Source organism: Telmatherina bonti, assembly GCF_933228915.1.
Source record: "Telmatherina bonti genome assembly, chromosome: 19".
NCBI lineage: Eukaryota > Metazoa > Chordata > Actinopteri > Atheriniformes > Telmatherinidae > Telmatherina > Telmatherina bonti.
In genome coordinates, this window is record NC_136617.1 from 30369292 (window position 1) to 30441380 (window position 72089).

At 38.4% G+C, this 72089-nt stretch overlaps 1 protein-coding gene across 1 annotated transcript; it reads right to left on the bottom strand.

Annotated features, from left to right (window-relative positions):
- Positions 1-3004: 3004 nt before the first annotated feature.
- Positions 3005-48562, bottom strand: LOC306769844 (CMP-N-acetylneuraminate-beta-galactosamide-alpha-2,3-sialyltransferase 1-like). The gene is made up of 6 exons (XM_079258581.1): positions 48269-48562; positions 41255-41448; positions 13366-13545; positions 9514-9559; positions 7038-7157; positions 3005-6776 (listed from the first exon to the last, which is right to left on the bottom strand). The coding sequence occupies exons 1-6, from the start codon at positions 48557-48559 to the stop codon at positions 6603-6605; spliced, it is 1005 nt and encodes a 334-aa protein (XP_079114707.1). The 5' UTR covers positions 48560-48562; the 3' UTR covers positions 3005-6602.
- Between the last annotated feature and the right edge of the window lie 23527 nt (positions 48563-72089).

Genomic DNA, 72089 nt, shown 5'->3' on the forward strand with positions numbered 1-72089 from the left:
CACAGTCCAGATGTGTTCCAAGACCATGTGAGCGGCCAGCAGGATCCTTTAGGACATGAATACTCGATTTGGTCCCACGAGGACTGCAATCTACCAGGTTTTCCATGTGTTCCTGCTCCAACACAGCTGACTCATATGAACGAGTATTTGTGCAGAAACCAATTGGCTGTTAGATCCATTTAATTTGATTCAGGTGTGTTGAAGCAGGAACACATGGAAAACCTGCTGGATTGTGGACCTTGTAGAAACTAAACTGAACCCCTTTTCCATGTTTTACAGTGTCTTGCATCTGGACTTCCAGCCGTACAGCCTAAAATGCAGGACCCAGAGGATGTGGAGAGCCTTTGTCCCAAGGACTGTCCTACTCCTCAGCTTCCAACCATCCTTATATCTCCACCCCAACCACCCAAAAACACCTCCCCTTACCCATAATCCTCCCCACTCTTCCATAAATTCAGGACACTTGGTCGCTTTCTTTTTTCTGCTGCTACTCTTTAGCAGATGATTTGCTATTTGCACTGTAAACATACACAGTTTCCACTATTGATAACTTCCATTATTGTTTTTTACATTCACAAATACTCACAATACACAACTGTCATGATTTATTTCTGTTATTGCAACTGTTACATCTGCAGCTTTGCCGTACACAGCACGCTATTGTCCATGTTGTATTATGATCATTAATAGGATATTTCCCAGCATACCATGGCAACTCAAACCAGCAGCAGTTATGAGCACACTGGTTGCTGGTTTGAGCCTCGGCTGGGAGATGTTTTAGCACTGGCCTTTCTATGAGGAGTTCTTCCTGTGTTTGTGTTGCTATTCTGGCTTCTTTCCACCCACAAGACATGCATGTTAAGGTCTAAGTTATCACTTGTAAGTTGCTTTGGGGCTGCATGGTGGCATAGTGGTTAGCACTGTGGTCTCACAGCAAGAAGGTTGCTGGTTCAATCCTTGGCTGGGGTGGGGTTTGGCCTTTCTGTGTGGAATTTGCATGTTCTCCCCAGGTACTCCAGCTTCCCTTGGATGGTGGGAGGAAGCTGGAGTACCTGGACAAGCATGTTAGGTCAATTGGCTACTCTAAAATGCCCATAGGAGTGAGTGTGAGTGGTTGTTTGTCTCTGTGTGGCCCTGCAATGAACTGGCAAGCTGTCCAGGGTGTACCCTGCCTTTCACCCAAAGACAGCTGGGATAGGCTCCAGCTTCCCCGCGACCCTTCATTGGACTAAGCGGTTAGGATAATGAATGAATGAGTGAAGTTGCTTAGATAAAAGTGTCTGCCAAATGACTGTTATGTTGCACTGTTATGCAATGCCTATTGTTTTTATTCTACAATATTTTATTCTTCATTATTTGCTTCACCACTTATGTCCTTTTTCCACAACCAATAGGTTTTTTTCTGCACTGTTCCTTGTTTCTTTTTTCTTTGTTTACTTCCTCATACTGTAAAACTGATTACTTCATGTGCCACCAACTGTCCCTCGAGGGACAAAAAAGTTCTTTGATTGCACTGAAATGAATATGAACATAATATAAACATAATCCAACACAGAAAACTCTACAAATATGATGCTGCTCACTTCGTAACTCCCTAAGATGTATTGTTTCTGCACTAACTTTGCAACCAAAGTTAGCATCAATATACAGTCCCACAGCTAAGTAAGCCCCATCTAAAGTGGCTTAGTTTGTTTTAAGATTACCCTTTAAATTAAGTTAACAGTTCGACACATAGGGTCATTTTTTCTTTTATGCTTTAGACATTTAACTAAAGTAAGAACTCTTGTTGGAAATCTTGCTGTTCCATCTAATGTGAAGAGATGAAGAGTTGTGCAGTTCTTCTCTACACAGCTCATAAATCCCTTTGAACTGAGTATTTCTGCTCTGAGCGGCTCTGATTCTTACATAACATTGCTGTATATCCTGCATCGTCCACACAGGGAATTAAATAAACCTAAAGAAGTCTTCAAACTCAAAAACTTGGGCAATGTTACTGTAAAGCAGTGGAAAAAATCCCAACAGAGACAAGCAAGAAATAAAAGTGTTTAAAGTTTCTAAGTTATATTTCAGTAAGCCAATGTCTTTTTGTCTTTTGTCACTTGAAATTTTGGCAGGCGTGTGAATAACTTACACATTAACAATGGTGCTTTTTTTTGTGATACTTTCATTATATTTCCTCATACTAATACAATATTTCTAAATGTAGGACTTTAACTTGTGACAGAATATGCTAACATTGTGGAAGGCTAATACTGAACATGCTCAGAAGATGGATTGATATTAATGTTGATATCTTTGTTATTCTGTAGAGACTCATATCTGTTATGTGGTATGTTTTTTAACCTTGCAGAAATCAGGATATCTGCTCCTAATATGTTTATGGGGCAGATTATACAAGATTCAATCTTCTATCTGTGCCTATTTGTTCATGTATAACAATATAAAGGATATTTATATTAGGATAATATATTCAGTGTGTCTTGTCATCTTCTGCCTCATCATGTAATCCCAGGTTGACTTATAGATGTTAGGATCAGATGTGTGTGGGGTCGGTACAATATGCCCAGGATCCCTTCTCATTCTATAACTGAGCTCTTTTCAACTCAGGTTGAATGTCAGAACTTGTTGTGAAGCTACAGAATAAATTAAGTACAAAGCAGAAGCTTCACTTGAATCATAGATAAACTAAATATGTAATGTGCCAAAAATTCTGTCCACGACACTGTAAATGGCTGCTAAACTAAGTCTTATACTTATTACTTATTATTAAACTTTAATTACTTTTATGGTGATATATACGTATAAAATTAAAAGGCCAGACAGAGAATTGTGAAGCTTTAATGCGAGTGCAAGAAGGCTGAACTTAAAATGGCGATGAATACTTCACTTGAAAGCATTCATAATGTTTGCCATTTAAACCGATAATTTCCTAAAAGCACTGATAAACAACATGGGAAGAAGAGAAACACAGGAAAAATCTGGGATTCTTACATTTTTATTATGAACTTGTTGTAGTTTGCAATGGTGGCAATAAGAGAAAGCATTACTGACAACCACACTGGAAAGGGCACTAAACTGTACACATCTTCACCAATTAAGGCGGATAAACTTCGGATTTATCAGAGAAAAAGAAAAGCAGATGATAGGATTAATTTCTACAAAGGAAAACTGTTTCCTGAAACGTGAAGAAACAATAAACACTGTCCAAGTTCTTATGAGGTGGTGTAAAAATCTGAATTTTAGATAAAAAGAAATATTTATAATGTCTAAAATGACTGAAATGTTATGTATTTCTTGTCAAATCCCAAAACATGCTGCATTTGACTCGTCTCAGCTGTTGTAGTCTGATATATTTCAATGCGAGCTGTGTGCACCCATGCACATCCTGGGTAGTTGTAATTTAAATCACACCCTGCCAGCCAAAAATTTGTGAAGTGAGTTGTAAATAAAAAAAATCAACCTCCTTGTCATTTTTTTACAAATCACTGCAAAAAAGCTTTAGTTGTATGTTACTGCACTGTGGGAGTCCAATAATAGCTGAATAACTGAGTAATTAAATGTTTCATCATACATCTCTCCCATACAGAATTGGGACTGAAGCTGGGTTTTTAAAGCAGTAAAAATACATATTAAAATCCTTTTCTTCCTAAACATTGCTCGAGCTTCCAAAATGTAATAAACAAAGATCTCAGAAGTCAGCTTGATGTAAACATAAAAAGCTTTGCTGTGTGACAGTCACTGAAGTTAGATTTTAAGATAAAAACATCATATAGCAAATATCTTCCAATGGAAAACTGAATGTTGACATATGTTCTTGTCCACTAGGTGATAGTATTCTCTGTAAAACAAACATACATAACCATAATACATGACCAAACTGCACATGTATAAACATGATTCTGAGTCACCTGTGAAGTGACCGTGATTGCCCTGGTTGGGTAAATATATCCAATATGTTTCAAGGCACATGGAGCAAATCATAGCCTACTGGATGAGCGTCCCCAAGCGAAACGTCTGCCACATATGAATAAACACTTCAACATTTCTTATAATACCTTTGTAAGTTAAAAAAAAAAAAAAAAAAAAGCCAGCACTTTGCTGCCAGTTAACATCAAGCATTGATCTATGTACAAAAACTTAGCAAGTGAAGTCAATCAATAACTTCCCTCCTGGACAACACATGGTGTTATTCCTAAAACCAAAGTATTAAAGATGTTGATGTTTTTACTAAGTAACAGTTTAAAAAGCTATACTCATCATGCAAATGGTTCTTAAACATTTACAACACAAAACAATAACATTAATGATATATCCAGTAACAACTATTAAATTAAAATAATCATAATTCAGCACAATTTCATGGTAAAATTAAGTTTTACAAACTCCCATTAAAGGCACTTAACATTTACTTTTCATTAAAAAGTGTATCACAATGTACATAAAAATGTACAATAGGTCATTGGCTTTACAGTAAGGCACCCCTGTGCTGGCTGCAAGTGTCAGTGATGAATTACAAATAATAACCTGCTGTTTTTATTTCAGCTCTAATCTCAAAAGCCTGTTTTCTCTTCCATTTCAGTGAGTGATGAAAACCTAATCTATTCTTGCACCACAATATAATTCTCAAGACTTGCTGAACCCTTGAAGCATAAATAAATGTTTTGAGAATATGTTTTCTAGAGAGTTGATGATGACTATGCTGAGCAAATAGGCTATGTGTTTTCAAGGATTTGAATCAGCCCGCTAGTTTTAATCCTAATATTCAATACAAGCAGCTTGATGCTACACAGTTATGGACCGAGCTATAGGCTAACGTCAACTAGCTAAATTTTTCACATAGTTTATTATGTTTATTATGAGTATCAGCCCTATATTTGATTGAAATTTATCAAAATGACATTAATCTGCAGGTATTTATTCACAAACACAAGTATAATGTTAATAACTATGCCAAGTCAACACTGAAATAGCATCAATACTAAAGTGTAGTTCCCCTTATGCTAACAAAGCACCTCGACCGTTTAAAGGCATAAGAACGTATGTTTGGGGTTAATGGCAGCGGATCCCTTGGGTCGTAGTTTTGGTGCCTTTTCATGTACAGTATAAACAGTATTCCCTTTCACTTCTTTCTCCTGTGGAAATATCAATAAAGGAAAGATAACTAAACACCATATAGCATTGCCATGCTAACGGCCAAACCTAAGCTAATCTGCCAACAGGTTAGTTTTCATTTCTGCAATTATTTGTTTTCCTATAGAAATTGGGGGATTTTTTAAGTTATGAGCATCGTTGTTTTGAAGCAACTTAACGTTTTAAATAACAACAATAATGACACCACCAGGTAAGTATAGATATAAGCTGTTTAGCTCCTACATGCTCAGGTCACACTAAAACGAACGCAAGGAACCATAGTTTCATAGCAGAACATTGGACTGTAAAGAGAAAACGACATTTCACTTGCTGGTGGTTTGAATGCTGTGGCTTGTTGGAAAAAACAACACAAAAACAATAAATAAAAAATAATTTATGCTTTCATTATATTGAATTTTGTCAGTGTAAGAAATGATCAGGGCATCTTAGACATTTTTATGTTGAGTCTTCAATATGTAACATTGTAAAATAGTTTTAATCTTATTCTTATTGAGATTTTTTAGTATGAGATGCTGCAGTAACTACCATTTAATCATGCTGTTGTCTTTGGAGCACTAACTGGCTAAAACGGGCCCTATTGTTTTCTAATTAAATCACATACTGCCAGATCCGAAAAGTTTTGGTTTGAAGTTTGTTTCTGGCAAAATAGTGTGAAAGATATTTGCCTCAGCGAGAAATTTCACAATTTATAAATTTGACAGAATCTTTTTAAGTAAGTATAGAAATATTGAAATGCTCACGACAGTATTCCTTAAAAGCTGGTAAATTAATGCTTTAGGGCTGAGGTTTTGTTTGCTTTTCAATGTCTTTTTTAGCCCTTATTACAAAGTTTTACAACTGCAATCACTCAAGCAGGATGGATGTAATTCTTCCATGCGGGAAGGTAAAAATCACAACTTTCTCAAAACTTCTATAATTAAAACGTAAGACACCTTCACTGCATATATTGTATTTACAGCTAAATCAGTAGAGTTTTGCTGTGAGACTTTAAATGTTTCATGTTTCTTGGATATCAGTTTGTACCATAATAGCTTCCAATAGAGGCCCCTTCAGCATAACAATAATGATATTACCACAGCACTTTGTCTGCTGTCAGAAGATCTTCAGTATGTTTCAGATGACCATGATGTATAGAAAACACATGGAGATAGGTTATTTTATATAATTGTACTAAAGCTTTTAATGCTTGTTGACTGGTGTCCTCTCTTCTTTGTTCAGTCCCTGATGCATTTAAATCGGGTTTATAGATTCTGCGAAGTGGCTATGTTGCTTCTGTCTTGTCAATGAACTGTTGCACAGACAAAAGCTTGACTGGTTTATAATTAAAATGACATTTACTGAAAAGCAGCTTAAGCAAACAGAAAACTAGGCTGACAAGAACAGGTCAGGTTGAAATGTCTGTGGACACCATTGAAAGAAATAAGAAATAAAACGAAAGAAAAAGCTTGGTATCATCTGCCTTTAAACATTCGGATTTTGTGCTTGTCCGCCAACAGCAAGGTGACATTATATTCATAATCTCCATCGTGGACTCCCGTGTGGCGGAAAGCTCCGGCCAAATGATTCTCCTCCCAGTAGTGGTGCCAGTTTCCAAACTGGTCTGCACCAAATCCAAACACACTGACCTAAAGTAGACAAAGTTAATAAAAGCAATGATTACAACCATCACAGTGAAACACCGCCTACACAAGTTTAATAGCTTTGCTTCAAATCCGCATTATTACACTGCTTATTTTTCATAACCCATCACAGTTGGTCTGAAAATGCACAGCAATAAAACATCATAGCTTTACTTATAAAACCCCAAAAGTCCACTTGGCTAAGGAATTCAGGAGCTTTTGTTTTTCAAGGTCTTTTATGGCACTTATTGGTGTAGTGAAGCTTACCTCATCACATATGTGGATGGCAAACAGCAAGCTGAGGAAACCTGTAGAAGGATATCGTCCATGACTATCAAGCCAGGACTCATAGACGTATTTGAAAAATGTTGGACTGTAGATCATCACCTGCAAAGAAAAAAATCTCCATAATTTCTAATCATTTGCAATACAAAAACTTACAATAAAGCTACTCAAATCTTTGGCTGAGCTTTAGTTTGGGTGAAAGGAACTCTACAAGGTGCAGCAGCGCCAAATTTAGAAAAAAAGGAAATCAGTCGCATGAACACAAAATTATACATAAAATGCACCAACACATCAGCATTAAACAACCATATTAGACACAAAGATCATTTCATGGCTATTTCAAGCAATTTCATGGAAAATTAACTCTCTAAAATCGTCGTATTTGCCACACTACAAAAGAAAATAAGCCCTATTTTCCACTTCACCCTACTAACACAACTCAGTGTTTTCTTTAGGAAATGACTACCTTGGCCAGCGTTCACAGGAAGACCACATCTAGCCAAAGAGCTATTCCCCTGCAGACTAAATGGATGTTAACTATAACTCAGGGACCTCCAGGGTAAGGACTCAGTGGTAAAGGCAATTCTCCTATGCTAAAATAAAAAATTTGGCTGACATGTAATCTAATATACATCACCTGCTGATACTCTGGAAATTTTACTAGCAGTTTGGATTGAAAGTCCAGGATGAAAGCTGAGGTAATTACATCCCAATCCATTGGATTATCTCTACAACAAGGGTACTCAGTTCGATCCTACGAGCGCCAAAAAGGTTATCAATGTATCCAACACACCTGAGTCAAAGGAATGAGTCATTGTGTAGAACCTGAAATACTGTTGGATCTATTTAGTCTGATTCAAGTATGTTGAAGCAGGAAAACATGGAAAATCTACTGGATTGCGGACCTCATTGGACTGAGTTCAGTAGATCTCCTCTGAACATTTCGCGACTCCAGTGCATTGATGAAAGCAGTTCAGTTATTGTTTTCTGCATGTTATCGCTCTTCGTTCTGATTTCCAGTCTGCCATTTTCCACTTTCACACACGACACCAATGGACAATGAAAGCTCATCAGCAGCAGTCCTTGGAGTTGTATCTTCTGAATGTGTATCTTAATCGGCATTCAATGAATCAGCTCTGCATTGGTAGCTGTTTGGAGGGCTGCACTTAATTTTGCAATGAAAAAAAGACATGAATCCTTCAGTTTGCAGGTGCTCAGAGCTGTTTACATGGATATGTAGGCCACAGTAAAAACTGTCTCTTCGGAGGATACGGACTGTGCTAGAAATATTTGAGATATTGGCTCTATTCATGCCAGGATAATCTGGGGATTTGGATCGACTGGGTGGTCAATGCTGAAAAGTTTCATACCTTCCTTTGGTTTGGTTTACTTTCACACAGCACTTAACCGAAGCGGACCAAACTACCTGAACACCTTCACAGAATTACAACAACTGCACACTGGGGGCAGAACTCTCCAAAGCAACTGCTGACCAACCATGAAGAGAAAGACCCAGCTCATCGATTAGCCATAAACCTCAGCAGGCTCGTTCATCATAAGTAAACAGTGGAGCAACACCAAATTTATGCAGTTTTACTTCAACGCTCAAACCAAATGTGTTCTTCCTGAGAATGAGCAGCAGAAGAGGCAGCGAGTTATCTAGCAGGTTGCTCTACATCATCTCCTCGCTTTGGTTCACTTGATGGTCTGTTTGCCTTTACGTTGTTAGAGAACCACACCAAGATTCACCCCACATTTTCACGTGGACCAGAGTTTGCTTCTTCGGTCTGAAAGAGTGTTCACACTGCCCCAAATGAACCATACTATCTGTGGAAGCAGACCAGGTGGATGAAACAAGATGATGCACCATTCTGACACTTCTCACGTTGTCTATGGAAAATCACTGGCCATATAAATATGGCTGAAATTAGTACAAACATGGTCTTTGCATTATTCGGGTGGTAGTTTTGACAGATAATGTTGTATTTATGAAATGGAGATTCGAATAAAAGTAACAAAAAGTCTAAAAACATTTTAATAGTGAACATGGGCTCACATGTTGTCTTAATGAGCTGCTTTTCATTTACAAGTTAAGTCCTGGTGATAAAAAATATGTGAAGGAGAGCAGCTTTACTGGGAAATTGTCTTTAAAAAAACACTGTATGCAAGAACAGGTGCAAAATTGACTGGTGCAAAATGAAAATATGACGTTATTTGTCAATAAATAGAAAAAAACCCTGAAAAATGCTTTATGTTGCAAATTACATAACAAGAACATAATCTAACACCCAATAAACCACCATGACAGGCTGCATGTGGCAGGATAAGACATTCGTTAATTAATGTTCATTATTTCACAAATTGATGTTTAGCAATCGCATATAAATGAGAGTGTGTGTTTTTGTGACACACCTTACTGGAACACTTCTGGCCTGTTGATTAAAACGTAAAAACTCACCTTATCTTTGTTTGCCTTTATCCTGGACATTACAGGTAAATATGTGCTGTAACACAGGGGGAAAAAATACATTTATTTGAATCCAGCAACTCATAATCACAATATATACTTACCTGATTTAATTTTAATGTGACTAATGATGCATAAAGTAAAAGGTTTTGGAGTCAAGCTCACCATCCGTTTTTTTTTATATTTCCTCCATTTTGTTTTTGCATTTTGCACCATTCATCACATAGAGCATCTGGTTTGAAGCTGTTAGTGAAGACACTGAATATTTAAATAGAGGTGTGCAGCATCTGCGAGGAGTCATTATTCATTCGGCACGAAAAGTGTCTTTAGAAGCAGCTTCAAACTGCAGTGAGGACAACATATAGAGGCAGCGGTACATTATACAAAGTATACTATTTGTAAAGTAAGTTTGAATAAAAAAGCTTAATTATGAAAGTTTATGATATTCCAAAGCAGAAATAGAAAAGACAAGTATTTTTCAGGTCTAATCTTTCAGAGGGCTCTTAAAAAAAAAATTAAAAAACTTGAAAAAGCAACAAAATTCACAGCCAAGATCTGATGACTGTCGGGCGAAAGCTGACATTACTGCCAATAAAGTTTAAATTTAATGATGGAGAATTACTGCTTTGGCGGGAGGACAAACGCACATTTATAGGCAACATTTGCTCGGCTACTTCGGCTATCCAACATCTTGGCATGATTGAATTATTGGTTGTGGCATTAATTGGCAGCGGCTCAATCTTTTCCTTGAGGTCCAGTAATAAAGCTAATGATTACGGGTCAGTGAGAATAAAGCTGCTGAGTTGAAATTTACTGAAAGATTAAAACAGAGTGATTATCTTTGCTATGGCAATGTGACAAATAGCACCACTGAGTGAGTGTGATTGGATGACAATCTGGTGTTTTAGAGTGTAAATGAATCTGGGAGTGGAGCAAACGCAGCATGCATAACAATGCCACAGCAGCTTTCAAACTGCCAGAACAGAGAGAGAAGTGGTTAAAAAGACAGCGTTGCTCACATCCGAGAGAAATTCTCTGATGACATTCTGAGGACACAAGAACACACACACACACACACACACACGCGCATGTTGCTACTACATGTTTTATACACTGCTCAAAAAAATAAAGGGAACACTAAAGTAACATGTTGTAGATCTGAATGAATGAAGTATTTTTATTAAATACTTTGTTCTTTCTATAGTTGAATGTGCTGACAACAAAATCACACAAAGATGATCAATTAAAATCAAATGTATCAACCCATGGAGGTCTGGATTTCAAATCAAAATCAAATCAAATCAAAGATACTTTATTCATCCCCAAGGGGAAATTAAAGGTTCAAGCCAGCTCGTTCAAGGTTTGACATACAGATATTTAACATATATGACAAGTTTACAGAACCGAACTGAAGCTGAACCGGCGCCGCCTTATAACAGATAAGAACAGAGATACATTAGGAGTTATACTCAAAATATAAAGTGGAAAAACACACTACAGGCTGATCCAACTTTCATGTAATGCCCTTTAAACAAGTCAAAATGAGGCTCAGTAGTGTGTGTGGCCTCCACGTGCCTGTATGACCTCCCTACAACATCTGGGCATGCTCCTAATGAGGCGGCGGATGTTCTCCTGAGAGATCTCCTCCCAGACCTGGACTAAAGCATCCACCAACTCCTGGACAGTCTGTGGTTCAACTTGGCGTTGGTGGATGGAGCGAGACATGATGTCCCAGATGTGCTCAACTGGATTCAGGTCTGGGGAACGGGCGGGCCAGTCCATAACATCAATGCCTTCATGTTGCAGGAACTGCTGACACACTCCAGCCACATGAGGTCTAGCATTGTCTTACATTAGGAGGAACCCAGGGCCAACCGCACCAGCATATGGTCCCACAAGGGGTCTGAGGATCTCATCTCGGTACCTAATGGCAGTCAGGCTACCTCTGGTGAGCACATGGAGGGCTGTGCGGCCCTCCAAAGGAATGCCCCCCCACACCATTACTGACCCACTGCCAAACCGGTCATACTGGAGGATGTTGCAGACAGCAGAACGTTCTCCACGACGTCTCCAGACTCTGTCACGTCTGTCACATGTCCTCAGTGTGAACTTGCCTTCATCTGTGAAGAGCACAGGGCGCCAGCGGCGAATTTGCCAATCTTGGTGTTCTCTGGCAAACGCCAAACATCCTGCACAGTGTTGGGCTGTAAGCACAACCCCCACCTGTGGATGTCGGGCCCTCATACCACCCTCATGGAGTCTGTTTCTGACAGTTGGAGCAAACACATGCACATTTGTGGCCTGCTGCAGCTCATTTTGCAGGGCTCTGGCAGTGCTCCTCCTGTTCCTCCTTGCACAAAGAAGGAGGTAGCGGTCCTGCTGCTGGGTTGTTGCCCTCCCACGGCCTCCTCCACGTCTCCTGATGTACTGGCCTGTCTCCTGGTAGCGACTCCATGGTCTGGACACTACGCTGACAGACACAGCAAACCGTCTTGCCACAGTTTGCATTGCATTGATGTAGTAGCTTATTATGTAGTTTTTACAAGTTACGACTAAAAAGACAAGAAGGAGGGACCAAACTTTGTTTATTTACAGTATACGTCAAACGTCACGTGCACCCTTTGTCCAATCAGAACCCTTCCCAACCCACCGCTCTAAAGAGGAATTAAGTAAGGACGTAGCCAGTGTGATGCTGTAACTGACAGAACAGAAATATAGACATATGTTAAAGAGATCTTCACCTGAAATTTGATATCAAATTGGGTTACAAAGGAATCATGACCGCACATCTCTGACTGGAAAAGACTGCATTTATGTACTGTAGTAAAGGACTCCGGTAGCATCAACCTTAGATTTCTGGAATTTATGGCCCTTTTGGAAACACCTTGAACGCTTTGTTGCGTTTTTTAAATTCCTCCTGAACAATTTTTACACGGTGAAATGGTGCATTACCACCGCCACCAGGTTACTCTGTTAGCACTATGAGCTGTGTGTGTGGTCAGCAACAGTGTTTAAGTAGGTGAAAAATGTTAAAGTAGAACATTGCCCAAAGCAACACTCTGACTCTGCCAGGTTGTCCCCTTCCCACAGTGCATCCTTCTGCCTTATCTGTCTGTGGACAATGGACTACACTTCATGCTGCCTTTGCTCGAGGTCAAACTTCTGATGATCATGCTTCCATTGAAATTGCTTGGAAGTGGACATGACCTAGTATAAGTACTTTTACTTGCCTTACACCTCTCTGTAACAGAAAGAATTTAAGTTTTTAGCAGTCGGTGCTGCTGTAGCTCCTCTGTGGAATAAAATAAAAGAAACACACACAAAAAACAGGGACCTTTCTGGAGTTTCAAATGTCCTAGCTAGAAACGCTTTGCTAGCAGTGATCAAGATGACCTTATCAAGATGGCTGTCTCTGAGAGGCTCTGACGCACTCATATAGTTATCACAATTTGGTTCTTGGTGAACTCACTTGGGTTCTTCGTACTCTTAATGAAGGTCCATGTCATGTGTCGTCTCATGTCACTGACAGGAGGGCAAAATAGCAGCACTGAAATATGCAGCAAAGACTGTCTACAACTTTATGCTTGGACATATAACCTAAATAAGAGGACTCAACTCTTGTCATACAGAGCTGGACCCTTCTGAATGTAATATCTGATCATTTAACGATATTGACCATTGAACTGAAAATATCCAGTTTGGTATCGGAAATCTGGTCACTTATTTGTTGACTGGACAACCTTACCTGCAAATCTGGCTTTCGCATTACATACAATCTTTTGTAGCGCTTTCTGAAAGAAATGATTGGCTGGTGCCACTTTTATCCTCATTGAGGAAACTTACTGTTTAATAGTGCCAGTGGTCAGAGCACTAATAATCCACTGCAGGTCCAGAGTCTTGAAAGGGATCAGTACCAGACTGGTGGTGTTCTCCAAGTCTATAGCACTTTCAGGGTACATGACATGATGAGTTGTTCTGGCTCCCACATCCTCCTCAAAGCCACTGGTGGGTGCCTGGTTCATTCTGCAGGAGGGGCAGAAAAGGAGGGAGACTTTTGTATCGGAGCTGTTTGTCTCACACTGACTTATATCATTTGTAAAGCTTTTCCCTCTTCCTATATGCCCAGACAATTCAATTTAGGTTTTTACTCACCCATAAGTTGCAAAGAAGGAAAGCATCAGCTTTTATTGTAGTAATCCCCATAATCTACAATAATAGACCATGTTTTTTTTTTTCTTGGAGTCACCCAAAACATCCAAACCACATGGTATTGAAAATGCAGAACCCGTCGTGTTAAGTATTTTAAATAAATTAAAGAAATTTAGAGATGGAGAAGAATGAAAAGCAGATATTCTCATCCTTCCTCATAATGGAGACACCCAAAAAGCACCAAAGACAATCGAGTGTCCATTTGGAGCCCAACAATTACTGCTTGACAGGCTAGGCCAGGCATCACTATTATTGCCCAACAATATTCCCTCAAGCTGGAACAATAATTGGCGGGTTCACAGTTTGACAATGGCAGCTGGCTTCGGTCCGTAGCAGGAGGTGACACACAGAAGAGGAATCATGAGTCTGACCTGCTCTATAAGTACCATTAGCTTTTTGAGTGCTCTATATATATATATATTTATATATATATATATATATATATATATATATATATATATATATATATATATATATATATATATATATATATATATATACACACACACATATATATATATATATATATATACACACATATATATATATATACACACACACATATATATATATATATATATGTATATATATATATATATATATATATATATATATGTATATATATATATATATATATATATATATATGTATATATATATATATATATATGTATATATATATATATATATATATATATATATATATATGTATATATATATATATATATATATATATATATATATATATATATACACACATATATGTATATACACACATATATGTATATACACACATATATGTATATATATATATATATATATATATATATATATATATATATATATATATATATATATATATATATATATATATATATATATATATTTCATGAAAGGATTTTTTATCCATTAATGGATATATATATATATATATATATATATATATATATATATATATATATATATATATATATATATATATATCCATTTCATTCTTTTTAGCCAAGACTATTTATTGTTGACCAACATTTTGATGTGGCTCAATATGGCTGGACCAAAATCTTTCCTGCATCCTTAGGAAAAGTTTCTTTTTTACATCCATGCTCATGCTAAAACATTTGCAGTTAGAAACCTCGGTGGTCTGCGATGGACTGGCGATCTATCCAGGGTGTACCCTGCCTTTCGCCCAAAAGACTGCTGGAATAGACTCCAGCTTCCCCGCGACCCTTAATTTGATTAAGCCGTTAGGATAATGGATGAATGAATGAACCTCGGTGGTAAGAAGAATGCAGTTTGTTAATGCTAATGTATAAAAATCATAAATACAGATTTAGATTAGCAAAGTTGCAAATGAACAAACTTAAAAACTTCTAAAAAAAAAAAAAAGGTGCAGATAATGATAATGTACAATCCTAAACAGCATATTGGCACAAACGCCTCACACCAAGTGTTAAGCACGGCGGCGGAGGGTTGATGATCTGGACACCTCACAGTCACAAAGTGGACAAAAAACTCCTTTGGATATTAAAATATAAGAATCTAATGTCAGGCCATATGTCTGAAAGCTGAAGCTTGGGTCATGTAACAAGATAATGACTCCAAACACAGTAGTAAGTCTACGAGGGAATGACTGAAAAAAAGAAAAAAGATCAAGGTGTTTTAATGAGCCAAAGTCCAGACCCCGATGCATTTGAAGTGCTGTGCTGTTATTTTAAACTATGCATAAAAAATTTCAACAAACCTCAATGAAATGAATCAGTGTTAAAAAAAGTGCACCACAAATCCCTCATACGTGTGAGAAACTGCTAATGTCATAAATAAAATGATAATTCCAAGTTAAAGGTGGCACACACATGGGGACTAATCTTTATTAAATATACCATGGCAGTTTAATAAGCCATGGGATTGTTGTTTTTATCCAACTTTAAGGGATCGCAAAGACTTCATAGTCTTCTTTTCTTACACATAAAAATCGTTCAGTTGAAAAAGGCAGTTTCTTATTCATGACTATTTTTTTAGTGTTTCGTAGTCAATAAATGTGAGAGCTAACAATACACCATAGAGCAACTGAAACCATGCAACATTAAAGATATCTGTGGGTTTACACAATGTTTAACACTAGAACTACCAGGCTACAAACACTGAATGAATGAATCACTGAAAAGAACTTGATAAGTTTTTGGATCCATTTGATTTCATTCTAAAACCTGCAGGACTGCTACTCTCGACGGTACCTCACCACTGCACTGAGATCTGTAATGAGCTGAAATACTGGAAAACACAAAAAGCACAATGCAACTCTTATAAATTGTTCATGGTTGCTGACAAATCAATGCCAACTGCAAAATAACAAACAACAACAAAACAAACAAATAGAGCAAAAGTTGTCTTTTCAGAGCAAAAAGAACTGGAAATGTGGACAAGTATAACATCCCTTTTCCAGGCATGTGCCGTGAGCTCTAGCATTAGGTAGGCAGGCAGTCGCATTCTGCGCTGGACACACAAATGATCATTTAAATGTGTAGGCAGGTAAGTCTCTGCTTAATCTAACACAATCAAAATTGTAAAACACCGTTAAAAACTTGCAAAGCCAGATAAATCCTTCAACAGCAGTCCCCAGACTATTTAACTTTGTATGTTCTGACAACCTGTAACGTATGTCGCCCCTTTTCCTCAAACAAAAGACATGAAAATTGTTTAAGCCTCTCTAGCAGGCTCATGCCTCCGGGGAGAACGTCGACCAACTTTGAGAGCGACATGAATTCACCAATTCTCTGTGGATATGTACTCCATTGGCGAAGTACAGTAACCTAAAAAGGCAGTTTATATTTTTACCTATATGTTTTTTGATGGGGAAATGGACTGCGCAGGCGTGAACACACATCATTGCAATGATATGAGCGGAAAAGGTTGAGCAGCGCTGTGCCTTCAGTAGACGATGTGGCCTTGATCGTAATACAAAAAGAGTGAGTTGTGCAGCTTTTCTGCCTGGCCAGGAGGAGGTGTTGTTGAGTTATTTTTACTGAGCAATGAAAAGGACTAAATGCCATCAAATCGATAGGTACGTCAGGCTAGAGGAAATTATCATCTGAAAGATCATATTAATAATAATACATATAAAAGAAAGTGAACACTACGGAAGCGTAGAGCTGTCATCCTCATTAAAAAAAAAGTGTGGGCCTTTAATACGTTATAACGTGATAGTTTATTGTAAAAACGCATAACCACTTGAACGGTGGAGGGATTATATCTCTCGGCTGGCCCGGGAGCACCATGCGATCCCCCCCGCAGAGTTGGCAAATGTCGCTGAAGAAGGAAGAGGGAGAGGGAAGTCTGGGCTTCCCTGCTTAGGCTGCTGCCTCCGCGACCAGACCATGGATAAGTGGTAGAAGATGGATGGATGGATGGCACTTGAATGCACCTTCAAGTTTGTATTCATAGCGATTCTCGTGCCGCTCAAGTTTCAGTCAGAAATTATGCCACGTCATGGGGATCGGACCCGGACTCATTCTTCCTTCTGTACAGACCCATGCCTTTTAATACTGTCCTTAAAGCACGCATACGTATTACAATATCATCCAAAGTGTTACAAAGCACCAAAATTTCACATTGTCTCAACACAAGTATGAAGAAAAACTCTATCAAGTCCTGTAAATGAGCCATTTGTGATCTCATATAGACCCCGCACACAATTTCCTCATCTAAAGTCGAAAAATGAGCAAGTTCACATTTTCAGTTACGTGATATGTTTCACGTTTTTACAATAAACTATCACGGTACAACGTGATGGTTTCACATTTTTATTATAAACTTATTACGTAATAACGTGTTAGTTTCATGTTTTTATACTAAAACTATCACGTTATAAGGTGATAGTTTAACGTTTTTACAGAAAAATTATTATGTTGTAACATGATAGTTTCACATTTTTACAATAAACTTATTACGTTATGTTATAGTTTCATGTTTTTATACTAAAACTATCACGTTATAAGGTGATAGTTTCACGTTTTTACAATAAAATTATTACGTTGTAACGTGATACTTTCACATTTTTACAATAAACTAATTACGTTGTAACGTGATAGTTTCACATTTTTACAATAAACTTATTACGTTGTAACGTGATAGTTTTATTATAAAAACGTTAAACTATCACGTTATAATGTGATAAGGCTCAAACTTTTTTTCATGAGGATGACAGCTCTAGAATACTATATAAACTAATTATTAAAATGGGATGATTCCATTTATTTCTTTGTGCATTGGGTAGGCACAACCTATCCTGACTGCACAACACTGCTCCTTTCCCTTTCTGTTAGTTTTAAAACCGCATACATCTTCATTTTCTTCACTACTGGGGTCAATGCTACGATAATTTACATCTGTAAGGGCAGTCAAGAAATGAACTCGATAAGTGGACTCGGTGGGCTACTTTCTTCACTTAATCATGTGGGGACGTGTGTGTCAACTGCTCTAAGGAGGCAAATATTTTCAGCTTATGTTCCAACTCCCCCCTGGCACTGGAAATTTTTACCAGATGGACTTGATGCAGATATATTGGCACAAAAAGGCTTCTTTTGTGTGCAGGAAACCGAGGCTTTTTACCTTGAATACACAAGCAGCCAGGAAACAGAACAAAGCTACGTGAAATGAAAAGTTTTATTTCATTCAGGTCCTCCATGTGTTTATCTAACTGTCTCTTGTGTAAAAGCTCAGATGTGACTCTCTGTATGAATAAATGCAGACAATCATATGGCTCAGAGGGTTTGTAAGAAGACAGGTTAATTGACTAATGATTTGTAGCAGAACTACATTAAAAACGATAAAAAGTGTCAGCGCTTTCAGGATCCGTCAGATTAAGCTCAAATGTTGAAATGCGTAAAGGTTCACAGCCTTCATTAATAGTAGAGCCTGCTTGCTCCTTGAAGGTTTAAAGTATTACATTACAAAGAGAAGCAGCATGACTTCATGCAAATTTAAAGCTGGCTTTTTGTTCTAAACATCTATGAGGAAAAACGATCACACCGATCAGAGGGACAGCATTGGCGTTGACCTCAGATAGAGAAGGAACAGGCAGCTCTGGAACATTTCTGAGGCACATGCTTTAATTATTTGACTTCATTAGATTAATTTATCATTGCTGAGCCAGTTTAATGTGTCCCTTATGCAGGCGGCTGGTGTGGGTATAATACTGCAACGCAGCTGACAGTGTGAATTATCTGCTGGTCGCTGCTCATCTGTTCCACTGTCATCGACACAAACATAGTATTGGGCTTGTTTGTATCTTGCTTGTTTGGATTTATGTGTCGGGACTCCTGCTCAGGAGGCTGGGATTGTCTGTTTTTATATTTCCATTCATTTCTTTTTGTCCACAGTGTTGTTTGTGTGAGGTTTATATTTATTTATATTTATTTATTTATTAAATTAACAACATAAATGATGTATACACTACTACTATGGTGTCAATAACTTAATGTGTAATGAGTGTGATGAATAATATTATGGATAATTTATGTATCACATGATGAAATCTTCCAGACGACGACTCCTGTTATGCAACATTATTTACAGGTCTTCAATCTGCCTAAAGTCTGAAACTGCAGCTGCTGTTTTATATGAACTGCTATAAATGACAGCTGATCGCTGCATTTTTTCTACACATTTCATTTGTTTTTAGCTTCTTTGATGGAAAAAAAGGGGTATTTAACCTGTAATATCTTGCCCAAACCGGTCCAAAAATCCAGCTGTATGAACAGTATTTTGCTACTCATGCTTAAAAAAAAAATCACATCCACCTCAATCAAATGCTTTAATTTAGTGAGAAAAAATTAAATGTAAATGGACACTTAAAGGAGAACTTGATGTATTTGGCCTACAGTTAGTTAATGAACCAGATCTTTACAGGTAAATGTGACATATTAACCAAGGATCTGACTTGATTGTACTGTAACATGTAATTGTATTATAAGAGTAGAAAGTGTTTAATTTAATAGAGTAGTCATACTTTATTTAAAACAGTAAGATTACATAAATTATTAGTGCTGATTTAACAAAACAAGGTCATTTTTTAAAAATCCAAAACACGTTTTAATCCCCACTGGCCACAGATCCGTTTTGTCAGAGCAGGAGAGAACATTGCAGATGACAGCGCTGGAGAGACCAACATGTTTACTCAGTCTGGGAAAAGATGGGTGATGTGAACTGACCTGGCCTCCCAGCTCATCTTCCCAATTGGTATTGCTTGGGGAGGAGGTGGAAAAAAAAAAGGCTACAGAAGATGAGCATGAGCGGGTTTAACTCCTCAATATGGCAGCTGTAGGGGGTAGTGACATCCCTACAAAGCCACAACAAGCTGCTAAAAAATCTATTTAACTAAAATAAGGTGTGTTGGAGCAGGGAAACATCTGAAACCTTCATGACTTTGGCCTTTAAGGACAAATGTTTACCATCCCTATGTTTTTCTGGTGGTTCATTTCTGCAATTTCATATATTTATACAGAAGTGTTCATCATATTATTTAACATTTTGGCTTATTCAGAACTGTACATCACTTCATAAAATATTCTACATTTGTTATATAACATCAGTGCAGCAAAAGCCTTTTGCATTAACGTTAGATTCCTGTAAATGTGGCGCTGTGAGATTTGATGTAAATGAGTAAAAATATTTTTAAATATGCATAGCTAAAGACAACGACTATCAAAAGGTTTGGTGTGGAACTTCTTCAAAAAATAAAAGCATGCGACCAGGTCAACCAGCATATTACAGGTCAACCATGACAATGTTCTGTCATTTGAGAGCGAAGCATCAAACAGAAGGTCCATTCACAAATCAGCTGCCAATGCCTTCTGATGTTAGATATAAAGCACAAACAGCCAAACTCATCCCAAAGATTATAATTTCTGATGTGCTTTCCAGTGGGTTTGTTGAAAATATCCAAGTTTGATGGATTTTGTCAAACCTGAGTTTACAGTCCCTGCACTAAGGTCACATTCACGTCAGCCTTTTCTATTCGAATCTGAGTCCGTTTGCTGGGAAAGTCTGCTTCGTTTAGGGAAATGTGAACGTGCTAAACAAATTCTGATTCGGATCAAAGAAGAAAACTCGGTCCGCCTACAATTGCAGGTCTCGATGTGTTTCAAGCAAATATAGGAAGCAGAATACAATAAAGTCACTTCCTGCATTCGGCGGAGTTTGGCATTGTGGGTAACTACATAGCGATAATAACAATACGCTATGTATGTATTTTATTTGTTGGGCACCTTTCTAGACATTCAAGGTCCCCTTACATCACACATGATAAAATTGCATTAAAACAAGTTGAAAACAACAAGCATTAAAACAGACATTAAAAAACAGTGCAATTATGGGTGAAGTGAGTAGGCTTGTATAAACAGATGAGTTTTGAGTCTGGATTTTAAATCTGTGTGAATCTGTATTGTGGAGGTCAGGGGGGAGAGAGTTCCAGAGCTATAGCGTTAAAAGTCCTCTGCCTCATCTGTTCATACAGCGTTAATTGTTGGACTGTAATTCTGCAGTGTACTTGCATAAGACAAAATAAAAAACCCAAAACAGCAACAATAGTTTCATCTTCAGAGTTTTCTTCTTCATGTGGGTCTTGTCCGCTCCTTTGCTAAATACTAGTCCAGCGCCACCTTTGATCAGAATGGGAATATATTATTCGCATGGTTTGGCTGGTTTGACCAAAGTGCTGAATTGAAGCTCGGTGGGTGGTTCCTACCATCTCCATCTTGGCAGCGTCACGTGTGTCGTCTCACCCGGAAAATACAAATATAGGCAAAGAGGTGGAGCTGAGAGGGGGGCTGACTGGGCGGTACAACCTCCAGTCAAGAGGTGAGCACCATGGTGGATGATTGACATCGAGCGAACTCCAAGCTTTCTGTAGCTAAGAGCTAACCGAGCTAACCTGGATATAACAGGAACTAACCAGCTAAGTGGGCTAAAGCTAAGTCACGTTGTTAACCGGCTAAAAACCGCGGTTGTTCTACATTCTTCTGACTTGAAGTTGGAGATCGGTACCTGTCAATCAAAAGGGCACACACCTAAATATGCTGAACTTCAAGATTAAATTACTTTTGGCCTTTTTAACATGGGAGTCTATGGAGATTTGCTCTGTTTTGGAGCCCCTAGTGGATAAAGGGGGAATTGCAGTTTTATGCACTTCCGCATAGGCTTCCCTTTTAACCGCTGGAGGTTGGCGGTTGGCATGAACGCAATCTCGGTCCACATGGATGAACTCTTCTACAACTAAGCCAAATCGGACTATCCTAATGTGAATTCACCCTAAAGAAACTTTATGATGATGCTGAAAGCGAGCTGAACACTCAGAAATTACCACAGATTAATGGACAGTGGTTATAGATGACACAGAAGTAACTGTTACATGTTCATAGAAAGTTAGAACTCTTTTATGCCTTAAGGCCCTTGTCTACCATTTGGTAGACTCAACTTTGCAGAGACTTTGATTAATTTCTTTACAAACTTGTGGAAATAAAACAGCCTAATAAAACAGAGTATCTCGGGTAAGTAAAAGCCAAATTGTTTGTTATAACACTACTGTTTCAGATTTCAACCATTTGTAGTTACATAACTATTAACTGCTTCTTTTTAGCATTTCAACTATTTGCTAAAAAACATTAATTCTGTTTATTCTTGTCAAAAGGAAAAACACAGAGAATCTTTTTTCTCTGGCCTTTTTGTTAGTATGAAAGTTAAAAGATTATTAATGTGCTTTCAATGTCTCCTAAACACGGAGCTAAATGGAAAAGTAACGACTATACATGCTAATATTGTGTTAGCCAACACTGAACACCTGCCGAGGCAGGTATTTGGAAGAATGGTTGAATAAATGAGTAATTTAAAATGTTTTTTTTTCTTAAAAGTCTATCTCTAATTTAGTCTTGACAGCCTATCCAGGACTTTTAGTCCAGTGCTCTGGACAGCTGAAAGCAAACGACATGATACAGGCAGCTCCACATTACAGTGCTGACAGCAGCCCTGACTTCCATCTGGAGGAAATTCAGTCTTTTTTTTTAATTCATTCTGTGTGAAGCCATACAAAAGAAAACCTTTCCTTCATCTCAAATGTTGCTTCTCTCTGACCTCACAGCTTCACTCTCCTGATAAAAGTGAAGCCAGTGTTCACTCTTATGCATGATCATTAGCTGGCTGGTACTGCACAGGCATTTCAGAAGTTTTTCAGCTTTACAAAGGGCAACGGGGGTAACTACACTAGACTTGCAAGCATGTGTCGAATGAAGACGGTGCAGAAACACCACTGACCTTTAAAGTATTAGTTGGCTATTACATGCTGTGTGATCTTGTTGCACCTTGAAGACTGGAGGCAGCGTTATGGAACGATGGTAGTCTTGGCTTTCAGCATTTTGAGTAGGAATGAATAATAATCTGCATCAAGCAGCCGACTGGAAGGCAAACAGCCTTGACATTAAAAATATCGTTAATCATTGATCACTAAGGCTGTCATTTGGACTCACTTTTGAAACAGAAGAAAAGATAATGCTAGTTTCATGTCGACAGCAGTCTAGATGTTTGCTCCAAATGTCGTTTCAGACATAAGACTGCCCTCTCAGTTCATCGCTTTAGACAAGGGACCTTCACTGGTTTTTGCATGAGAGCCTCACTGGTAAGACAATGGACACAAATAAAAATTCTATCATCCATTTTTCATTCAATTTTCTGTGTTCATCTTGTTTATCTCTTGACTTTTCTTTTTTCCCCTTACAACACATACCATCTGTTCGTTAGTCCCCTCACTGGCATTTTCACATCTGTTTTTATCTGCAATAGGTTCGTAGTCATCGTATTTGTCAGTTGTTGCTGCACCTTCTGTCTCCGTCTGAGTTTTTTTTTTCTTTTTTTCATTAGAAAACTGTTCATTTTTCAAGCATATCATCAATAGCCAAGCAACCACTGGAAGATGTAGTGGCCAAATGCAGAAACTATACAAATGTTACCAATTTGGTAAAGAAAAAAGTATTAACGGAAACATTGCAAGAAAATGTTGGATTCCTCAGCTGTAGTGTCTGTATTGGATCTCTAGTTTAGATTTTTTCTTATCACAATAGGTCTTGTGCTGCTAAATCTGGCAACTTTGAGCAGTTTGTTATTGGTCACTTGTCCTGCCACATTGAGCCTCATTTATGCTCCTATTATGTATGTAAATAGGTACGTAAATCCCCAAATTAATCAAACATTATGGCCATGTGTTGGTATGCAATAACTGCACTAGATGGAAGTGCAGAGTTTATCATTTCAGAGTTCAAATGCTTGTAAGTTAATAGCAAACATGGTGCCGGTGAAAAAGATCATCATAATGTCTGTTTTATAATTAGTTATAGAAAGAGGTAGCACTGTTGACAGTGGTAGTCTGTGTTGCCACTCAATACAAGGTTCTTCCTCCGAGTTCATCTTAGAAGATGAGCAATGTCTTGGAAACACTAAAATCTGAGCTCCCTATAATGAAGTTACAGTGAAGTCACACAACCTGATGTTGATCAGAAATGGTAACTTATGTGATCCTGGCGATGTGGGAGTCACATGTAGGGCTGGCGATACAACCTCCAGTCAAGATAACGATTATTTCAACACATTACATTGGTAAGGATTAATGAGCAGTCATTTCAGTGGCAACACTTATAGCTAACTCCAATTTTTTTGTTGCGAATACTTTGATAGTAGAAGAGCAGATATTAATAATGGGTGACAGGAAACAAACAGTTTAAATATATATATATATATGTACGTTTAATTAATATTTTCAGAATACATTGAAGAGAAATTTAAATTTCCAAAATATTTAAATAATTGACATGGACAAGATTACATCGATTACCAGTTCTGTATGATTAATTTTGATTAATTGCCCAGTCCACTGTAAGAAGACGGACACAGACGTCGCTCTTCTTCGAACACTTCCATGCAGAATAAAGTACACTATTGGACCCTGCGATTACACATTCTAATGGGTCACAGATTTTGGTGTAACACCAGTCAAAAATCCCCGTATGTTCTACATGTAAATATAACACACTTACGCTAATGATGTAACGCTAGTGCAATCCCACTGACTTAAGCCTGAAGTTAGCAGCCCATTTCACTCAGGAAACATGTAGGAAACTATTTATATGAACCTTTACCACAAGCTAATTGTATGTTTATCACGTTAACAGGATGTGTTGACAGCAAAAATTAGTGCTGTGATCAATGATCTGCTCGTGATCAATGACATTCTTTCCACACAGCTTGTCGTCGTGTCTCTACATTGCTTTTGCTTTTCTTTCTGATGGATTATATTGGAGGTATGTCCATAGATCATTTAGTTGTTTGCAACCACCAAGTCCATGGCGCCGCCACCATGGTCCATCAGTAAATGAATAAACTGACAGCCGTGCTACGAGTGACGGCAGGTTTGTTGTGCAGAACGTGCGCTGCACGCAGGGGGTGGGCATGACCATACAAAGGTAGGATGCAGCAACATTTCTGATACTTTTGAGCTTTTGACAGAGATTATTTGCATAACATGCAGAAATGTCACGCGTTTGACCGCCTGACAGACCACCCACCATTTTCGTTCAGGCTCGTCTCATCAATGAAAACTCACACACGTCTCGTCATCAAAGAGCCATGATTAGCTTGTCAACGTTTCGTCACTTTCGTTAGAAAGGGGCATAAAAATTGAAGAACAATTTAATTTTTCTGGCTTCTTCCACATATTTAGACAAAGATTGCTGCAGATGGGTGATTATTTCTCCATCTCCTCTAGCTGAAATGCTTCTCTTATAGCCTCTCTTGCAACCAACCTGTCGACAATTAGCCTAATTATCTTTCAAATTATTCTCCAGTTTGTTATTTGTGTCAGCTCCTTTTGCCACCTTTTGTTGCCCCTGTTCTAATGTCTCAGTTTCTCATATGTTGCTTATATGTGGATGTGAAGAATGCTTGCCTCTGAGTGGCTGGAATCAGTGATACCCACTCAAAAGACTCCAATTCAAAAAGTTTTTATTTCTTGGAGGGGTATAATTAGACCAGGGGACTCACCAAACTGTTGTGGAGCAGCCTTGCCTCCACCAGCAGCTCTCACCAATGAGCCAAATGGCCCCATTTTATACCTTCTGCTGCTGATTGGGCCAAACCGCCGTCAATCCAACAGAAGTGCTTCCCATATAACAACCTACATTTAAATACATTTTGAAAACAACTCCCTAAATGAATTTTATAAATATATGAAAAAAAAATACCTACCCACAGATGGTATAAATTTAAATAACTAAACCTAAAACTATTTCCCAAACCTAAAACCCAAGTGCCCTTGGCCTGAGCCCCACCCATCTGCTTGATGACCTCTCCTGGAACCTTTAAAAAGTGCTCAGACCCATTTGCCTGATAACCCAGGAAGAGGACACCAGCCAGGTGAGCTAACGGCCATTACCATACCACATCTGCACATTTAATCATCATTTCCTTCACAGCTGTCTGCAAAACAAATGACATCAGTAAACATTAATGAACATTTGCATGATTCCATGAAAAAAAAAAAAGCGAATAAAGTGCAAATGTGCCTAAACCACAAAACCCAAATGTGCCACCATTATTTACTTTAAATTTTTATTGGTTTTCTTTTATATTTAAAACTTAAATGGGCAACGGTTACAGTGGAATATAATATGGATTTAGGAGATTTGAAAATGACTGAATTCTGTATTTATTTACATTTTACACTCCGAGCCAACTTTAGTTTGGAAATAGGGTTGTAATTTACCTCTTAAGAGAAAAGGCTCCAACCATGCACATGGCTGTGTGCTGGTTAAGTTAGCCAGAGTTCATCCTTACATTTTAAATAGAAAAATTATATTTTTGAACATCATCATGAGAAAACACCATGAACACTCAGAAAGTTTGTCATGGCTTCATTTCATTTTATACAGTCCATTTTAAACTGTTATACACTGTTATTCTAATAAATTAACCTTATTAAAAACTGATTATATCTTTAGTCAGAAGTTGAAAATAATCTAAAATTCCCTCCAACAAATTAAGAATAATCAGTGTTGATTCATTTATTTCTAATGCATTCCTTTCTTGTTTAAAATAAATTAGACTGACTTTAGTGTGCCATAAAAATGCCAAAAATAAGCCTATTTAGCACTCGGTAGATGCTACAAATTCATGCTGCAGGAGAAAAGACGTTGTACAGATGATTGTATTGCCATGAAAATTTGATCCCATTTGGAAGTTTTAGGGATAAGGCAGTGGAGAAAAGTAGGAATTCTGACAAACAGGCTTTTAATGCTTGATTGCTGATTGAGCTTTAAGGCTGTGACTGCTCACTCAGAGCACATCATGTCAGTCCTCTGACAGCTTTTTGAAGTGTACAAACGCATTTGCAAAAAAAAAAAAAAACACTCACCCTTTGTTGGGCCCCCTGGAAATAACATATCATTATGTTAATAACATTCTGGCTGAGGAAAAAAGAATTTTCTCTATTTTCGCTATTCCTCAGTCAGAAAGTTTGCAGAGAATCCTGTCTGACTGAGAGGCAGAGGTAGACGTTGCGTATTAGTGCAGAGAAAAATCCCAGTTTTGCTGGTTTGAAGAGCTCTTCTAATGAAGTTATTTGCTCGGGCATTCATCATCGTGTCGAAGATTAGCCTGACTGATCTTCAATTCAGCAGAGTAAATATGAATGATGAGAAAATCATACGTGGAAGACGGCCGTCTTTACAGATGAACCACACCAGTGTGCTCATGATGGGAATGTGAACACACACCGTCTCTGTTGGAAAAAGGTTTTAGTTATGACACGTTCACATCTGATCCTGAACAGCGTGGTTCCTTTATGCTCACTGGCCACTTTAAGGTACACCTTTCTGTTACTGGTCTGGACCCCCTTTCCCTTTAAAGCTGCCTTGAGTCAAGTCTTGCTTTCATTGAGGTTTTGGAAACATTCCTCAGAGATTTTGGTCCATGTTGACATGAAGCATCACACAGTTGCTGCACATCCATGATGAGAATCTCCCGTTCCACCCATAGACTGTATAAAGAGATGGATGGAGTCTCCGTGACGTCACCCATAGGTTTCTGAAGAGCGGAATTGAAGCTCGGTGGGCGGTTCCTACCGTCGCCATGTTGGCAGCGTCTCACCCGGAAAGTACAAATATGGGCAAAGAGGTGAAGCTGAGAGGGGGGCTGTGAGTGTCATGGTGGATGATTGACATCGACCGAACTCTGAGCTTTCTGTAGCTAAGAGCTAACCTGGAGATAACGGGAGCTAACCAGCTAACGGAGGTAAGCGGGCTAAAGCTAAGTCACATTGTTTACCGCCTAAAAACCACGGTTGTTCTACATTCTTCTTACTTGAAGCCAGAGATCGGGTACCTGTCAATCATAAGGACACACCCCTAAATTTGCCGAACTTCGAGATTGAATTACTTTTAAACGGGAGAATTAGAAAATAATTCACTCCCCCCACAGTTGTCATGAAGGTAAACCTGACCGATAAAACCTAAAATGTTTTTTGTACCAGGCTGTAAACATGTTTATTTCTGCTGTGAAGCTGGTCTTTTTAACATGGGAGTCTATGGGGATTTGCTCTGTTTTGGAGCCCCTAGTGGATGAAGGGGGAACTGCAGCTTTATGCACTTCCACATAGGCTTCACTTTTAACCGCCGGAGGTTGCTGCTTGGTTCCACCACATCCCAAAGCTGCTCTGTTACACTGAGATCTGGGACTGTCGGAGGACAGTGGACTCATCGTCATGGTGGAGATGATGTGAGCTTTGTGACATGGTGCATCATCCTGCTGTAAGTATCCATCAGAAGATGCTACACTGTGCTCATATAGGGCAATAATCAGGTAGGCTGTGACGGTCAAGTGATGGAAAAGCAGCTTGAGCCATTGATCGAAGGCAGGACATGTGATTTACACCTCATCCTGACCTTGTTGTCTGAATGTTGCAGCTAAATTTAAGCCTCATCAGGCCAGGCAATGTCTTTCCATCGTCTGGTGAGTGTGTGTGAATAGTAGCCTCCGTTTCCTGTTCTCAGCTGACAGGGGTGGTACCTGGCGTGGTCCTCTGCCACTGTGGCCCATCAGCTTTATGCAGACTGCATTTTTCATTTGGAGATGGTTTTCTGAATACAACCAGTGGATGTTTTATTATGTCCAACCAGTCTGCCCATTCACATCTGACCCCCTGACATGAACAAGACATTTTTATCCAAATAACTGATGCTCACTGGATGTTTTCTCTTTTTCAGACCATTTTCTGTAAACACTAAACATTGCTGTGTGTGGAAATCCCAGTAGATCCAGTTACTAAAAACAGTCAGACCAGCCTGCCTAATGCCGGCAGCCAGGCCACTTTCAGAGTTACTTACATCCCCGTTCTCTCCATTATGAGTTTGAACAAATCATCCTGACAGCATCAAGATGATTAAATGTGATGACTTATTGTCATGTGATTGGCTGATTATATGTTTGTGTAAACAATAGAGTTGCACAATTCTAACCAAAATAATAATCATGATTATATTGATCAATATTGTAATCGTGATTATTAATCACGATCATTCATTGTGTCTGCAAAAACTATGTATTTTTTCTGCACCACATACACACACATATATGTATATATGTATATACGTATATATATATATATATACGTATATATATATATATATATATTTATATATATACATATATATATATATATATATATATACGTATATATATATATATATATATATATATATATATATATATATATATATATATATACGTGTATATATATATATATATACGTATATATATATATATATATATATATATATATATATATATACACGTATATATATATATATACGTATATATATATATATATATATATATATATACGTATATCTATATATATATATATATATATATATATATATATATATATATATATATATATATATATACGTATATATATATATATATATATATATATATATATACGTATATTGCACATATATGTATATATATATATATATATACGTATATTGCACATATATGTATATATGTGGCCCTAGTAAACAAGCAAATGGACAAATGGTAAAGCACATGTGCTTTACACTTTTAGAGTCTAACACTGCATGTTCCTTTATATCTTTATGGTCAAAGCTTAATGGTGAATCTAGACGCTTCTTTTCTGTTTTCTCTGTCCTCCAATTTCAATTGAAAAAGTCAAATTTATTGTTATCTGTCTGAGTTTTCATTCCCAACAACAAATCTCCTCATCCTTACGGTGCACTTTTCCACCACACACAAGTGGTCCTGAACAGAGGCAAACATTTAGCAGGCAAATCTGTCTCCCTTATCTCTGACATGGCAAAAGTACGATCCCACTACCTCTGTTCTCAACTCCACAGAGTTGGCTGTAAATTCACCTCCACCAGATAAAAGCATTGACTTTTTGTCCAAAATGTACCTCCTATCTGCATTCAGACGCAAACAGGAGGGAGGTCCAGTTTAAACGTGTGAGTTTCTCCAAGATAAAATGACCCAGAAACAGATTTGTTATGATCACACGCATTAGCTTATGAATCACGCTGTCATAAGAACACACAGTATAACATCGTTTAAACCCTAAACCTAACAATTTGGATGACTTATTAGTGCTTCAAAGAGCCCATACAAGGAAAAATTAATAATTCAGAAGCTACAGCTTTACTCTTGTCAGTCAAAGGCAGATGCAAAGACTTTTTTGATGATGCAGATCTGTTTTACCACTACGTTGTGTTGTGAAAATAACAGGATTTAGCCAATAGGCCAGTGCTGCTCAATATTCATAAGACTTTGTGGAGGAGGCTTTAGAGGATTCACCCAGAATCCTCTAAATCTTGGATATATTTTTAGTCCCCACATCAAGTCTTAGTCAGTATAATTTGTGTATTTGGTTGTTGGTCAGTATGAGATTGTCCGTTGTCCAATCCATTTCCATAAAAGCTGTGAAATTTTTTAAAAAGAAATGAATACTTCTTTCTTTTTGAGTTCATTGTAATTGTAAAATATAAACAAATTTTATTCTTGATCTAAAAGAGGTGCATTTAGGGCATTTTTATCATTCCACAACAACGCTTTTGTAATTTTATGTTTAAAGGGGTGCTATTATGGTATTTTCTGAGCTTTCTACAGTGTTACAGTGTTGAATCCTCATCAGACATGTGAACGGCACTGTTTTTTATCACCTAAACGCATGTTTGAGTTTGAGTTCCAGCACTCTCTCCGTTCGGTTTCCATGGCGACTAAAAACGCGTCGTTTTAGAGAGTTTTTTCTACTTGGAAATCCTTGTGACGTCCCGGGGGATAAGGTTCGGTGATTGGTGACCTTCTACTGGTTAACAAGGGCATGTACAAATACATCAGGCGGGTGGAAAACGTGGGATAAAGTTATTTCCAACGATGGCTGGTGAGTTTACCAAAGAGAGACATCCTGCTGCATTCGTTGCTGTGGGTTGCTGTTTTCCACTTCGTTTTCAGGCTCTGATTCAGGTTCCAACATGTAGGGCTGTATGCTATGTGTTGACATTGTATTTTGTTTTTTTTTATTGAGTTCATATCAGCCTAATCCTTCTGTTTATGAGATATTACAATGACGGCGAAAGCAGGTGCGGTGCGCGCTCCCGATGTAGTGCAGTGGCGGGAGGCGGGGCTTAATGTGGAAGAGTCTCAATCCACTCGTTTTGCCCGCAGGCTGATCTGACAGCCTACGGAGGGGGTCGGTCTGAAGTAAATAAAGCGATTTATGACAATAACTCCATCAATCCCAGCCCTTCTGGGCTCAGAAATAAAAATAAATTAGCCTGAAATGCACATAATAGTTCCACTTTAAATGTATGAGATGATGATAGAGCTTGATGCCTTTCCATGATGCTCCACAATCTCAACATGAAACATCTCAACTGCAGGAAAAGCAGTGAGGCAACACCATGACTGTCTATGAAGCCCCCTATACTGCACGTTATTTAGAACAAAGTCTGATATCGATTTACTGAAATAAACCAGAACCATGGAAAATACGTCATCTTATTACACATGTATGCATTGCCAGAATTCTAATATTAACCTTTACATCAATGATACATTTACTTATACGCCATGGATGACATTACACCACATAGCATCACAGACGATGGCTTTTACACCTCTCTCGGATAACAGCCTGGATGATCTTTCTCATCTTTCACATATGGAATGTGTTTTTTTTTTATTTATTTAAAAGCTTCTGCAACATGAAGACGTCTTTCTAATCATTAGGGTTGAGATCCTGCCCAGATTTAATACAAGTCTTCTTCTTTCCTGTGGTTTACATTCTTGACCTTTATGTACTAAAACTTCCCCAAACTCCTTGAAGCGATTCTTTATTTCTTTATTTTTTTTATTGTAAAAAAAATATTTTTGCTATTTTAGAAACAGAAAAAGGACAGAGAGAACAGAACACAGGGAATGTATATTTATATTCACAAAAAAAGACAAACAATAAGAAATCTTCTTCGTTTGAAGGCAGAGGGGAAATGTCCTTTTCTCCACTGAGATAACTGAGTTAATTATCTTGACAAGGTTCCCAGTGGGGAGGATCTTCTCAAAAAATAGTATTTATTATTATTTATTATAGTATTTATTTGTTCAGCCTCACTTGCATTGATATGTATGTTTTTTAAAAAAAAAAACATATGCATCAATTTTCTCAAATAAAAAGGGAGAGTGAAGTAAAGGAAACAATACATTTCAAGCATAAGAAAAGATTTAATCTGCTTCCCCAGAAATGTTTCACTTCTAGACATAAGTAGAAAATACATGCAAGTTTTCCTGATAAACACTCCCTCCAGCATCCACAGAGTTTCTACGTTAAATAGTTGTAAATAACAAAAGTTATTTGCAATTTTGAGAGAAAAACATGAGTTTTCGGACTTACCAATAAAACAGAGACTAAATTTCCCACAAAATAGTGAACCACTATCCACTAGGGCTGTGACGATACGCTTTTTCCCGATTCGATTACGATTTTTTGGGTGCCGATTTGATTTAAATTGCGATTCTCACAATTCTTTGATATTGCTGATTTTTGTAGATTAAACCCCCCCAAAAATGTATAAAACCTTTTTTTCATCATTTTTCTTGATTTCAATGAGGAAAAAACAACACAGTTGCGAGATCATCATTCTGCTGCTATAACGCCCAAGGAGACAAGTAAAAAGATCAATAAAAAAAATAAAAATTGCAAAAATTTTATAATGGATTATTTTTATTTATTTATTTGAAAACAAAAACAAACAAACAAACAAAAAAAAAACGATATTAAAACTGTGAAGCAAAAAAAAAATCCAGATTTTTGATTACTACTATCCACCCTTTCTTGGTAAGACCAAACCTCTGGTGGATCCCACTTTTATACCTATTCTTGACACCCTAACCTGTCACTAAATGACCCGCTCAGTGTAAAATAATCTAAAACAATTACTTTTCTATTTAATACATTTTCTTTCTTGACCTCTCTGCCACCTTTTTTTTTTTGAGCATGTTGCTGCCTTTAAATGTTAAATTAAATGATGATAAAGTTTTAAAGACACTGAAGGCTATTTCTTTAAAATGAAGTCTGTTAAAGGAAGGTTCAAACAAATAATTTATTTCAAAGTTTACTTTATGTTTGGCGTTTGTACAGGACAATTCAGCGTCATGTTGTGATATTATGTTATTCTAGCAGCATTTTAAATTGACACCACTGTGCTCAGAAATGTGCATTTTCCATCCCTACAGCGTTCAGCTCAATGAACACATCTCCTTAGTGCTTGTTTTTTAGAACATCTGATGTAACCTTTTGGCTCTGGCCCACAGGTCTTAACCACATAGTTCAAAATGTGATGCTTTGGTGAGTAAATAAAAGAAAACAGCATATTTTCAAAGCAGCTTTCTGCAAGAAACTTTTCTGCTAATAGCAAAGTAATAACTCTTGTCCCTGTCACGCTATAATTGAATTGGTAGACAGTACCATGCTGCTGTCACAGCAAGGGCTGGCAAAGAAGATAAGTACCATAATGTGGCATTTTACAGAAGCTCCATGTTGCACAAGGTTGTCAAAGCCACACTGTGATAAATTAAGAGTCATGCAACAATATTGTGTGAAATTAGCTTTTGGATATTTTAGCGTCGCTCTGGTTATTCTCCCGATAGGATCTTCTTTTTAGCGACATCATCACAAAACCCATTTGCTATAAATCTTGACAGATTGCTCATATCGCCCACGAAATCAGATACGCTGGAGTTGCTCTTTGCTTCACGTAAAGCATCCCAACAGGCTTACAATGTTGCCTCGCTTTAAAGTGGAGCCTGATTTGAATGCAGGTTCAGTCTCAGGTTAGACATGTGGTGTCCTGCAGTTACCCTCAGGTTTTTTTTTTCTTTGAGCGCGGCGTCAGAGTGGGACATTAATCCGTTATGGAATGTCCTTGGAAGTTCCCAGAATGAAATGAGAAAACTCCTGGCCGTGACAAGTAATTCCATCAATCCAGCAAAGCCATATGCTGGTGTTTAAAAGCCCATCTTGTGTTTATCTACAAGTCTACAATTTGACTTGGCAGCCTGCTTTAATGGGTTTGCTTCCTTTATTGTTCTCATACCACACACCCACTGAGCTGTACCTGCCCTGCTCTTAAACATCTCATTTTCGATCTATTCAACCCCCCAGAAATTTCAGGGGTGACTGATCATCTAATTGATATTGCTTCTCCTTCTTTAAAGACATTTCAATTACAGATCTTATATCACTCTTAGCCAATCAGATTAGAGCATGACAGCTTCTTCTTAACAAACAGGCTCAACTTTCACTTGTTTCACTGTAACTGTCCTTCAAAAAATGAGTTTCTATGAGGCAAAAAGTGAGAAATAAAGCTGCTATTAATGTTGACATTTTAAGGACTCAATAAATTTTGGTCCAGATTTTTAAGACAAACTCTACATGTGTGGTTGTATAAATGTGCTCTGCTCAAAGCCACTGGACTAAAATACTGATAAAAGGTTTAAATCAAAGTGCATATGTGACACTCACTGTCCACTTTATTGGGTGGTTATTCACACAAATAGCTAATCAGCCAATCAGCCAATCACATGGCAGCATTAGATAGATGGGTTTTATTGTCATTGTAACATTTTTACGAACAATGAAATTTAAAAGTGATGATTGGTTCAAGGTGCAGAGTCATAAGAGAAGTAATAAAAGGATAAAAATTAAAATGTTACTAATAAAGTGATGATAAAGAACTAAAATAAAATAAATAAAACCTTTAGTAGATCCATCGGATCATTTAAAACGAGTTATCATGACCTAATCCACTCACATAGTTGTCGCACTTCTCCCCCGAGAGCAGCTTCTAGTGTTTATAATTATAGAGTACATTTATGATTGTGGAAAAAAATCTTTTTCCAGCCTGTTTGTCCGTGCACGGCCAGGGACAACTCTATGCCCCAACTCTATGCCAAAGCTGCACAAATGCTCTCTATGTTCAAATTTTGGTTTAGTTTTTGTCCAGATCTAGTTTAATTAATGAATTAATATTGTCAACTAAATCTAAAGAAAGTAAACTGAGTCATTTGTGAAATAGTTCCTTATTTTCAAATTTTCTTTATATCTTTAATTTTTTATTTGTTTGAGTTTTCTTTTTGGAATCAAGGTGAAATGACAAAAATATTATTATGTTCTGGACTTCAGTTAGTAATCTGATGATTATTTTCCATCTATGGTTAATGGTTCATTTAATTATTTAGCAATACAAACACGATAGCTACTGCATCTCTAAGTTTTCAGCCTTGTTAATGCTTCCATCACTCTTGATGTAACGTTAGCTTTCTGGCAGTGTGTGTGTGTGTGTGTGTGTGTGTGTGTGTGTGTGTGTGTGTGTGCTACCCTCCTGATGAGAAACTGATATGAAGTCAGATTGGATCTCTGATCAACTCTTCTTACCTTTCCTTTCCACACAACTAAACCAGGTCTGATTTGATCCCCTCTCTGCTGAATAATTACAAATTAAAGTTCTCAAAAATTTGTCTCACTGCATTTGTTTTTACGTAGTTTTCAACTTGTTTTCCTAAAATCAAGCCTGTAGCTCATACATGTCAAACTCAGGCCCGCGGGCCAGTTTTGTCCCGCACTAAACTTATATTTGGCCCGCGAGATGATTTCAAATATAACACGCTCAAGTCAAAGTATGACTCTGTTGGTGCTGCGCAATTTCCACCTGAACCTCCCCGACACGCCGCCCCAACTCTGTGCCAAAGCTGCACAAATGCTCTCTATGTTCAGCAGCTCATGTCTGTGTGAGCAACCGTTTTATTTAATGAAGATGAACAAAATACCACACAGGAGTCGTCTCACTGATGGACACCTTCATTCAGTCCTGAGGATTTCCTCAGCTCAGAGCCGGACTCCACAAATTGATGCGCTTGCATGTAAAAAGCGACGCCAAGTATCTGGATTGGACCCATGTGCATCATCAGAGTAAATGGAAGCAAACTAAACTGGATAAATATGATTTTATTTACTAAGGTATGGTCTGTTCAAAGCTGAAAGAGATAATTGGTATTTTTAGGTGTTGGCCTGTGATGAAAAGATTTAGGTTACAATTAAAATGAATATAAAGTTCCAGATAAAGAGACCTGATATTCATTTCAGGTTTTTTTTTTTTTTTTTTAAGCCTGTTCAGGATAAATAGCGATTATTATTTAATAAATGTATAATACAGTACTGTATCTCAAAGATAATAAAAAATATTAATAATAGCTGTGACTTTCTGAATAAGAAAATGAGTTTAGCCCTTTACTTTGTTCTTCTTTTTAAATTTGGCCCTCTGTAAATTTGAGTTTGACACTTCTGCACTGGACTAAAATGGTGATTATAGGTTTAAATCAGCATCATCATAAGTGTGTGAAACACTCACTGTCCACTTTATTGGGTGGTTATTCACACAAATAGCTAATCAGCCAATCACATGGCAGCATCACTGTGCATTTTGTTACGTAGACATGGTCAAGATGACTCACTGAAGCTAGTTACATTGTCACAACTTTGTTTTGCCACCAGAAGCGTCATCTGTGGGATTATTGTGTTTGTGTGTGTGTATATGTGTGTGTGGGTGGGGCGTGTCTGTGTTTTTATAGGACCGGGCTGAGCACAGACTGGGGTCTGTGTGTTTAAATGCCACATGTGTTGTACAGATGTTCGTACTTTCTCATCACCGTGATCACCTGGTTGTTAAAACTATCTGTTCAGCCTGCATCAGAAAAACTGTGCAAGCGGCCTCTGTACGCGTCACTCTTTCCCACGCTAGCCCCGCCCACCTCAAATGTCCAATCACTCACACAATACTTCTCGGAGCCCCATCAGAAGCAGGTTTTTGTTGGCTGATGCGTCCAAAACAACCTGCAAGACGCCCCTAGTCACGTCCACGAGACCATAATGACGTCATTTTGTTCTATTGGCCTCGAGAACAAGAAAAAAGTTGTTGCTCCTGTCGCAGTATGGAGTCAATATGAGCATTTAAATGGGGAAGAAAATTGATTGAAATGACTTTGAATCAAGCAGCAACCTCCGGCGGTTAAAAGTGAAGCCTATGTGGAAGTGCATAAAACTGCAGTTCCCCCTTCATCCACTAGGGGCTGCAAAACAGAGCAAATCCCCATAGACTCCCATGTTAAAAAGACCAACTTCACAGCAGAAATAAACATGTTTACAGCCTGGTACAAAAAAAATCCATCTTTGGTTTAATAGGTCAGGTTTACCTTCATGACAACTGTGGGGGGAGTGAATTTTTTTTTAAATTTGCCCATTTAAAAGTAATTTAATCTCAAAATTCAGCATCTTTAGGGGCGTGTACTTTTGATTGACAGGTACCTGATCTCCTGCTTCAAGTCAGAAGTAGCCAGAACAACCGCAGTTTTTAGCCGGTTAACAACGTGACTTAGCTTTAGCCCGCTTACCTCTGTTAGCTGGTTAGCTCCTGTTATCGCCAGGTTAGCTCGGTTAGCTCTTAGCTACAGGCAGTTCAGAGTTCACTTGATGTCAATCATCCACCATGACGCTCACAGCCCCCCTCTCAGCTCCACCTCTTTGCCCATATTTGTATTTTCTGAACGAGACGACACACATGACCCTGCCAAGATGGTAGGAACCGCCCACCGAGCTTCAATTCAGCCAATGCGTGACGTCACAGAGATTTATTTAGGAAGTAGAGTCTCCAGCGACCCGACAGAAGATACAGCAGAAAGTATCGCATTAGAGACAGAAGTAATAAGTATTACAGTGGATGGACATTAAAAGATGCACACAAAGAAGAAAGAACTACTTAGTAAAAGTGGACTGGATTTTTATTAACGTAATTTCTGAGGTTGAAGGATGGGCAATAAATTTTGCTCTGTGGTTTCAGAGTTGCCATGGGTGCACATTAGCTACAAAATAAGACATATTGTTGGACAGAAAATGTAAAAGGGACTCATTCCTTTGGTCTGCTTAGTAATTACAGATGTTTTAATCACATGAAAGTAGCGTTTAGTCATGTTTGCATGGTCAAGACGACTTGCTGAAGTTTAAACTGAGCTCATAAAGAGGCTGAAAGGAGATTAGGTGATGTTGAACATGGGACAGTTGTTGGTCTGAATACTTCAGATCTGCTGGGATTTTCATACACAACCATGTCCAAAGTTTCCAGAGAATCATCTGATGAGTTGACTTTGTTGACATGGCGACGTAAACAGTCACTGAGGTTTATCCACTTACGGCAGCTGGTTTTCTTTGCCTCTCATTTCTATTTAACCTGATAGTTTTTGGTGCTCCTGACGGTTGGTAGCTTAGTCCTCCGCAGGGGGAATATGAATCTAAAGTTGGCCTGTTTGTGTATATGTGAGTGTATGTACATGTGGGTTTATACAGGTGAATGCGTGTGTTTATGCATATGTTTGTTTTTCTTTCTTTCTCTCTTTGTCTCTCTCTTTTCCTCTTTCTCTATGAGGTGTTTTCTTTCTCTTTCCCTTTGTCTTTCTGTCTCTCTTCTTTCCTCTCCGGTCTGGTCCAGAAGTAGAAACTTTGTATTACAATTATGCAAAATAAACAGAGATACAAAATAAGAATCCAGAAAATCAAGGGGATCATCATACCGGTAATGCTGGGCGGACACTGTGCGATTTTAGAAATCTGACTGTCGGGGAAATGCTCCCACTGCACGACCGGGTTTGTCCCTCGTACTCTATCTGACCCTACGACATGTGTACTCATACTGTACGACTGCTGTCAGCCACCATTATTGACAACCACAACTACTTGTCGGCGTAAGTCGGCATGTGACGGCACGACGTGCTCGAGTGTGAACAATGAAAAACAAAGGTTCCTAGTTCCTATGACAACCACAGTGTGCCTGACAACAAGATGGCGAGCAGGCAGCAAGTTGTTGCAGTTGTGTGCGCTGTCTTGTGCGCTGAAACGAAAAACAAAAAGAAAACCTTGTGTTCTCTCCATATCTCTACCAATCTCTCTTCTAGCAGCTGTGTCCACCGCACACGCCTGAATTTGGGGTTGCCCGCCATTGTTTAAAGCTCCAGGTGCGAACGTAGAATCGTGACGTAACACCACTCACACTGTATGAGCGACGGCGAAAATTTCTGACATGCCAGAAGTTTGATCGGGAGGTCGCAGCATCATCGTTAGAACGTAGCAGCAATTAATCCTTCCTTGTGAGTGTTCTCACACTGTACGGCTCACGACCGGACATCCCGACGCTACCATGTTTCCACGATGACGCAGCGTGGTCTGTGGCAGCAAAATCGTGGTGAAATCCCCTCAAAATCGCAGAGTGTCCGCCCGGCATAAAGCTCCCCCTGGCAAAGAAAATTGTCACAGCAGAACACAGCATCCAGACCATCATTCCGCTGCTTAAATGCTGGACAAGGCGAAGAAACAAACAAAAAAAAGCAAAAAACAAAGCATAGTGAAGTAAAAGACTCATGGAAGTATGACAACACTTAAAACTGACACATTATGTATGTAAGGGAGCATAATTGAGCTTGTACAACCCCGCTGTTCCATTGGCACGGTGCTGTCAACAGTCTGCTCAATGAAACATAACTTTCCCCCGACATAAACAGTCAACTTTCTGTGCTGTTTTGACTGATTAACTAATCAACTATTTATGCACATCCCTTGCATGCAGAATACCACACAGCAAACAATGCATGCAACCTTAAAACCAGTGGTATAATGGTCCCTCAAGAAGTGGGTATACTTTAAATGTTTTGCCTTTTATTAAAAAAAAAAGTAGCTCAGAAAATGCAGTTTCAGAAACACTGACATGTAGGACTACTCTACATAACCCCATCACTATATCTGCTCATCGTCACATCATTTCTGCTCTTCAGTTTCAGAAAGGAAGAGAATGGAGAGAGACAGGCTCATAGACATACATCTGTATTATGTCTATGTTCAGGCTGAAGTTAACGCAGCTGATGGCAAACTGCACCAGCGTAGCAGACTGGTAACCTCATCTGAGCCGCTGGGTGACGTATGTACATGTGTAGGCATGTTTGTAATTGTGAAAGCAGCATCACAGGGGGGTTTAGAAGTGGGTATACCCGCGTATACCCTGGACTACACCCCGGCTTTAAACACAGGTTACAGCAGAAGGCCGCATCAGGTGCCACTCCAGTCACCTTAAACCTGGAAACTGAGGAAATTTGCACAGATTCGCCAAAACTAAAAAAAAACAGAAGACGGAAAAATGTTGCCTGATCTGATGAGTCGACATTTCAGCTCCACATTCAGATGGTAGAGTCAGAATTTGGTGGAAACGGCATGGATCCATCACGCCATGTAACAACGATCCAGGCCGGTGGTGTCAAGGGTGTTGAGAACATCTTCTTGGCCCAATCTGTGGCCATCAGTCGCAAGTCAGTAGGGATTAAACGCCACATCCTGCCTCAGCGTGGCTGCTGACCATGTGTATATTGTTAATGATATGTTATTTGCGCCCCATAGTGATTGGTAGATTCATAAAACAATTCTGAGATGAAGATTTAGTCATCTTCCCTTCTGCATCTGTTTACTCTCCTGGTATTTCATGATAAACTTAGAGAAGTGTCAAAGTCAGTAACAACATCTTTACAAATTCTAAGAAGTATTTTCACCTTTAGAAGCATTTTTTCTTTGTTTGAGCACAAGACGAAAAGGTAATAATATCCCTGCTCACAACGTTCTTGTTTACAACCAGAGTGATTACCTTAGGGCTCCAACTTCTTGTGCTATCGTCAAAGAAATAACAAAAAACTACTTTATTTATGCCCTGAAGGAAACTGTAAAAAATAAATCAAAGTCTTAAGGTCTGTTCTCTGCAGATATAAAAAATAAGACTATATTCAACTAATAATGTCAAAGTATGCAAATATGACAGCAAGCGAGAGCTCTTTACCTGATGATGAAATCACTGGAGTCGATGAGGGCCCCGTAACGGGACCCCTTCAGGTTCCCGGAGTTTCCCACCACGGCACAGCTCCTGCAGCGCTCGGGGCTGGCGTCCATGTAAAGCACCTCATCGGGGATGACTTGGAACAGTTCCTCCACCACTTTGCTGAAGTTGGCTGGCTGCCTCTCTGACTGCAACCACTGGTGACGGAGCAGAAACAGGCCTCAGAGAGCGCTACAGCCCCAGGACCTCTTTCAGCACAGTCATCGTACAAGAGCAGCAAGGAGCATATTTCTGCAGGAACGGATTAGCTCCATCTGGGGAGGGGGCTCCTTTGGCTTGGCCTTTATTTTTATTTTTGCTGCTTTAAATTTAAAGGAGATGGCACCTAAATGCAGTGAAGTGTGTGTGCTGTGTACCAATACACACTGTGCTGACACAAACCGTGACACTGAATGGATTCACAATGTGATGCAACAACATCTCAAGGGTTTTAAAGCAGTTTCGCTGCATCATCAGCATCATTTGGGCCACATTTCCAGCAACTCAAATAACGGACCGAGATTTTTTTTTTTGTTGCATTTTAATCCATTTTAATCGCGCAGTGCTTCTGTTTCAAATCAATCAAGATTCCTTCTCAAAGCAGACAATAATCTCTGCTTTACATAAATTACATTTGACAGAGCACCTTTTAAGCTTCGACAGCTCATTGAAGTAAAAATCCAGAGAACACACGGGGGTCATGCCTTTGCCTTACAGCAGAGGAGGCTGAACCATCTGGCGAGGCTGCCGTTGATATGTGACACCTCCCTCATCAAGCTCTCTGTTCGAAGCGTTTTCTGAAATGAGTAGTGACAGGAGGCAACCTTGCAGTGATTTTTCTATTCTTGTATCTAATTAGACTTCATGTGAGCTGAATGTGGGAATAACTAAGGCACTGGATGCCTTCCAGACAAAGTTGGGGTAATTGTGTGATGTAAATTTATATAATAGGATTTTATCATTGGGAGACTTTTTTTGTAGTGTAATCATGGGGTGTACAAACAGTACATGATATTACAAATCCAGTGGGAATTACCGACATAGATAGCATGATGGCATCACTTTTAATTTCCAGGAAATGCAGCTTTAAACAAGCACGTCTCCATAAAACCCTTAAACAGATACTGGATCAATAAGCCCCAGGTTGATTGTTTTTGTTTTGTGTGTTTTATGATCCCTGCAGATAACTGCCCCAATGTAAGCAGCTTTATGTTTATTGATGTATTTCCAGCAGAGTTAAAATTGAACTTCGTACAAAGAAAATTCAATAAATAACAGTAAAAACAAGGCTTTCTGGTTTCTCATGCAAGTGACAAAATTCATTTTGGAAGTGGACACAAGAGGTCCTCCGCTGACCTTAGTCTCAGATGTTGTTCAAGTACACTGTAAAATCTAAGTAGTTGACTTTACTAGAATAAATATGCAAACTTATTGCCTCCCCAAAAAAGTGATGGAATAGAATTAGCTAGTTTAGAGTTTTTTATGAACTTGATACTTAGAAGTACTTTACTAAAATTATGTAACTGTTGACCTCAAAATTGTTGTTCCTATTGCAGCAGGGACTTACAGTTGTGCTCATATGTATTCATCCCCTTTAATTAGAGAAAAGTCTGAATTTACAAAAGTCACTCAAATAACTGGAGACTTAAAAAAGGAACAATAACTAAAAATTTGCAAAAATATAATTTAGTAATATAAGACACTGTTTTTTCATTGAATTGAGTTGAAGAAGGAAAAAAAACCAAACAAATTGGTCCTGGACAAATTAGAGCACTTTTCTGTTGAACAATGGGACAAAATACCTGTCAACAGGTGCAGAAGTCTGACTGAGAGGAACAGAAAACACCTGACTGGAGCGGAAACATTAAAGCATTGTTCTACTAAATATTACTTTATGACTGATGTATTATGTAATAAATTATCTTATTTGTTTGCTTTAAAAAAAAAAAAATTCTATTGAACCAGAATTAGAAAATAATGAAATGATTCTCATAAAATTTTTATTTATTATTACTTCAGTCAATTTCAGCTTATTTTACAGGCAGCTGTTTTTTTCTTTCTTTATTGAAAGGGTATGAATGAATATGACCACAACTGTAGCACATGCAGTTTTTTTTTTTTGTTAAAATGAATGTAAGACAGCAGACATCATGGTCTGCATTTGCTTATAAACACAAACATGTACAGTGTTTAAAAGCAGCAGTCACAAGAAAAAACCAAAATTATTTTTATTCTATTTTATTTTTCATCATCAATTAACAGTATAACAGGTTGAAACTACGGTGAAAATCGGATCATTGGTGATACGAACCCATTTTTCCACAAAACAGTTGGAAGAAAGTAAATGAAAGAATAAGAAACTTTTAGATATTTTGGTTTATATATTTGGAAAATGATTTATTCGTATTAAAGTTAGAAACTTTTGAGTCTAATAATTCTAATAAATGAAAATTTAGTACTTTCAAACAGTACCAGTTAATGCCAACAATTATTGGGTCCTGAACATAAAAGCAAAAGTGCTAAATTTCATAAAATTATTTACTCCTCATTTGTTTTATTGATGTAATTCAAAAGTCTTGTGAAAATCCCACCACCATGGCTCAGATTATGGGGAGTTAAAAGTAGCTCCCCCTCCTGAAAAGTGGAAGAACTCCACTAAAGACATTCAGTTGATACTCGACCTCAAATAGTTCATCTTCATGTTAAATTTAATTTTTCCATAAGATTTGATGTTTCTTAAAAAGAAGGGCATTCATTTGTTGTGTTGTATGTTTATTCATAACTAAATCCATTTTCCAAGCGATGCAGATGATCCGTTATGTTTCTGTCACCACCAGGGACATTGTTCGTTGTACACTGTGTGTACATACAACGACTACCTGATATGCTTCTTTTTGTGGTGGTTAAAATAATTTTCTGTCCCTGTTTGTGATTAAAGAAGCTGCAGGCAGTCGTAGTAGAAGGTATTTTTTTTTGGAGGTAACCATATTTTTGATCGGGCTCTGTACACTAAAATGTATATACATGCACGTGTCTTGCAAAGTCCTGGTGTGGATCTGAAACTAAAGCTGCTCTGCAGTTCAGATCCTGCCCACGACCAACACCATCCCAATTTTTCATGTATTCATCTTCATGACATTGATTAAACTTAAACATTACAGAAGTTTGGGAGATTTTTTTTTGGTGATGCGCTGCTATTGACACCTTATTCAATCCATCTGTCTTGCATCTCAACTGTACTGAGAGCTCTCTAGAACCAGTAAAAGACCATCTTATCTAGACTCTTGTCTCATCTCCTTCTCTGTTTCTTTCTCTTTCTTTTCCTCTCCTCCTCTGATAATGTCCTCTTGTGTTTCTTACCTAAAACAGGCCATGGTGCACATTGAAATGGCCAGTGTAATTATATCTGCTTGCTACCATGTGACGTGTGTAAACAGAGTTTTACAGTGCAGTTTCAAAATTTTAAATGCAGCAAAGTTACATAATGCTTAATTCTCTGTTTTATTCAGTCTTTTTTATACTCTATAATTAATGCTACTTATTTGAGATTAATTAGATTAAGTATAATGATAATTTTCTTAATTTCATTCTAAACTTAAATTGAAATCTAAATACAAATCTGTTTTTGTTTGACTTTGAAGTGAAACTATTAGAAGTTGTGCTAAATAACGTGTTGTATTGTCCTGCTGAAATAACCACACATATGCTACCATTACACAAGGATGTGTCTTACTGTAGACACTGACGTGCCCCCCCCTCCCACCTCCATACCATCACAGATGCTGGCTTTTGCGCCATGTGCAGCCTGGAAAGTCTTTATCATCTTTGTCACATTGAACCAGATGTCATTCCCCCCCAAAAAGGAAAATATTCTCCTGAATACCAAAGATGCTAAGCAAGTCCCCTACGTGCATAATTAAGGTTCAGATTATATTTAGGGAATTCGCAGTGGAATATGTTGCGGTAAAATGTTTTTATCTCATACAGGAGTTCTTAAAGGTCAACAATGATTTCCAGCTCCGACCTTTAGGAATTGAGATTTCCTAAGACTGAATCTTTTCACGTCTTTTTATACTGATTTTCTGCTTTTATATCTGTTTATAGTGGTGTAATTGTTATTTGCACTTTGTTTTCATTACTGTTTATATTTAACCTTCATTATAATGCCCTTTCATATTGTGTTGTTATCTCTGTATATCATTTGTGTTGGATAAAGTGCATCATAAATAAAATAATGTATATTTTCTGTAGTAAAGGTCTAAGTTCTTTGACCATTTGCATTTAAAACATTCTGATAATTCTCTGACCAAGTCTGACAAATGGTGCAAAGTTATGATAGATGCAGCTTTTATACCCAATCGTGACACCTTGTTCCATCACCAGTTAATCTGCTCATTGGGAAAACATCTTGAATGGTGATGCTTAGCTAATCTATGAACTTTTCTTTTCTCAACCATTTTTATTGTGTTGCTGGCATCAAATTCTATATATTTATTTGATGTAAAGTTAGTCAGGTCTCGACTGACCCAACTTTGTCAAAAAAGGTTTTAGAAAATCCTTCTTTTTACTTCTTTTGGCCAAATCTTGAAGAAGACTTGAAGAAATGTGACTCGCATGTTATTTTTGAATCAACTAAATGTCAGGACTTACCATTAAAGAAGTGAATAGTGACGCTTCAACATCAATTAAATAGACATTACAAAAGCTTACTTATTATTATTTTACATTTCCCTTGTTTAATTTCCACATTTCTGGAGTCTTTGCTTTTGCCACATCTATGATCACCCTTTCTCATCTACCTGCTCAGACTGAGCTTGTTTTGAAGTCTTCTGCTGGGAGAAACTCAAGCAGAAAACAACTGGTGTGGTGGCACATACTGCTCAACAACACAAACAATATTTTGTTAAATTAAGCAAACTTGAGTAGGTAAAGTAGAAATTGTGAATCTATGATTATCTGTGGTGCACAGATACTATGGTAACATATGTTGTACTCTGAAGCTCGATTTATGGGGAAGTTAAATAAAAACAGAAACTGGTGCTTTAGTTTCTATTTTGAATATAGTCCTCGGCATGTAAGGTAATACTTGAAGATAGTAATAGTAAGAATAAGATGAGAAAGATGAAAAAGAAACAATACAGTGTGCCATAAAAATGTAAAATTATACTGTATTATTAGAACACGGCCCACAGCAATATATTGTCTCTGCCAGGTTGTATCTTTCTCACACTATATCCTGCTGCCACGTCCTCCCCAGATAAATGACACCTGTGGATGTTATATAAAAGACAATGTGACTCATCAGTCCAGACCACCTACTTCCATTGTGCTTTACTGGAACTCTTTACCTGTTTTTGGTTATTTAGGCTGTAAACAAGATTCAGCATGGGCGCTCTGATCTGTATCTCCTTTCTGGAATCTGCAATGCATCAAGGTTTTCAGCAGAATGTGCAAATGAAGTCCCTCTATGGGGTCTGACGACAGTCCCATGTGCACCAGTAATGCACTGAGCCCCAGCTTAATGTCACCGTAAGAAGATAATCTCTGTCATTCACTTCACCTGTCTGCGGCTTTGATGTTGTGGATGATCTATGCACACAGACACACACACATATAATTTACATACACAGTATATACAGAACATCATCGCTCTTCACTAAGCTCTGGTTAACGGGGACTTCAAATTAAACTTTCCAGTCAGGAAATCTACTAAAGGCAAATGATGAAGATACTAAGTCTAATCAACAAGCTACATCACCTAATTATCCTTTCATTGTTTTTACAGAGAGCAGTGAAAAGCAGAGAAACAGTCGTTTTAACTAAAGTACTTATCTGATACTGCAATACATTTGTTTAGGTCTAGAGGCTTATTGTTGGTCATGCATCACAATTTTGCAAGTAATGCCCATCTACATTAGTGCACAACAGCTAAAACAAAAATCAGCTTTTTTTTCTGGTTTTATTGTTTTGGCTTGTAATATTTTATTTTCATTTCTTGTAAAGCACTTTGTGATTTTTACCTGTGAAAGAGTGTTATATAAATACATTTTATTTACTATAAAAATGGCCGAAAAGTTATTCAAAAACCACCAAAAAGCAGCGAGTGACATGGTCTCTGTTTGGGTGGCTCACTGCACAAAACAAACAAGCAACGCTGCGGCTCACGGTGATGAAATAAACAGAACGGATGGATGAATAACCACACAACAAGCACAAATGAATGCTATTCTTTGAATTTAGGAAACATGAAGAATCTCGTGGAAAATAACATTTTATATTACCTAAAGTTTCAGGTGGGTGTTTTTACTTTCCATAGTTTCTCTCTAATTCAAACTCTGACAGCATAATAATTCAAAATATTCTGTATGTTGTTCAAGAGTTATTTCACGTTATGCTGTTAGACTTCAATAATTATGCTTTTATTATACTGTCACAAGTGCATACTGGCCATAAACAAAGGAATATTATAAATCTGTTGTCTCTTTTCCGTTTTCAATCCATTTTTATTGACAATTAAACTAGATATCCTTGTGAGTCAGAAATCGGGTCAGTTTATATTATATAGGAACATATTGCTGTAAAGTGGCAACTGTCATAACATTCAACCTATTTGCAAAATTCAGTTTCATCTATTTTCTATCACAGCTTATTCCAGTCCCAAAGTCTCATCTAAACACTTGCAGAACAAGAGATGCTCAGACAAAATAATACATTTATTTTCCTCCAGCATTAAATTCAAACAAATTGTGCGTGGGAGTTTGCTTCACAAGTTGATCCTGGTAAAGATCCCTTGGATTTGAAACAATCAATGTGGCCAAAACAAACACTTTCTTGTGAGCATCACAGCAGTGTGAGATTTCTCCCCCTAAATTCATGGTGTCTCCTATCCAGCATCAGAAGCTGAGGCTACATGTTTTTCTTCCTCCCAATCCTCTGTAATGTAGCATAGTAAATCCTATCACATCTCTTAAGTCTTACCTGCCACCACTTAAACGTCTCATCGGAGAGAATGCTGTTCTCCTTGGTCATCAGAGGGTGGATGGAGTGATTGAAGCGCTCAGCGAACCATGGGTCATCCTCCAGCTCTGCTATACACTGCTGACAGGCGCACGGCCCTTTGGAGAAAAAGCTGTCCGAAAGCCGAAATGCGTACTTGAAGAAGTAGAGTGAGGGGTCCCGAAAAGTGTAACTAAACAGGAATGTTGTAAAGGTAATGACACAAAACAGGAGCACAAAAGTCCTGAATTTCCTTCGTTTGAGTAGCGACATTTCCTTTCCTCACAGTCAAAATTGGTTGGTTGGAAACTTTGGGAGTGTGGCAGACGAAAATAGCATCATGAATTTAGAGTCCCAAAGAGTTGAGGGAGAAAAACGATCCTGCCAACCACATGGTGCAAGTCCCTTACCCTGGTGTCCTTACGCTTCACACAGAAGAGGATTTGGTTAACAAATGTCCTCAATGACAGCCATAAATTAAGTTTCTTTGCAGGTCTATTGACAGCAGAGGACAGTAAATCCACGATGGGGTTTTGCTTTGTCCTGGTTTATCAGTTTAACTGACTAGGATGTTGATTCTGCAGGGTCACTGGCTGATGTGTCAGTCAGTCATTAATGATCCACCTAAAAGGCAAACAGAAAGACATTTTTATGATACAAATCCTGGGAAAACCCTTAAAGCTCTGTTCTTTTACATCTAGCACAAATAATGAGATTAATTATGCAAACTGAATTATTCTTGCTGCACGGCAGACTACTCAGGGTCCTACATGTAACATAAGATTTTATGAAAAGTAGTTAATCTCTGGGTTGTTGAGTTAATGTTTTTTAGGACTGTCAGATTACACAGGATGTATCACAGAGGAAGAAAACGACCATTATCAAATCAAATCAAGCTTTATTTATAAATTTCATACCAAAGGTAACCAAAAGCGCTTTAAATCATAATATATACACATAAAAATTAAACAAGCCTTGATGTCAAAATAAATAACATAGCAATTTAAAATCACAATCATTATAATTTCTTACACACACACCTACAGTCTTTGGCACACACACACACACACACACACACACACACACACACACACACACACACACACACACACACACACACACAAATTAGGCTGTTGTTGGCAACTCACTACGTTTTCTTAAATACTTGGCAAGAATGAATGAAGACATATATTAGCATTACGTTTTATAATGGAAAACAGAATATGTAATGCATCATAATATGTGATTGAGTTCATTGCTGTCGTCCTACTTTGTTTCTTGTTTGAAGAGATTTCAGAACATTCTGGGACTCTTAAGTCTCATTCGGACAGAGACGTTCTAAGAACTGCGTTCTGAGAACTAATAGCGTTCTAAGAACTGTCCTTCGCCAGAGAACCGTGTCACTTTGCATTCGGACATGAGTCGGAGACCCAATCGCTACCGATCTGACGCAACCATCTGCGACAGTGACGTGTTATTTTAGCGCCACTCAGCAACAAAACAAACCGCGAAGAGGAAAACACCACAAAGGAGCAAAAATGGAGAGCGACAAGGCCATCGTGTTTTTTGTGTGCTTTCGAACCCCCTCTGGATTTCCTCGGCTGAAAAAACGGCCAGCAGGGCTCTGACTTCGTCGTCCGTCCACTTATCAGCTGCGTTCTCCATGCTTCCGTAAACAGTGGTTTTTAAAAATGGCGGGGTCTGACGATGCGGAAATTAAGTAGCGGCGCTCAGCGCGAGGGCGTAGCTATCACCTACGTCAGCCTGCTTCGTCAGATGCGTTCCTACAGAACTAAGGAAAGACCCGGAAGTTGAGTAGGCGCTGAAATGGTTATAGGAACTCAGGGGCATGGTCCCTAAGTTCCGATCTGTCCGAATGCGCCAAAGAACTGAAAAGGTTACAGGAACGTCAAATGGTTCCTACAGTGGGAAAGAGGCTTTAGTCATGTATTGAAAAATAGCTAAAGTCAGCAACAACGTCTAAAGACAAGCTAACAAAGAAAACATGGTTAGCTAAAAGAATGGTCACAGTTTACTTTTGAAACAGCTGCACAATTTATCAACAGGAAAATTAACAATTTAGCTAGAACGCTTTAGAATTCGGCAATTTAGCTAAAGCTATGTTGCTGAATTGTTAGCATTAGCATAGCCATAGCTAAGTTGCTAATAGCTACTGTTAAAGTGATGGATCAATTAAATGGATCCTTTAGCTTCTCATTTAATTGATCCATCACTTTAACAGTAGCTATTAGCAATTTAGCTAACGCTATGTTGCTGAATTGTTAGCGTTAGCATAGCCATAGCTAACTTGCTAATAGCTACTGTTGAAGTGATGGATCAATTAAATGAGAAGCTAAAGAATTGCTTCATTCATCCGTAAGCAAACATACAAGCCATGACAAGTTTGTAGGTCTGGAATAAACAATTAGGGCTGGGTATACTGAGAAGTTGATCAAATAGCCAGGCAACCATTTTATTGTGCGCTCACACTGTTTTTCTTTTTCAAAGTCTGTTACACATTCCCTCTGATTACGCAAACAAGCATACAGGTCATACGATGGATGATGCTGGTTTGGGACGGCTGACTTGGTTGTTTAGATACATTAGTAGCCTATTTGTAGTTGTTTTGCAACAATGCAATGCAAATTCAAAAGAATTCAACCACCAACAAAAATATCTTCCAGGTGTAAGTCTTACATGTCAAATGTCATGGATCTGTATGATTTCCAAAAGAAGACTTAAGTCCATTAGCTACACATATGAACTCCCATTATCCCTAAATAATGCTTTTTTTACTTCAATATAATAAAGGCTCTAATCACAATATATTTTCTTTTAAAAGTAAGGAATGAAAATGGTTACATGACTACATTTATCAAAATAATCTACGCAATTAAAAGTTTATATGACATCTTGATATCACCCTGAACACGTCTGTCCGGGTGTGTAAAACCCATTGTATACATACAGTTTACACCTGAGCTAATATAGACCCTAAATAGTTATTCAGAAATAAGCTGGTAATGAAATACCAGAATAAAACGGAGAAAGAGAATGTTTCCTCAGACCTTGGCTTTTCACGACTGACAAAGCGGGCAGACCTCCTGGGGTTTCATTTCCAGGATAAAAAGGCCAACTCTGCCTTTGTACGGAGCCTGGGTATCATTTTTGTGTGCAGCTGTGTTTGGGATTCCAGTAATACTTCTATATTTAGGTAACAGAAGATCCACACTGGAGATTAAATGCTATCATCCCCACACAGAGTGAGAAAATATCTGAAAAATGAAGCCCTGAAAACGTGCTACCTGCCCTTCGTTCTTCACAATTTCAGAGTGAATTTCGTTTGTCCAGAAGATTTGCGGGAAACTCTATAACTTGAGAGAAAGGCTGCAGGTTTTTCCTGATTAGAAATTGATCAGGTCATTCAAATTCCACCCTATGGGGAAAGTAAAGAGGATTGGGTTTAAGACTGGCTGAGAAAGACCGCACAGCGACACAGCTTGTTGATTTCATTCTCGCTATCGGAGCAGAAAAACAAACCATACAGCTGTTTATCAGCTGCACTGACACAGACCATTGCACAGGAAGGCTTATAAGTGATCTTGTTTTCTGTGTGAGGCTTTGTCAGTACATATTTGCATAGTGCCCAAGGTTATGTATTGTCTAAGGTAACAAATTTGACAAGGGTACCAAGGGACATTTATAATAGACATATCAATGAACAAGAGACTGTTGACTCCACTCAGTTTGATCCCTCTGGTGTGGAGAGTCCAGCTAAATGGGAAAATATATTCTCAAACAGGTGGCGACTCCCCGCTTTTGACAACAAGCCGACCGTCATCTTGTTCCCTGACCTTGTCCTACTGAAGGCTGGCAACTCTGCACTGATCAAAGATTGCCAAGCTGAGACAGCAAAGCGTCTGTTCACACTTCAGAGATGAGAGCGGGAGGAGGTTTTGGAAGACAGCAGGGAAAAAAGTGCACAAGCTGTGATTTTCGCCCTAATCTTCGCTTTTGAGAAGTCATCAACTTTGCAGGGAGTAGTTATAGTAAAGTATTTCCAGTTTGTGTTCTGTGGAAATTGTTTTTCTCCCCGACTTACTTCTGCTACTTGTGAGCAATTTAAGAAATCAAATTCTGCAGTTTTGAAGACTCCTATATATTCTTGACGGAGGTATCAGCTGTGCTGAGAGTGCATGCTTATTCAGTTGACCAAGCTGCACAGTGTGGATTAACTCCTAAAATGAATGCAACAGCAAGAAAACATATCAGTGTCACATGTCTGAGTAGAGTGATGTTTACCTATAAGTCATAAAACTATGTTTACATATAAGTCGTAACCATAGACTGTATATAAAGAGATGGACGGAGCCTCAATGACGTCACCCATAGGTTCCTGAAGAGCTGAATTGAAGCTCGGTGGGCGGTTCCTACCATCACCATCTTGTCCAGCGTCATGCGTGTAGTCTCGCCCGGAAAATACAAATATGGGCAAAGAGGTGGAGCTGAGAGGGGGACTGTGAGCGTCATGGTAGATGATTGACATTGAGCGAACTCTGAGTTGCCTGTAGCTAAGAGCTAACCGAGATAACCCAGAGACTACAGGAGCTAACCAGTTAACAGACGTAAGCGGGCTAAAGCTAAGTCACGTTGTTATCAGGCTAAAAACCGCGGTTGTGCTGGGTTCTTCTTACTTGAAGCCGGAGATTGGTACCTGTCAATCAAAAGGACACGCCCCTAAATTTGCCAAACTTCGAGATTAAAATTACTTTAAATTGGGCGAGTTAGAAAAAAATTCACTCCCCCCACAGTTGTCATGAAGTTAAACCTGACCTATAAACCAAAAATAGATTTTTTTACCAGGCTGTAAACATGTTCATTTCTGCTGTAAACATGTTTATTTCTGCTGTGAAGTTGGTCTTTTTAACATGGGAGTCTATGCGGACTTGCTCTGTTTTGGAGCCCCTAGTGGATGAATGGGGAACTGCAGTTTTATGCACTTCTGCATAGGCTTCACTTTTAACCGCCGGAGGTTGCCGTTTGGTTGTAACACTATGTTTATAAATAAGTCATAAAACCATGTCAGTCTCAATAATTCTGTATTGTATTAATGGTAGAAGTGGCAAAAGCAAAAGGTAAAATATTCACCAATAAACTAAATTAAAATTTGTTTTTACTATTAAGACTTCTCCACAAACTTCCCACATCCACTCACTGAGCACTGTCCACCAGCTTAACTTGTTAACTATAATTACTAATCAGCCAATCAAATCGCTGCAACTCAGTGCATTTAGTCATGCAGACAAAATGTAGACAAAGCAATCAAACTGAAAATGAGAAAGTCACTTCAGGACATTTTGATGCAATAATCGCAACTATTTACAAAAATTTAGTCAGTCCTCATGAATTCTGCACATCCTTGCATTTTTGTTCAACCACATTCATTCATTAACTTGAATGCAACTTTCAGAAATCTCAGCAACTCTCCACGTTACCTGACGCACATACGTCATTCGATTTGCTTTTGTGTTCCTGATCATTAACTTTTGGATGTATGCAGGAAAAATGTGTTGAAATTGCTGTTTTGCTTAAGTGGTTGAATGACAGCTTTAGCAGCAGGAAGAAGTTTGATTCCTGACCGGAGGCTTGTTGCTGGATGTCCCCCCTTTTCCCTCTGACCTGCTTCTCCTGTCAGCTAAAAGTTCCCAGACCCTGACAAGGCTTTTTCATGCTGACAATGGAAATATTTGTACCCAGTACATCATTGTAGTAGAAGATAAACAAAAGCCATCAACCTACAAACATTTTTTTCAACTGCAAAACACCTACTGAAATTGTCTGAAATGTGCAAATAAACAAGGAAAATCACTATGATGGGTCCATATCATCCAGATCTGCTGTAAGTGTTGAATCAATCTGTATATTGGCAACCCTCACCGTTTTGTTGTGCTGGCTAAATAATAGTTTCAGCTTCAAGAGCCCTCTGTTGAATGGTGAAATTATCTCTCAGTGTGCTTCTGCTGCATTTTCATAACCAATAGTTTACATAAATTTCAAATGGTTTGAAAGAAAAAAAACAGACTGTACATAAAAAGATGGGCGGAGCCTCCGTGACGTCACCCATAGGTTTCTGAAGAGCTGAATTGAAGCTCGGTGGGCGGTTCCTACCATCACCATCTTGGCAGGGTCATGTGTGTCACCTCACCCGGAAAATACAAATATGGGCAAAGAGGTGGCACTGAGAGGGGGGCTGTGAGGGTCATGGTAGATGATTGACATTGAGCGAACTTGAGCTGCCTGTAGCTAAGAGCTAACCGAGATAACGCCGAGATAACAGGAGCTAACCAGCTAACGGAGGTAAGGGGGCTAAAGCTAAGTCACGTTATTGACCAGCTAAAAAACCGCTGTTGTTCTGCGTTCTTCTGACTTGAAGCGGGAGATCGGGTACCTGTCAATCAAAAGGACACGCCCCTAAATCTGCTGAACTCCGAGATTAAATTATTTTTAAATGGGCGAGTTAGAAAAGAATTCTCTCCCCCCACAGTTGTCATGAAGGTAAACCTGACCTATTAAACCTAAAATGGATTTTTGGCTGTAAACATGTTTATTTCTGCTGTGAAGTTGGTGTTTTTAACATGGGAGTCTATGGGGATTCGCTCTGTTTTGGAGCCCCTAGTGGATGAAGGGGGAACTGCAGTTTTATGCACTTCCGCATAGCTTCACTTTTTTAACCGCTGGTGGCTGCTGCTTGGAAAAAACTAATAATATAAACTTTAACTTTTGCTGCACTCAGTTTGTTTTTCAGATATTTAAGGTTACAACAACTACACAAAATCAAACAAGAGCAGCAAAATCCTGGAGGGACGGCTCAGATTCGCGAAGAAAGAGGATTTATGTGGGGCAGGGTTGTTGGTGCAAGACCAGCTGGTCTGAGTACTTTAGAAACTGCTGATCTACTGGAATTTGCACACACAATAATCTCTTCAGTTTACAGAGAATGATCTGACAGGAGAAGATATTGACAAATATAACTATCTGATGAAAGCCGGGTAAAGTAGCGCCAGTTCTGTTCGTCTTTATTAAGTATCACAAACAGCTTTTACGAAGAGAACTTCCAGCCAAAACTTAAAATTGCTGAACAGCCTAAAAACTCACCAAACCACCCATATAACAACTTATATAAAAACTGTATTATATATAAATAAATATTTCATATAGATACTGGTCTTGTCATTTCCGAGAGCGATAAAACATATCCAATGAAAGGAAAGGATAAATCCATAATTCCTTTCCTAAATTTCTCCTGAACTGACTAGAAAGTGTTGAGCAGCTGCAGGTTAGAATAAAAGGAGTGTAAACATGCAAGCCAGGCGGGCATGACCGACGAGAATTATTTTCTACTCACTGCGTCTGAGTACTCTTATCATGCATAGATGGTTTTAATTGTGTGATAATAAATTCTTTGAATAAAAAATATTCAACGTTGAAATGATCTACATTATTAAATTGCAACCATGTGTAAAACACTGATAGCAGAGACATTTCCTGTGTGTGTTGTGTTGCACAGAATATCGACCATACTAGTTAACATGCTAGCTGGCTAACAGCCGTTCATATGTAAATTTCTTCTGTACCTTACACAAGTGAGGTGAATAACCAACGAACATTGCCTCCAGCATGCTCTCAGTACAACACAGGATGACAATAATGTTTAGAACGAAAGGATTTTGAGCACTTTTCATCAGGTTGAAAGATGCAGAGTGAGTCAATGAAACAGTAATTGGGTTGAAGCTTTTGGGCAACAACCAGCGCGCTGCAGGGCTGCAAGGAGAGCACACAGATGAGGGTTTGTTTGATTTGCCTTAACATGAACCAGCTCTGTCTTCCTGCACCTAACATCATACATGTTACATCATGCATGTTGGTTTTTTTCAGTCATTTTGTCACTACTGTGGCTTCTACTTGTTTTTCTACACTAAATTAACCCTCTGGGGACCAAGGGTATTTTAGAGAAATAAACCTGACTTTTTTTTTTTTTAGTTTAAATGCTAATAAACACCACCTTTCAATGCCCCATAATGTCCTATACCTTGTTTTTTTTATTTTTTAATTTTGAATTGAAATATCATAAACTGCTATATAAATGAGGCTCCTTTGCTTGAAATGAAGAGTATTATAATTTGGAAGCATGACTAAAGCTACTGAAGGGAACTGAAGCACCGCAGCTTTCCAAAATCACTGTCAGCTGCACACACTGTACCTGTTACCAAGTTATACATCTGTTACGACGCCGTTGTGTCGTTTATCTTGAAATAAACTACTTGAGTAATGCAAATATTTGTTTGAGCAATTACGCATGGTATGTGTGCGTAAAAGCTGTTGTTTTCATAATTTATCGGCCTTGTAAATACAGAAGGCAGCTATCCAACTGCTAATGACACCAATGCATCCTGATTGACACCGTTTGGAGGCGTTTCCTGAGGCATCCTCGGCTCTGATTGGACAAACACGTGTCATGCGCCAAAGACAAAGGCTCTGATTGGAACACCTATTTTGACACAACACTGCATCACCTTTGAATGGGCTACAGTGATGCTGGAACCACCGTCTGAAAGCCCGGAGTCTCCCGATTAAGAGGGGAAAAAAGTATGTTTCTATCTTTTGTGGTTCGAAAGCTATGCTTGATTAAACACAATATGGTCCCTGGCATCCCAAGCAACATCATTATTAAAACAAAAGTATGTTAATCATGATAAAACATTGATTTAATAGACATCTAACAGAGTATCCTCTCTTAGTTGTGTTTGAATTGAACTTCAATTCCACTATTAATCCGAATCGTAGCCTTAAGATTTCCTTCAGCAGGAAAACAACGATGTGAATACTCAATCTGGAATAAAGTCATTTTATTTTATTGTATCTTATGCTACATTTTAAGTTTCTGTTCACCTGTTTGTCATAAGAGCAGCTTCTTGCCAGGTGACAGTAGAAAAGGATGAAACCTTTCTTATGACTGATGCTGCGTTCTGCATCTGTCATTGTTAGTGATCCCGCTGTGTAACCAGAGTGGCCTCTTCAACTGAATGATGGGACTCTCTTTTCATTCAGGGCCAAAGCCGGTCTAAACATGACATAAAGAGGAAAAACTTACATAATGGAAATCTCAGTCGGAAATGGCGAACAGCTATTATTTTCATAGACAGAAAATGTCTGCACTCATATTGTATTTCAGGAAAAGGGATTGAGGGTCACGAAACTCAAAGCAGCTTAATGGCTCAATTTCTTCACATGAACGGTATAATGATGGAGCTATGAGTAAGAAAACCTGAATCACTGCTATCATCAACATTCAGGATCTGACACAGAAGCAGGCTGGATGAATAAGAGGAGATTTTAAAGGCAGCCGAGAAAAAATCCAGAGGGATTTTCTGTGAAATCTCTGCTCCATAACTAATAATATCACTTGCGGCATTAAAAAAAAAAAAAAGCGCTGTACTTTACATTTGATGGGATTACATCTACGAGTCTCAAAACTCTCAAACTTTGATGGAAAGAATTTCATTGGAACAGATATTGAGTTGCAGCTCAGTGCTTTATGCTAATGTAACGGGAGGGCGGCTTATGTTCCTGCTAAAGTGCAAAAAAAGGTGCAATGAGGGGTAGAAAAGGGTGAGAAAAGCCTGCTGACATGATGCGAATTACAAAAGAAATGTTTCGGTGCTCAGGTCACAAATGACTTTGTAATGTGAGAAAACAGAAGACGGCTGTTCTTAACTAAACTAAACAAAGCACAACGTATCGCCGCTGCTGCTGCCGTCAGACTACGAGCATATAAAAATCCTGTCTTTTTTAAATTCATTCTCTTACTGGAAAATGACTGCCTTCTCACAGGGCTGGAAATATGATATGACCCCTGGCATTATGTCAGCCTTTCAGAACTCACTGGATCAAACAGAAGTTGCTAAATGCATTCAAAGTACAGCTATTTATCGAGCTCCTGACATTTAAAGGTAAAAATATTCAGAGCGCAACAGTAATGTGTCACTCAGAGGGGCATGCTTTTCAAGCTCTTTGTTTACAGTGTCTGATTAAGTTTATGAGGTTTTCTCTCGCAAGTTATCTAAGCAAAATTCATTTCTTAGGGTCAAACCCACTAAGACTATTTAGTTCATTCACTCATTATCCTAACCGCTTAATCCAATTCAGGGTCACGGGGAAGCTGGAGCCTATCCCAGCTGTCTTAGGGCGAAAGGCAGGTACACCTTGAACAGCTCACCAGTCCATCGCAGGACTATTTAGTTGTCTATTAATGAACAAAAAAGCAATATGGATCTACAGCTACAAAACAGTCACAGGAAAGTGAACTACTTCTTCATTCAGAATATATATTTTTTAAAATGTTTATGTGTAAACCGTCTTTGCTTGTTAACACTACATTATCTGTGGAAATGGACCACATTGCCACTGTTAATGCGCCCTTAGTGTCAGGAAAGCCACTCTGCGCTGATTAAGTCCTTTAGCTGCAGCTTCTTCTGAGGAAATCTATCTTCTAATAAACACGTCAGCTTGTGACAATAACTGGGCTAGGATCTTGGTTGTTACATGTATGATAATCATGTAGTAAGATAGTAAGAAGAGGCAGAATGTCTTAAATATTTTCTGAAACAATCAATGGCTTCCTTTGTATTGTGAGGTAAATGCAACACAAATAGCTTACAGGAGCTGCTTCCTTTGTTAAAATCCTGAAACAGGAGAGAAATTCACTTTTGCCAGCAGAACCGGGAATTGTCCTTCCAAAGGTTGCTTGATTTTTCACGAAATAAGGTTTCTGAAAAGAAACTAAGTCTAGCAAACAAATCATCAAGCTAGCAAAACTTAGTCAAGGCTAGCACGAAACCTGAAGAGTGGATGCCGCCGCCCCAGGCTAAGCTAAATGCTAACTGGCAGCCAATGGGTTAAGCTTGTTCCATCCTCCACCAGAAATAAGAACTTTTTTCTTGTTCTCGAGGCTCTGAGAAGAAAATGACGTCATTTTGTTCTCGCGTACCTGTTTGAAGACAGTCCTCGACACATCGGGCTGGCAGAACTTTTTCCTTGCGGGGCTCCGAGAAGTATCGTGTGATTGGTCGGACATGTGAGGTGGGCGTGGTTAACACAGAAAATGAAGCGGAGTTGCTGCTTTTGCATTTTTACTGTTGCAGGTAAAATGGATTGTTTTGATAAAACAGCTGATCGAGGTGGTGAGAAAGTACGAACACTCGGACCCCGCCGCGTGCACGACCTGCCCTGCTGCGGACGAAGTTGCTCGTTAAATGAAACTAGAAACTCGGAGAGCGGAAACCTCCGCCAAGCACAATGTTAAAGAACCCTTTTAAAACATTCCTGGATCCAAACGGTGATCCGGATCACCACCAGAATTAAATCAGTTTTTCATTTTCACATTTGCAACAACTCTTGAAACTTTTATAAAAATCCCTCCATAACCTTTTAAGTTATCTTGAGCAAAAAGATGCAGAGAAAAACAGAACCTCCTTGGTGGAGGTAACAACCGGGTTCATTGCACATAAAGCAGACATCGCCCCCCCCCCCCCCCCCCCCCGCAGTGACCCCTCCCCGCTGCAGACGTGCTTCTCCTGGAGGATGTATGGACCTGCTGAACAAGAAGTTTTTCCTTGTTCTTGCATCCTTGAGAACAAGAACTCAGTTCTCGTGGAGGATGTAACAAGCTTAAATCAATGACCTTGAAAATGTCCTCATTTCAATCTTCATCAACAGCTTGTCCATTTTGGCCCTGGAGTTTTCATTGTTTTTTAAGCCATACTGTAAATGAGAAATAAATGTTATGAATATGAAGCAGCGGTGCGGCGGGGTTGCTGATGGCGTTCTACGGCTGACAGCTGATTTGCACGTCTGTGAACCGTGGTAACAGGTTAAACTTCTCTGGCCCATTGCTTGCCCACATTTTGAAACTTTGCCACCCAAAGGTTTAATAATCATTATTTCCTAAAACACTAAACTCTCTTTTTCTGACATTTCCAGTTGAAACAACTGGATTTGGTCATAAACCAGTCGGCTCACTGCACATAAATTAGAAATGCCTGTGACTGATGCTGAAAGCAACAACATATAACGACACTACTCCTGTCTGTCAGGCTCCAGTTTGAGCATCTGCTTTTATAGCATCAGAAACAAAAGCAATCTAGCAAACAGTGAACCCATCACAGCATGAGTCGACAGCCTTAAAATAAGCTGGATCGCTTTCTTTGGGGAAATTCCTGTTAAAACAAGCATCTCACAGCTGCATGACCAGTTGCAGAAGCCTCGTTCTTGTTTCTCCATAGATTATTATTTATGTTGTTTGCCTGATTACCTTAGAGTAACGTTCGTTTCCATTTTCAAGTCAATGCATGTTTTGTGATGGTCCTCTGCAATTAAAATACCTCCAGTCTTATTTTCCCTGCAGCCATGGATTATTTATCTAATTTCATTATCATGAAATTACATTATCCACTTATTTAGACTTTCTCTCTTCTAGTGATCACTGCACAAACTCATTTATCACGTCCTTCACACCCGACCATGTACCTGCGATTGCCCGAGGCAATGAGGTTTTTCTGGAGCGTTGACTCCCGGTGAAACTGCCGTATTCACTTCAGGCTGCTGTCACTGACTGCAAACACAAAGCACTGCGGTTTGTGATAAACCCGCACACTATGTTTCAGAGCATTTCCCTTAGCTCAGCTTTACAGCTGCAAATGCTTTAATATATATTTTTTCCTCTGTTTTCCCCTTAAGTGGCTGTTTCGGATAAACAACCCGAAGCCCTGCCATCTCACAGCATCTCGCTTTCTCTTTATATCCTTCAGAATCTATATAATCGTCAGACTTGGATGTTTTTTATTTTCTCCTTTAATGGTCAAACCAATCCTTAACATTACCTTGTCTACCTTATCTAAAATCCTCTTTAAGTTTGATGTCTTTGGATCCTTGAACATCTGTCAGATTTAAACATGTATGCAAACAGAAACAGTGAGTAATGACTGACCCTCCGGGAGATGACTGAAAGCTTGAAATTATTTTATTCCATGACAGCTTGTTGCAGGAATCACATCTCAGAGACAAACCTATGATTTAAAAGCTGACAAACTGATAGTTATACCTCTATAAAACATTAAACAAATATCCCCTTCATGGCTCGTTTAGCCTCTAGCTGCGTCAGTATTCAACAGACATCCAGTGAAGAAGCTCCGTTTGACAATCGGCACCACCATCCAATGAATATCTTTTGCATTCTTACTTTTTCTTTTTTTAATTAAAGCTTTCCATACCATGTGCCAAATCTTTCACCATGGCTTTATTGTATGAAGAGATTATTGCTACATTTACATGGAAGTTTTAATTCCTGTTTAATTCCGTATAAAAGTTAATTCTGTTTTATACTGATGACAAATGACCATGTAAACACTTAATTCCTAATGCTAATTTCTATTCGTAATTAAAGTTAATTCTGATATAAGTGGCTGGTTTATTTTACATTTTAATTCCAAACTATTTAATTCCTCTGTCATGTAAACCTTCGTTCCTCTCTAAGTTAATTACGGTCGTTCTGCACATGCTCATTACCTTGTCCTGTCCCGATGACGCGCGTTGTTTTGCCCCTGTGCTCGATGGTCTGTCTTTCTTCTCCTTCTCAGTTGCTGCAGAAAGTGAAGTAGTATGCTGGTGTTGAGCTGCTACTTCACATTTATCATAAAAATAGTGGTAAAACTGGTACTTATTATGTAGTTTTTACAAGTTACAACTAAAAAGCAGGGAGCCAACTTTGTTTATTTCCGGTATACGTCATACGTCACGTGCACCCTCTGTCCAATCAGAACCCTTCCCAACCCCTCACTCTAAGGAGGATTTAAGTAAGGACGTGTTTTAATGTAAACCTCCATTCAGAATGATTATTTTCATGTAAACTCGTAGAGAATACATTAATTCCGAATTATTTAATTCAGTTATTAATTCCAATTAAAAACCATCATGAAACCGTAGCCTATGTGTAGTTAAACATGAACAGATGGCATCATTTTAAGCTCGTGAATTTTATTAGAGGCAGGAAGATGTTTTTGTAATTTACCACTATGCACAATAATTCTCCATCCATACATCCATGCTCATCTGGGGTCTGGATCTAGTTGGAGCTGTTCAACCTTGGGCACCAGCTAAGGGTCCTTCCCCACCATAGAGGTGACATTCCACCAGGACTAACTTCTGCATTACATGGCTCCAGTATTGTTTTTCTTCATCTGCTGAGTTGCACTGTTTAGTTCCTCACCTGAAGACCTGCTTGTCATGGGTGACCCTACCTGAAGCTCACGCCAACTGGAACACACAATCTTCTCTAAACACAATAAGGGAAGCCCAGGTAGGGGATGATCCAATACCGTAATAAGAATGAACTAAATTTAACACAAAAAATGAGGAAATTTGGTTGATTCTTTGTTGTAAGAACATTTCTTGGCAAATGGCAGAAATATTTTTCTCTTTTAAATGGTGCCACCTTTATAAGGACTAATAACTTTGTGGGATGAACAGCTGAGTTGAGTATGTAGGTTGTGCTCATGGAAAAACGTGCTAAAATTTCTCTGCCAATGCCAAACAGCTGATTCATTCTCATGTTTCAGCTTCTGGTGCCCCTGGTGCAGACGATTAGGAAGCTGATCGTCAGCACCTGTTGCAGCCTGCTATGGACCCTGGTATGTCATTCAGTTGGGATGGTTATAGTTGGAGGAGACACAAAGAACTCTGTGCTTACTGTTGCACTGATATGGTAACAGCTGTTGGTGGAAGCAGTCTGATGGTGTGGGGAAGGGTGTCCTTAATTAGAAAAACAAGGTTTATCAACAGAGGCAATCTCAGACCAGAAAGATTCCGACATTAGATTCTGCCACCATCCCATATGTCCACAGTCGGAAACTGAACTCTTTTAAGATGACAGTGCTCACCCCAATGAGAATTTTGGAGCTGAGAGGATTGAAAACATGCCCACAGTCCTGACTTGAACCCCAGTGAACACTTGAACATGCTCTTCATGCTAGAGTGAACAACACAACGTAACCACATCGACTAACTTGTGACAAATGCTGGCTGAAGAATGGGATGCCATCTCACAGCAGTGTGTGACCAAACTGGTGACCAGCTGCTGTGGCTGTGCTACTGTGCACATGCTACTGAGGTTTCTTTTGGTTTTATTCCCTCCAAATTTAATAATCCAACTCAAAAACTGACTCCAAACCGGATTCAATCACAGAAAAAGGTGCTTGGTATATTTGAAGATTTAGCACAAGATTTGGGCACAATCCTCAACTCTGCTGCTCGTCCCACAAATCGACTTTTTTTTTTTTTAAATATGCCACCATTTTAAAAGTGAAATAAGATGTGGAATAAGATGTATTCCTAGGAAGCATTGTTAGAACCAAGAAATGATCCACCAAACACGAATTTCTTCAGTTTTTGTGCTCGGTTTATGTAGTATTTTGCTAGAGGTGATGACTTTAATATTATGAGCACTACACATGCAGATCTGAAGACTGAAGAGTGGAGAGAGTGTAAAGCAGCTCTGATTATTTATGAGGTTTGTCAAGCTCATTCTGTGTCCAGAAAGAGACGTCTGTCTCATTAATCATTAACAAAGCAAATGTGAGAGGACGTAGGACGCCTCTGATGGAAACCCATTTGCCACCACTAAATACATCTTCCCATGATAGCCTGGAATCCCCCCCCCACCCTCCGGCTTTTTTATCTCTATTTTTGATGAAGGCCTTTTGCAAGCAGACAAATGTTTTACGCTACATCCACTGATAACTTGGTGAGAATGTAAAACAGCCCTGAGTATTAATGTATTTCGTCCTCAAAGTTCTCCATCAAAAAGGGAATATCTGCCCCAGTAATCATGAGAAAAGTATGGGAAAGGTATGAACTAAACCAGCCCATTTGCATTTCTGTCAACATCAAAACGACTACCATGATAGCGATAATTCTCTGTCATGTGTTTTTCATCACAAAAGGTTTAAAGCAAAAGGATACATCTTCCTCTTTATGTGGCTGTGAAAATATGAAGCGTCGAAGGAGATCAGAGGGCAAGTCAGCGTGTTTACTGAAGATGAATGCACATGGCAAAACGGCTTACGGTATGCAAGCATTCCCTGTGGATTCCAAAGATTTGGCGCACATCTAAGAGGCATAATTCAAACAGCGTGTGTCCGAGTGCAAGGGGTCCTGTTCAGCTGAATGGCACAAGGACATACTATTCACTGATATCCTGATAATTCAGATATCCGGTGGGAAGTCACTACAGTGCAACATCAAGGGGCAAGCTTTAAAAAGGATATATTGAATGTTTGCATTTAGACTCACTGAGTTCAGTTTGTCTTTGAACTTCTTTTAGATTTCCCTCTGAACGCTTCTCAACTCTCATGCATTGAGCATGCAACACACATTTTAGCTTGTTCATATGCTCAGAAACCGTACATGGTATTTCTCACGCTGATAAAATCATGACAATATTGAAAAGGTCCAAGGGGTTACTAGGGCTGTAATCGGATTTTTATCTCAATTACTATCTGAGTTTTCAGCGATCATAAAAATAAAAGGGTGCGATTATTTTTCTCTCTGCGGTTTCCTCTCCTGCTGTCTTCAGTTGCTAATCTAGCATCACTGGCATTGCAGCGCTGTGCTGTAAACTCCTCCCACAGCCGCTTTGCCTTCATTCAGACACTGTTGCTAACTTGGTGAATTTTTTTGTTAAAAGCAACTAGCAACAAATCTAGCAACTTTTACTGGAGTTATTAGAGACTTTTCTGGTGTTTTGGCGACTGACTTGAAGGCACATATTGTTCTGCAGTTACTGTAAGGAAGGAGCAGCGGGAGCCTCTCCCGTCCTAAAGCACTCCCAGGCGGCCAGTCTCAGTCGGCTCCGGCTGCAGGTCCATGTAGAATAACTGCAGTAGGTTGTGGAAGTTCACCTAAACATAGTTTATACCATTGTCAGTGACAACTGGCTGCATTATTTTCCTATACATAGTTCGGCGAGTTAAACACTGTAATGTCCCTCCGTTACGGGGCGTTACCATAGCAACGCGTTAATCAGCTGGTTCAGATCAGCCGTCTTTTAACAGGTGAATGAGAGAAACGTGCTGCAGCCTGACAGCGGTTGTTTGGTATAAAACGTACATCGAGGCCGACGTAAAATAGTTCCTATACTTCAGCAAATGTAGGAAAAAAACAAAACAAATTTGTTATAAAATATTTACAGTGTGGGACCAAAGTAAAAGAGGATTAAACAACTCGTAACTGTGTGTTAGATGGTTATAATGCCGGACACAGAGCTGAGAACACCACGATGCGCAGCGTTATTTAATCCTTACTTATATTTATCTATTCAGTTTACATCAGTATTTGCACTTTGTCAAGAGAAAGCTTCATGTTATTTGTTTGTCTTCTAAAATATGTGGAATCCTAAAGACATTTTTTTAAAAGTCACGGTTTAATGTTAAAAAAAAATCATGTTGTTAAAGATAAAAGAATAATCGTGTTAAAAAAATCGAGATCTCCATTACAATCAAAATAATCGTGATTATAATTTTTGCCATTATTGAGCAGCCTTAGGGGTTACCAGTAACACATACTCATGGTTTCAGCTCATTAAAGTGCGTAGATGATAGCTTACATTGTTTAGCCTAACCAGTGTCAAACTCATTAGCCTACAGCAGTGTTAGCATAAATTACTTAAAGTTATTTAGCGTAACGTTTGCTGTTCATTGTCAATATCTTTATTGGAATGTCTATTCAACTTGTAAGATCCAAAGCGACTGATCAGCAGCTATCTTTCCTCTCTCTGGACTCCACATGTGATAAGTTCGTCTAAAGTTTACCTTGCCACCTGTGAGCTAAACTTATCAAGTTTAAGTAGGCTCCGCCCCTCTCGTCGTTGCTACACTTTGCATTATGCATTCACTTGCAGAGCAAATGTCAGACAGCAGAGTAGGCTAACGCTGCTGCTCCTGGAAGTAGCAATGCAGTGCAATCAAGGCTGCTATTCTGCATGGTGTTGGCTGGCCCGCTGGTATGGATCAACATAATCCAATAACCTGTGTTCCTTCCGAATGTTTTAAATGTTTTAATCAGAAAGAAGAATGGAAAGCTGCAGATAAAGCCATGGCAAAACAAATTGAACTGATTTTTCTGTTATTTACTGAGTAATGTTTTATAGGCAATGACTCAACGGCTGGGTTATTTCCAGGTTCAAAGTGTGAAAAAAGGTGCTTTTCTCTCAGTTTTTAATAAACACTTACCAGTCCAGCCCTTGACTTGAACATTTAAAAAAAAAAATTGGCATGTCTGAGTGTTTGTGTGTAAATTTGACAGCAGTTCTAGAAAGCTGTACTTAGTAAATACCTCCATGAAACAAAACACAGAGGTAGCAGCACCTTATTTAACCAGTATGATGTGATTTAATAGTCATTATTTAAAGAATGTAGTTAATTATTGTGTAACTGTGTGATTAGTTGCTATTAAAAATGTATTGTTTAGTCAGTAGTGCAACTTCTGTTTATATCTTTGAATGTCTGCATTAATCGCTGCAGTTGTATATATGTCTTTATCATAATGGCACTTATATCTTACTCTAAGCGGAGCTGCAAAGTTGAGAATTAAGTGCACAAACCGTGTAAGTTAACTTACATACAATTAAAAAAAAGGTAAAGACAATATAAATTGTGACTTATTGTAATAAAAAAAAAAAAACAACCCATTACCTTCAGTGAAAACCAAAGGATAAATAATCTAATTCGTGAAGTAATGTCTGATGAGGAGCTGTGCAGGTTGAAGCTAGTCCCCAAATTCACCTTAAAGGTGGAGTATGTAAGATTTCCAATATTTAAAAAAAAAAAAACAAAACTAAAAAATAACTACAATCATAATTAGATACTTTTTTTTAAAAAACATGTAGGTTCCAGTCTGTTCATATTTGATGCGTCATTAAATTACAAGTTGAAATAATGACAAAGACCCTTCTTAAATGTTTCCCTACCAGTAAAAAAAAAGTGCTTTTTGTCATTTGTCATTAATTAAACTTGTAATTTAATAACGCATCAAATATAGACAGACTGGAACCTACATGTTCAAAAAACTATCTAATTATGATTGTAGTTATTTTATTAGTTAATTTATTTTGAAAATATTGAAAATCTTACATACTCCATCTTTAAGAACACCATGAGGATCAGGTAGTATACGACAGAAAGAGTGAATACTTCACTGTAACTCCTCATGGAAACTAGCAGGACCTTCATAAATCTTTCCAAACAGCAGCAGTCATGGAAATCACAAGCAGAGGATTTTTTAAAAAAAAAGTAGAATAAAATCTTTTATAACAAATGATCAAAACTGAGACATGATTTATGATTATAAGACTTTTTTGTTTGTCCACAGAGATACGACAGATCTGCGTAATTAGCAAAGTCTCTGCTCTTATAAGACAAATTATTCATCAGGTTGCTTGAATTAGAAGCTGCAAAGTGGTCAGTACTGTTCTCATGTTTTTGTGACATTCCCATTTACCTGCCTGAGAAAACTGTGTTTTATTTAGATGCCACTGCTTGGTAGATTCGCTGAGCTGAGTTTCTACCTGTGGTGGTTGTGTGATATATACTGTATTAGGATTGGTGCCTCCTAGAAAATGTTTGTCCTGCACAGATCTCATGATGTCCCTTATTCCCGTCAAGAGGTTAACTAATTAATCAGATAGTAACTGAATCTACAAAAAAAATCACAAATCTATTTTTATAATATATAGTTGTGCATTAAATACATCATAAATTTATACACGCAGATGCTTTATTCTGCCATTAAAGTTCTCAGAACAGATTCAGTTTTCTTCATTTTTTGCATGAATCGAATTCATTTGAAAAATGTCACTTTCACCTGACTTGACACGTCTGATCTCTCCTTGGTTTTTTCTCTCTACACAGTATGCGCTCAATGTGGGTGGGACGTACTGTCTGTCACTGTAGTATTGCTTAAACATGAAGTGACACACAACCCGTGTGTGTAGAGTGTAAAGACTACATGTATTTTTAAACCTTTTTAGGGTGAATATTGCAACTAAGTGCAACCACGTTATGTTTGGTCAACGGTAAGGAAAACATTAAATCTTCTTTATTCTATAACTGTATCAGTGTAAATATAAACAGGAATCCAAAAAGTCTTCAGAGTCAGGCCAAGCTATGGTATAGTGTGCAAAAGAAAAGATCCATTAAATCAAATGGAAATAATGCTAAAACCAGTACAACCATGATGTCTGAGTGACAAAACAGCTGCCTGATAACTGTGTCTGTTATGTTTGTGAACCACAAAGCTCTAAAAATATCATTACAGAAAGATAGATTGAGCTGAAGCAACAATATCTGCAGGCACCTGGTTTCTGTCATTGTTTTTTTAAATACAAAAATAAATAAAATATATCCCAGTGTGAAGAGGAAATTTCAGCATATAAAGAATTAAAGTTACAGGTTATTTACTACAGAACACTTGGTATATTTGCTGAGATGGGTCAGTTTGCAAAAAAGCTATTTCAATTATTTTTAATGAGGAAGTTGCACCGATACGTTGCGGTGAAGAGGAAGCTTACTTTACTTTTCCGTCTGCACTCCAACCCTCACCAGTGGCTGTGAGATTTGGATCGTGACTGAAAGAATAAGACTGCACAAACAAGTAGCTGAAATTAGCTTTCCGTTGGATGGTGGTCGAGCTCAGCTTTATAGAGACAGGATGAGAAACTCAAGAATCCAAAAGGAACTTGGAACTGATTCGCTGCTCCTTCAATCGAAAGCAGTCAGTTGAGGAGATTCAGGCATCTAAATGCTGCCTGGTCACCTCCATTTGCAGGATCTTCCCATGAAATGAGAAAAAGTGTCCAAACTTTTGACTGCTTCTGTATATTCCCTCTGGCCTTTGTACATTGTACCAACTGATAAAATACTAACTATCCTGATAGTTCCTCGCATAGTTCAGTATACTGGAACACACCTAATATCCACAATCTGGTTTGGAAGTCGTTGCAGAATATGTCATTACGGCATACAAAAAGTGCGCCTACTTTTTGTTTTGTTTTGTTTGTTTTTCCAAATCAGTACACCATTTGGACACAATTTGTATATTGCAGATTTTGGCATATTTTGCACATTGCAAAGTGTAATTTGGGAAAACCAGTATGGTTTTGAAAATAGCCTCTGTATTCACAAAAATATCTTGTTATAATGTGCTCTCTGCAGAACAGTTAAGCGAATGAATATGCCCGAAACAGTTTATGATAGTGATGTATGCATGTACTCTGGCTCTGGGAGACAAACAAGTTTTAAAAAGCATTTCATTGAAGGAAAAAAAAGCCAAAATATTTCAAATGTTTTGAAAACGGTAAAATAAAAGCCAACATCTGCATGATGCAACACTGTATCTGTACATGTATGGCAATGGATGCTAAAAAGTAATGGTGCAAAAAGGTCTTTAGTTCTACAAAAACTTGCAGTAATTTCAAACTCTGATTCACTTTGCTTAGCACACCACAAAGCCGCTGCTTCACACCACATAAACAACATATTATGCTTGCCAACAGATTCCCACAGAACACTCTCAAATACGGCTGGCAGGTGTGTAGTTCATGAACGGCTCACAGGTCCGTCTCAGCGTTCAGGTATATAACCTTGGCAGAAAGCTGATTGACTTCAGTTATGGTCACTCAGCCAACTTACAGTCACAGCACATTCACAGACTTTGTATAATTATCAATGAAAACCAAAAAAAGTTTTATTTCCTGCGTTCAAACATCCTTTATCGTGTGTCCCTCACGATCCCAATAATATCTCCCCTCAGTCACTAAACCATGAGAGAATCAACACTTCAGTGAACCCTTATATGTAGTTTTCCTGTCTTTGATTTATCGTTTAAGCCACACTTACCCTGACTTGGGGAAAGGGAACTTTGGTAACTTCTTCTGTAGTTTTTCTACATAAAACTGATAAAGCTAATTTGTGCTTTCTTTATGTACGTAAATAGTTACGTAAGTGTCACACATCAGTATCCTTCATGCTCAAATGTGTCCTTTATGGTGGTATGGTTAGCTTGCACAAGTAAGAAAAACACATACAGGACAGGAAGACATGTTGCCAGTGTCCTGACATCCTGAAATACTCAGCAGAATGACATTCCCTTGGTTAATGGCCATGCATAGCACAGATTGCAATTACAAAACTGCACATGCACAAAAACAGATTAATTGATTCACCATATTTCCAATTACTCAGAGTCAGCACTGTTAGCGGTAAGTTTTTGTGTATTCCTTTGCATGATCATTGCACACTACGCAAGTCCATCTCCTGTCTGACTTTAACTTGAACATAAAAACATTTATGAAGAATATGAAAAAAAATAACACCACCATTTGCTGTCTTTTTTGTGATTGAGGTTGTGACGTAGTTAAAACATGTTCGTAGCATCAGGTTATTAGCATGTTATATTTCTCTCCAATATCAAAATATTGTTATTGTCCTTCAAACAAATACCACTGTTAAGTACTCATTCATTCATTTTCTAAGCCGCTTAATCCAATTCAGGGTCGCTGGGAAGCTGGAGCCTATTCCAGCTTGCTTTGGGTGACAGGCAGGGTACACCCTGGACAGCTCGCCAGTCCATCACAGGGCCACACAGAGACAAACAACCACTCACACTCACTCCTAGGGGCAATTTTAGAGTAACCAATTAACCTAACATGCATGTCTTTGGATGGTGGGAGGAAGCCAGAGTACCTGGAGAGAACAGATGCATACACAGGGAGAGCATACAATCTCCACTCAGGAAGGCCACTGATCAAACCTTGCTCCAGCCAAGGATCAACCCAGCAACCTTCTTGCTGTGAGGCCACAGTGCTAACCACTATGCCACCGTGCAGCCTGTTAAGTAATCGCTTTTTATCAGTTTAGTCTACTTATTAAAACAGCATAAACTGTATTTGATCATAGTAACGCCCCAGTGAAACCGCTTTCATGGGTTTGAGTAAAAAGAAAATGCCATTAATGTCAACTTCTGGTATCTTATACAGTGTATGCCAAACCGACACAACACACCTGACCTTTTTCTTTTTATGAGAGTTAAAGGGGCCAGTGCCACTCTATGAGCGTAGCACAGCCCCTTTGACACACGAAGTGGGTGATTTCGTTGCTATGTGTGTAAGTTTGAAGCATGGCGGAAAGATAGGCTTCTAGCCTCGCTGTACATAAAATAAAAACAAGCAAAAATGTTATCAGTGTGTCTTTTCTGTCGCTGCTCCACTGAAACTGATGGCGAGTTACCAGCCAGAAACAAGCTTGTAAGCCAGGCATCTTTGCACATCAGCTAGGAGGCACAAGTCTGAGAAGGTAACACACACACACACAATGAAAACTTTAACAAAAGCTAACCAAACCTCTGCAAGGTCAAAACTAATGTCAGGCCAATTTATTATTAAGATTTATAACAGTTTATATTAATGTTGCAGCTTTGTGAAATGATACTGGGCATAAATTAGAAAGAATTTCATTCTGTGTTAACAATATTACTCAGTGATTTCTTGGTCTATGTATACTAATATCTATTGATATAAAAGTTCATATTTGCCAGAATACACTGAATCAAATGAAACTCACTATTTTTTTAAGAGAAATACACAGAATATCCGAGCCAACATCGCTGCGCAGGAGGCGGAGATTAAATGAAGCTGCAC

Bases quoted from the DNA above. Each gene is read 5' to 3' on its own strand.
- LOC306769844 (XM_079258581.1), bottom strand. From the start codon at position 48,559: ATGTCGCTACTCAAACGAAGGAAATTCAGGACTTTTGTGCTCCTGTTT. The intron at 7,158-9,513 runs GTGAGTTTTTAC...TTTTCTTTGCAG, and splicing joins TAAAGGCAAACAAAGATAAG to GTGATGATCTACAGTCCAAC. The intron at 6,777-7,037 runs GTAAGCTTCACT...TGTCTACTTTAG, and splicing joins CCATCCACATATGTGATGAG to GTCAGTGTGTTTGGATTTGG.